This window comes from Sus scrofa, chromosome 18 (genome assembly GCF_000003025.6).
Source record: "Sus scrofa isolate TJ Tabasco breed Duroc chromosome 18, Sscrofa11.1, whole genome shotgun sequence".
Lineage (NCBI taxonomy): Eukaryota > Metazoa > Chordata > Mammalia > Artiodactyla > Suidae > Sus > Sus scrofa.
In genome coordinates this window covers 9,493,529-9,549,177 of record NC_010460.4, presented here as the reverse complement: position 1 = coordinate 9,549,177, position 55,649 = coordinate 9,493,529, and the positions used below count along the sequence as shown (strand labels likewise).

Sequence of the window (55,649 nt, the reverse complement as noted above, 5' to 3'; positions counted from 1 at the left end):
TCCCATTTGTTAGCGGCTCAAGTCTCTGTCCAGATGTGCCTCCATCCCAGCTCTTGCTGCCATCGGGGTGGGGGTGGGAGTCCAACAGATGGAGCATTTTGCGCCCAGCACCGACCGCCTCTGGCCAACAGTTTCCCCTCTCGGTTATGTAACGCTGCCGGCTTCCCACGGCCAGTGCGCATGCTCCGAACTTCTGGCCACCTCAACTGAGTCAGATGCAGATAGAAAATATCTGGTGATTAGGTTCAGTTTTAGTCATTTCCTGCCTTCTCAGGGCAAGTCAGGTCTAGAATTTTGCTCCTGGCCCCTCAGCTTCCCACGGAGGCCGCCTCCCTCCTCCAGGTCTGCTTAGCCATGGGGCTCCCCTGACAGTTTGCCCGGCCTTCTGACACCGCGGCCAGGCGTCGGAGCCACACCCCAGCCAAGGCTGCCTTCTGCCTAGGACCCTCACTGTTTCCGTGTTTATTCCTCATCCTTTTTTTTTTTTTTTTTTTCTAACCACCCGTGTTTCATGTAAGTATTAATCCTGGTAAATAAACTGGGGGGGGGGGGGGAAAGACCAGCCAGTTCTCTCTTTGGAACGCTCTGTCTCCCAGGACTGAAAAAGCCACAATCAGCCCTGTCCTTCAATAGCCCTGTCTGGCTCTCGGGCTGATCTGTGAGACTCTTTTGTTCCAGGTTGTTTTAGGCAGCGGCAGATGACAGCCCAGAAAAAGAGAGACAAAATTCCCTCTCTCATGGGGTCCATCCTGTTTTTGACCCAGATTCCAATCATGTGGCCCCTCTCCATCTCTGCTTAATTCATTTTCTTATCTTGACTTTTAGGACCAGGAGCCGCTGACTCCAGACTGCCCACCAGGCTCTGGTTCTGCATGTGCTTAACAGCCAACTGGGACGGACAGCTCCAGTCCCCATGTCCCTCACCCGTGTGGCCTTTATCAGACCTTCGCAGCCCTAGCACCAAGTCCTACCCCAAACCCTCAGCTGCCCACCCTGCAACACTGACCAAACCCTGAGTCCAGCCATCTGGCCCTCAGAAACTGTCCCCGGCTCCAGGCCAAGCTGCCTTACAGATGGGCCCTGGGTTCCCTAGGAAACTGCAGGCTGAACTGGCTGTCAGTGGAGGGTTTCGGCTGTGTGGTTGGCCACCTGGGCAGAAGCCTTGCAAACTGCCTTCTTACCTGGTACTTCCCCTTCCTGAGCTCCAAACTCAACCCTTTCTGAGTCACCTGGGCCTTGGACACCTGTCCCTTTGGAGTCATTTACATCTTAGAAACCCAGGCCTTCTAAATCGCAGTCACCTTGGATATCAGATGAGTGCCCTGCCTCATTTCAGTCTTCTGGACTCTTAAATATTTCAGCTGGTTCTTGGTGTTCCTCCTGCATATCCTAGGCCCGTGAGGGCTGGACTCCAAGAACTGGCCACGCCATTCCTAAAACCAAGTCTCTGAGTCGCCAGAGCCTTGGTTACTTGCCCAGATTAACAAAACCCCGAAGCAGGGTCAGCGTCCGGCCTTCACTCACCCCTCCGCTCATGCATCCACTTCTCCCGTCAACGAGGGTTCACGGAGCAGGTGCTTTGGAGCCACAGCACGTGCCAGTCGCCCAGCAAGGAATGGCAAAACATGCTTCCCAGACTGCAGATGCTCACAGCCCAGGGGAAGGTGTCCAAGGCGATCTAACCCATTTCAGCCCCATTGAACCATGTCACAGTGAGTTGGGCAAGTTTCACGTACCAGGTGAGCACTCGGGAAAGGCATCTAACGCGTGCAGGGACTGTCTTCCTCAGACAGTGAGTGATATGGAGTCTAGGCTGAATCCTGAATGGCAGGGGTTCCAGTGGGGACGGCACTCTGGATGTCCCGTGTAAAAACCCAAAGAGAGCACGACTCAGAAGGAGGAATGGAAAACATCGCATGACGGGTGTCACGGGAGAGGGCTGCAGGGCCTGACCGTATCGAAGTTGGTTGCTACCCTGAGGGCGATGGGAAGCCACAGAGGGAGTCTGAGTGGCACCCACCCCACCTGCTCTGCTCTTCACGACCAAGAGCTTCACTTGGAGACTCTCACTTTGCCATCTGATGGAGGATGAGTTAGAGGGAAGGCGAGGTCTCGGGCAGGAAGAGGCGACTGTGGCAGGATTCCAAGAATGTGGTAAGGGCCTGCACCAAGGGACTGGTAAAAAGCACTGGGGATGTAACAGCAGTGGGACTTGGTGGTTGACTGGGCATGAAGAGGGTGCAGCAGGGAGGGGTCTCGAGTGATGCCCAGGTCACCAGGATGATGGATGCTGGATGGTGGGAACGTGGTGCTGTGAAGTGTCCTTAGAGGATAAAGGAGGAACGGGAGACAAGGTCCTCAACAGCAAGAGCAGTGCTGACTCCAAGGCGACCTCGGAACTTCGTGTGCGGAGCTGCGTCGCCAGGAGCCGCCCTGGCCAAAGGCAGAGGTCTGAGAATGAGCAGCACGCGGAGGAAGTGGAGCCACGCGCACTGTCGAGTGAGAAGAGCAGAGGGCCGACGATGGAGCATGAAGAGGTGGACGTGTACATAGTCTCCAAGTGTCTTCCGTACCTGACACTTTTCCTACTTGTGACAAACAAGTAACTTTACAACGGAGAGACCTGCCAGATACCAGCCTAACCCAATGATCAAAATTAACATCTCCAGGAATGGGCCAAAGACCTCCTGATATGACGCCCTGCGAAGGACACCACCTCCCTTCTGTAATATTCCTCCCCCAAGTGCATAATCCGAGTCTAATCAAGGGAACAGCAGACAAATGTGTGCTGAAGAACATTGTACAAAACAACAGGCCTGTGCTCTTCAAAACTGTCAAAGTTAAAAAAAACAACAAAAAACAACAAAAAAAACCGAAAGGCTAAGAAACCGTTCTGGATTAAGGGAGACGAAAGAACAAACACAATAACTAAAGAATTCACTGCATGATCCTAGATTAGATCCTGTAGCAAGATTTATAAAGGGGGGGGGCTTGTTTTCTTTTGCTTCAGTTGCTTTGTGGCAATTAGCGAAATTTGAAATAAAATTTATAGTCATTATAGACATTAGTCCTGCTTTTGCAATTTTGATCTGACTTTTAGCACCATGCTGTGTAAGAGAAGGCCCTTCTTTGGAGTTCCCGTCGTGGCGCAGTGGTTAACGAATCCGACTAGGAACCATGAGGTTGCGGGTTCAATCCCTGGCCTCGCTCAGTGGGTTAAGAATCCGGAGTTGCTGTGAGCTGTGGTATAGGTCACAGATGCTCCTCAGATCCTGAGTTGCTGTGGCTCTGGTGTAGGCCGGTGGCTACAGCTCCAATTAGACCCCTAGCCTGGGAACCTCCATATGCCTCGGGAAGTGGCCCTAGAAAAGGCAAAAAGAAAAAAAAAAAAGAGAGAGAGAAGAGAAGTCCCTTTTCGGGAAAGACCAACAGAACCATTCAGTGGTAAAGGAGAGTTATGTCCACAACTTTCTCTGTTTTGGGAAAAAAGCCATGTGGGTGGGGAAGGGGGGAAGAGGGCTGGAAGAAGGAAGGGAGAGAGAGAGAGTGGAGAGATGACAGGTAGATAATGCGAAAGGGAATGTGATAAAATGTTAACATTTGGGGAACATGGGTATAGATATACTAGAATTCTTTGTGGCATTGTTTTTAACGTTTCTGTATGTCTAAAATTATTTTGTGGTGGGTATTAAACGCGGAAGATTAAGTAGAATGGAAACTGACTTATGAATTGTTTCTCTAAAAATTTCCACTCCCATCTCTACCCTTTCCCTTCCTTTGTAACCACGCCTCCAAATAGCATTCCTTAAAAAAAAAAAAAAAATGTGATAGAGAAATATATAACATTAAATTTACCATCTTAACCATGTTTAAAGTAGTGTACAAGTCAGCAGTGTTATGTTTTATCTGTTTGTTTTTTGCTTTTTAGGGCCATACCTGAGGCATATGGAGGTTCCCAGGCTAGGGGTCAAATCGGAGCTGCAGCTGACCCACACTGCAGCTCATGGCAACACCAGATCCTTAACCTGCTGAGTGAGGCCGGGGATCGAACCTGCATCCTCATGGATCCTACTCGGGTTTGTTACTGCTGAGGTACAACCAGAACTCCTCTTGTGTTTATTTACACTGTATTTACGTTGTTATGCAACAGTTTTCTGTATGTCTGAAATTATTTTAAAATAAAAGTTAAAAAAGAAAGAAAGAAAAGAAAAGAAAAAGGCAGAAGAAGAGGAACCAAAGAAGACAGAACAGGGGGGTGGGCGCGAAACAGGCGACTGTGACAGGGAATGACAGCCCCGGAGGAAAGCCGGGGTTTGTGGCCTGAGGGGTCATCTCTGCAGAAAGGCCACATAAATGGAAGGGGAGACAAGACAGACGAACCACAGCCCTGAGAGTCTGCTCTAGAAAAGGTCTCCGCTCTCCTTCCACAGGCGCTCCTGGTGGGAAGGGAAGCCTAGAAATACTCTTTGAAAACAGCAACTTCATGAGAGAAAAGTTGGCTTCAGAATTTCTGCCAATGTTTCATGTGGCTGAAGGTGGAGACCCCAGGGTGGACTGTGTTTTGGTGTGGAAGTTGTCTCGAAGATCTGGTAGATAAATCGAGGGGGGCTCACCTCCAGGTACCCACCCGCACCCTTGGTGGAAAAGGAACATCGACTCAAAAAGGAACTGAAATTGCCCCGCACGGAGAGTAAGAGTTATTTTCACGGGACTTTCGTGACCTCAGAGGCAGAATGCTGGGATGGGTCTTGTGATTAAAAGAAGCTAAACTGTGGGAGGAAGTTTCAGGTGGGGAGCAAGGAGCCTCCACAACAATGTAGGAGAGAGTGGCCAAGAGGAGAGAGGCTGCTGCGGAGTTCCTGTCGTGGCTCAGCGGTCACAAACCCGACTGGTATCCATGAGGATGTGGGTTCGATCCCCGGCCTTACTCAGCAGGTTAAGGATCTGGTGTTGCCGTGAGCTGCAGCGTGGGTCAGCTGCAGCTCCGATTCGATCGGGTTAAGGATCCACTTAAGCTCACAGCATTGCCATGAGCTGTGGTGTAGGTCACAGACGTGGCTCCGTTCCTGAGTTGCTATGGCTGTGGCGTAGGCTGGCAGCTACAGCTCCGAATGGACCTCTAGCCTAGGAACCTCCATATGCTGCAAGTGCAGCCCTAAAAAGACCAAAAAAAAAAAAAGAAAAAGAAAATTATGTCTGATAACCTACAGGGTCATAAGAACATGACCAGGGTTTTTTTTTTTTTTTTTTTTCTGAGGCCTCCCTGGATTTTCAGAATTAGGGAACCATTTCCCTCTAAATCCTGAACAACAGAAACCCCCATAACTCGTCAGGCTTGCTCCTCATTGAACCCAGAGACCTTGCACATCACACCTAAGTGGTCGCCCCGCCCGCCCTTAACAAAGCAGGTAAGCGAGGAGGTCACCGGCTCGGGCTCCTTTCTTGTCTCTGCTCTGCCCCGTTCCTGCCGAGGTGCCTCCGAGAAACCACAGGACTTCATGGAACAGTTTGACAACCATGGTGATTGGTCATAAGGTCTAACTTTTAAAATAAATAAATAAATAAAGATACAGCAGCTTAAAGAAGCAAGGTGAACTGCCTAGGGTCACACAGAGAGCTATAGGAATTATCAATCCGCATAAGCGGTTTATTTCACAGCTTCGAAATCCAGCTTTCTCTGACAGAGACATCTAGCTGCCTATTCAACCCAAGAGCGGTGCTCTGTCTCCCCCTTGGGATAGCACAACCCCAAATTTATTCTGAGTAGCACGGCACCCCGCTAAAGGATGAATGTTCCCAATCTCCCTTCAACTTGGTTTGGCTGTTAAGTTCTTGCCAATGCATTGCAAGAAAAAATATAGTATGGTTCTCCTAGGAAGGCTCTATGGCCTGCTGCTTGGAAGGCAGATGTGATGGCTGGAGCTCTTGCAGTCAATTTGGACCATGAAGGTGAGACACACCATCTACAGAGGGCAGTTAGTGCTGGAAAGAGTCAGGGCCCCTGAAGATGGTGAAGCTGAAATAATGCAACTGGACTATGTACTGACATATTAGTACATACTTCTGATGAAGTCATTTAATATATCTTAGGTAAGTTGCTTTTGTTGCAGCTGAATCTAAACTAATTGATATAAGAATTCTTACTGCAGTTCAATGGGTTAAGAACAGGAGTAGTATCCATGAGGCTGCTGTTTCGATCCCAGGCCTCACTCAGTGGGTTAAGGATCCTGTGTTGCCGTGAGTTGCGGCATAGTTCGAAGATGTGGCTCGGGTCTAGCTGTGGCTGTGGTGTAGGCTGGCAGCCGCAGCTCTGATTCGACCCCTAGCCCGGGAACTTCCATAAGCTGTGAGTGCAGCCCTAAAAGGACAAAAACAAATAAGAGCAACAACAACAAAAACCTAATTGATACAAATCAGGAACAGATTGAATGGTGTTCCCTAAGCCCTAACGACAATGCTCAACTCTTTGGCCCGAATGCATATCTGGGGACCAGTAAAGTATAACCAGCAGCTTTCTATTCACACTCAAAGGCCCTGTGTGCTGTGTTTCCCGAGGCAGGGGGCCAGCCTCACTGCATTACTCAGTCCTTGGAGGACCAGGTCATCTTAGCCACCAATACAGGCTCATCAAGAATTTTTAAGTCTACATCTGGGCTCTATTTCCAGAACTCCCAAAGCCCAACCACTTCCTGAGCCTTCAAGCTGCTGTTTTCCCTTAACCTCAGAAAACCCATGAGGTTGTGTGATTATGAAACCCAAACAGGAGTCAATGAAAATGACAAGAAGTCAGGAAAAGAGACGACTTAACCTTGTTCATAGCAACTTGGTAAAAATACACGTAGTAGCTGTGAGTCAGGCAAAATAAAACTGTAAGTATAAAGAGGTTAGAAGCCCACAGTGATAGAAATAGCTATAATGGGATCCTTGAGACTTCAGTAAAGTTTTCCATTAAACAAATTCCACCTTGTCTGAAGAGACCAGAACATAGGAAATTTCCACCCACTTCCCACTGACGAGAAGCATCTTAGGAAACGCAGCCCTGAGTTTAGCAATCCCGCAGTCATTCATCCTTGGCGTTCTGGCCCCAGTGCCCGCGGGTGAAGTAGGGACTCACCCCCAGGGAGATACCTGCCAGGGATACACAGGAGCTGGGTGGTGCCTTAGCCCAGCTGTCAGGCAAGCCGGTCAGGGTGGGGGTCGGGGTGACGGTATTGGTCTCCGTATTTAGGCAAATGAGGCCAAAGGAAAGTTATTTCCTGACAAGGGTGAAATAATCATGACATTTGCCGAGTTCCCACTGTGGCTCCGTAGTAATGAACCTGACTAGTATCCATGAGGACATGGGTTCAATTCCTGGCCTCGCTCACTGGGTTAAGGATCCGGCGTTGCTCTGAGCTGTGATAAAGGTCACAGACACGGCTTGGATCCTGCATTGCTGGGGCTGTGGTGTAGACCGGTGGCAGCAGCTCTGATGTGACCCCTAACCGGCAAACCTCCGTATGCTGCAGGTGCAGCCCTAAAAAGAAAAAATCATGACGTTTGCAATCATCTCATTGTTAAAAGCTGCAACAGGAGGGTAGTACCTGCTGGTGGTGGAGACTGGCCACATGGAAAGTGGTCCAGAAGCAGGTGAGAGGCTCACTGTGGTGGAACTCTCAGGTGGAGGATCTGGACAGGACTCTGCCTCCTGGTGCTGTGAGCGCTGATGGGAGAGGCCCCAAGAGATGCTGACTCCAAGGATGGATGGGACCTCATGCTTCACACCTTCTTTCCACTCCAGCTCTTACTGCCTAAACCAGCTGCCTGGGAGCGTCGTGTAGCTCTTGCTTTCCGGCCCAGGTTTTCTCTGCCACTGTGTGCGGAATTACTAGCCTGCCAGATCCCACTCACTGTGGGAGGACGGCGACTCTCAGAAAACAAGACCCTGTGGACATCCTGCTCTCCCTCCCCTTGGGCAAACGATCCTTCGGCAGAGTCTACACAGCCCCCAGTGGGACAGGGGTTTTAGGGCCGCACCCAAGGCATATGGAAGTTCCCAGGCTAGAGGTCAAATTGGAGCTATAGCCACCGGCCTACATCAGAGGCACAGCAACGCAGGATTCCCTGACCCACTGAGCGAGGCCAGGGTTCGAACCCGTATCCTCATGGATACTAGTCAGATTCGTTTCTGCCAAGCCACGACAGGAACTCCTTTTTAATTTTTTTATTGTAGTTGATATATCATGTTCTGTCAATTTCTGCTGTATAGCAAAGTGATCCAGTTATATATTTATATACATTCTTTTTTAAAAGATTTTTTTTTTTTTTGTCTTTTTGTTGTTGTTGTTGTTGTTGCTATTTCTTGGGCCACTCCCGCGGCATATGGAGGTTCCCAGGCTAGGGGTTGAATCGGAGCTGTAGCCACCGGCCTACGCCAGAGCCACAGCAACGCGGGATCTGAGCCGCATCTGCAACCTACACCACAGCTCACGGCAACGCCGGATCGTTAACCCACTGAGCAAGGCCAGGGATCGAACCTGCAGCCTCATGGTTCCTAGTCGGATTCGTTAACCACTGCGCCACGACGGGAACTCCTAAAAGATTTTTATTTTTTCTATTATAGTTGCTTTACAATGTTCTGTCAATTTCTGCTGTACAGCAAAGTGACCCAGTTACACATTTATATACATGCTTTTTTCACACTATTCTCCATCATGTTCCATCACAAATGACTAGATATAGTTCCCTGTGCTGTACAGCAGGACCTCACTGCTTATCCATTCCAAATGCAATAGTTTGCCTCTACTAACCCCAAACTCTGGTCCATCTCACTCCCTCTCCGTCCCCCTCGGCAACCACATGCAGTCAGATGCTGCGACACAGCGGGAACTCCAATAACATAGATTTTTTTCTTTTTTATGGCCACACCTATAGTATAGGGAAGTTCCCAGGCCGGGGGGGGGGCGCGGAGGGGGTGCACATCAGAGCTACAGCTGGGACCTACACCACAGCCACACCACTGGATCCCTAACCCACCGAGCGAGACCAGGGATCAAACTCACATCATCACGGAAACAACACTGAGTCTACGAGCTACAACTGGAACTCCCAATAATATATTTTTAAGAAAGGGATGCACATTTTTTTAGACATCATGCTATTGTACACACAGTGAATTACAGCGTAGTGTAAACGACTTGAAGTGCACTGGGAAACCAAAGCGTTTGTGCAACTCGCCTTATTGCGATAGTCCCTTTACTCTCATGGCCTCAAACTGAACCTGCAATATCCCTGAGGTCTGCCTGCAACTTGCATGCCAGTCCTCTTCCAGGCTCTGCTTTCAGGGAGAATCAGGTCAGAAAGACATGCACTAGCACAGGTGTTTCCTTTGGAAATGACCAGCCTCACGAGGTGAGAATGGAACAGCCATCGCACGTCAGAAAATCCCTAAAGGCAAACTAGCAACTGAGAACACGCCCTGAAGCTGGAAGCCAGGGCCCCTGAGCTCTGGGTCTGTGTGGTTCTCCGGCTGCTCTTTGACTTCATGCTCTTTCTTCAGCTCTTTCCCTCAGATCTCACTGTCCACAACATTTCACCTTCCCAATTTACACTGAGGAGTTCCCGATGCGGCATCGATTCACAGCCGCACCCGCTCATCCGCACTCTGGGCTCATTTCAAGGCCTTTCACCATCGGTGTCTCACTGACAACCTGCCTGCATCACGAACGTCTCTCCTTCCCAATTTCTTCTCTGGATGTACAATTCCCAGGCTTGAATTTCCCATTCAGGATTAGTTCAGCCTCCTGTCCTTCTCCCCCCACATCCAGTCAGCAGCAAGTCTGGTGCTTCCGTTGGAGACACGCGAGATGTCATCACTCTTTCTCCCACCCCCCGGGCCTGGGGCTGGGGCCCCCTCCCTCTTGGTTCCTGACAAGGCAGGTCCACTAGTCCATGGTCTTCAGCACCTTCCTCCGCTAACCTGTCCCTCAGACAATGGTTGGGTACCACTTATACAGCTGTTATTTCATCACTGGCCCTTTGCAATAAGGACAGGCTCAGGGAGGGGGGGTCAAAGATCCTCCATTCCTCCTGGGGGCAGACAGACAGAAGGGCCCACGATGGCCACAGCAGCCCGTCTCCCAGGAGCGAGTGGGGAGATGGGCACCTGTGCTCTCGGCACCAACCGGCTGTGCTGCTTCCTCCGTAGACTTGGCCTCAGGGCCACGACTCAACCTCCTCACAGCTGCGCCTTCACTCTTACAAAATGCCAGGGTCAAGAGTCATTTGAAAGCATTCCTTTTTTTTTTTTTTTGGTCTTTTTGTCTTTTTAGGGCCACACCTGTGGCATATGGAAGTTCCCAGGCTAGGGGTCCAATCAGAGCTACAGCTGCCAGCCTACACCACAGCCGTAGCCACAGCCACGCTGGATTCAAGCCATGTCTGCAACCCATGCCACAGCTCACAGCAACACCAGATCCTTAACCCACTGAGCGAGGCCAGGGATCAAACCCGTGTCCTCATGGATGCTAGTCTGGTTCGCTAAACACTGAGCTGCGACAGGAACTGAACTTCTACGTTTTTGACAGTTTCGATTGTTGCAAAATTCTTTTGTTATTTTGAGCCCACATTGCTCTGACTCTAACTTTTGCCACCTGGCTCTTGTCCTGCCGCTGGGCTGTCTCTGCTTCGCTCTGGAGTTCCCCAAATCCAGCATCTCCCGCTTTCCCACTGTGGCTGTTCATACTTGAAGACACTGCTCCTGTGCTTCCCTCCTGCCTCAGTGCCTTCAGCTCCTGCAGCTGCCTCCTAAAGGACTTGGTTTCCGGGTCTTTCATCACCTCCCAAATTCACTCATTTCTCTGATAAATAATTATCAGGCACCTACTTTGTGCCAGGTCTTGTTGGGTGATGGGAAATAACATTGAAAAGGACAGGCTTGATTTGTTTTCATGCAGCTGATTTCACTCCAGGGCGTGCTTGAGTTTATTCTTGTTCCTCTTAAAATATGATACCCACACTGAATGTCATAAATCCTTTGTTCTTTGGGCCAGTACCATGTACAATGGGGCTGTTATAGTCCGTGTTACCGTCCCGCAACTTGAATTTCACATTCAATGGAAGTAGAAAAGCACCAGACTTGGGGTCCAATTCCATCCCTGTCACTGAAGGATATGAGCCTTTTTGAAACTTTGATTTTTCCACCCATAAAACAGGGGTTAAAAAATAACCTGCCTATCTCCCTGTGTCATTCTGAAGAAAACATCCACATACAGCCCAGTTTTCAGCAGCCTGGAGTAGATACCAGATTGCTTTTTTTTTTTTTTTTTTTTTTTTGCCTCTTAGGGCCACACTCGTGGCATACGGAAGTTCCCAGGCTAGAGGTCGAATCGGAGCTGCAGCTGCCAGTCTCCATACACCACAGCCATAGCAACGCCAGATCGGAGCTGAGTCTGCGACCTCCACCACAGCTCATGGCAACACCAGATCCTTAACCCACTGAGTGAGGTCAGGGATCCAACCTGCCTCTTCATGGATCGTAGCTGGGATCATTATCCACTGAGCACGAAGGGAACTCCCCACCAGACTGCCTTTAGCCTGTTATCCCAGATCATCACGATTCTGAGGCCCCAGTGAATGCAGACCCTCAACCCCGCCCCTGCAAAGTCTCCCCTGGTTCTTTTAGGGAGTCCTTAAAAGGGTGCCCCAATGAGTCTCTGTCATTAGCATGTCCTTATTCTGCCCTGGTTTCTCTGGCTGAGGTTCACAGACCCCAAACCACCAGTAGGAGCCTTGGGGCCACTAGAGCTAATGGCACAGCGCCCAGCGGGAGGCTACCAGGCTCCAGGGCAGGGGGCAGGGGGGAGACATTGCTGCCATGCCCTAGTGCCTTGAGGACCCAGCAGTACTGATTCTAGTCACAGGCTGGGAAAATGCACCTTATGCTCATCCACTCCACATCTGCAGGTAACTTTCAGCAAATATACCCCCCCACAAAAATCCCAATTAACAAAAACACCAATTTCCATAGGAGTGGGTTGAGGAATCTCCAGTCATCTGCACCCCTGGCTTCAGATCTGGCCCAGCTTGATGAATGATTAACAGGCTCAAACGGATCTGTGCATCTCTGTATGCAGGTGACGTGAACGCTAGCTTGCCGGCTTTCCTCTAAGACAGCGAGGTGCACCTGCCCATCCAGGTGGCCTTCGTGAAACGAAAAGTGACCCTGCCCCAACGGTGCACTGAAAAATCCACCTCAAAAGATCCAGAAAAGTGCCAACCACTTTTCAAAGACAACGCCTCCTCCCTCCCAGCACCTGGGCTGCCCTGCAGCCAAAGCCACCTGTCCACACAGGAGCTGCAGGCCAGAGGCCACCACTGGGGAAAATGTGCAGGGCAGAAGGCCTGAGAATGAATGTTGACAGCAGTGTGGCCAAAGTGGCAGAGCATGTGGGGAGCATAGGGGTCCCCCAAAAATCAGGTAAATGAGAAAAACAAACCTGTAAGCAACTCCAGGGGAAAGCAAGAGTTGCAAGAGAAGGGGCATATAATCCAACAGCACTGCCTGGCTCAGAGGACAGCAGTCTCTGTCCGGCCCTAACCACACGAATGCTGACCGTTTCCTCAACTGTTGTGACGTAGGGACCTGGTGGGGGTGGATGACTCCTCAGCCAACCACAGCTGGAAGTCAACAGGTACTGTCCAAAGCTGAAACATCAAACAATAGGAGTTCCCGCTGTGGCTCAGCAGGTTAAGAACCTGATGTTGTCTCTCTGAGAATGTGGGTTTGATCCCTGGCCCTGCTCAGTGGGTTAAGGATCCGGCATTGCCGTGAGCTGTGCTGTAGGTCACAGATATGGCTCGGATCCCACTTGGCTGTGGCTATGGTGTAGGCCAGCAGGTGCAGTTCCGAGTCCACCCCCCCCCAGCCTGGGAACCTCCACGTGCTGCACGTGCATGCGACCATAAAAAGAAAAAAAAAATCAAGCAATAATAACAGAAGCATATTATTCAGAAGAATAGGGGTAAACACCAGGAAAGAGGCCATAGAGAGTGGCTGCCTCTACAGAGAGCCTACGGGCAAAGCATGAGGGTGGCTACTAGTTTTCATCACAATGTTAATATGTTAATGTATTTATTCCATTTCACCTTTTTTTTTTTTTTAGCTGTGCCCACAGTAGTGGAAGTGCACGGGCCAGGGATCAAACCCATGCCATAGCAATGACAATGCCAGATCCTTAACTACTAGCCCACCAGGGAACTCCTTTGCTTCTTAGACGAAGTATTTGTATCACTCTGTTAGAGGAAGAGCTCGTTTTATATAAGACAGAGCCTCTCGGCTACTACAAAGCCAGGTTTCAAAAATTTCAGGGCTCGATTGCAACTGGGCAGCCATCAGTTATGCAGCCGTGTGTACTACTTACCACGCTGCAGCAACAAAGTACCACAAACCAGCAACTTAACCAGCAGACACTTATGGTCTCACAGTCCTGGAGACCAGAGGGCGAGATCAAGGTGTCAGCAGGATTAGCTCCTTTTCTTTTTTTTTTCTTTTTTTTTTTTTTTTTTTTTTTTTTTGGTTTTCTAGGGCCGTACCTGCAGCATATGGAAGTTCCCAGGCTAGGGGCTGAATCAGAGCTATAGCGGCTGCCCATAGCCACATCTCCGACCTACACCACAGCTCACGGCAATGCTGGATCCCCGACTCACTGGGTGGGGCCAGGGATCGAGCCCACATCCTCCTGGATACTAATTGGTTTGTTTCTGCTGAGCCACCGTAGGAACTCGCAGGGTTGGCTCCTTCTGAGGCTGGGAGGGAGTATCTGCTCCCGGCCTGTCTCCCAGCTCTGGTGATTTGCTGGCTGTCTTTCCTAGACACAACCCGCCCATCTCTGTCTTCACAAGGCACATGTTCTCACATTCATGCCTGCGTGCGTGCGTGCGTATCTGTGTCCAGCTCTCCCCTTTTGTAAGGACACCAGTCATACTGGCTTGGGGCCTACCCTCCTCCAACATGACCTCATTCTAATTTAGCAAATTACACCTGCTATGAACCTATTCAAATTTTTTTTTTTTTTTTTTTTTTTTTGCTTTTTTTAGGGCCTCACCCACCACATATGGAGGTTTGTAGGCTAGATGTCTAATCAGAGCTACGGCTGCTGGCCTACACCATAGCTCGTGGCAACGCCGGATCCTTAGCCCACTGAGCAAGGCCAGGGATTGGATCATGCTGGAGGGAATCCACTGGATTCCATCGGGATCCACTGCATCACGCACGAGGGAATCCATGGTTCCTAGTCGGATTCATTTCCTCTGTGCCACAACAGGAACTACTGAAAATTTTTTTATTATAGTTGATTTACAATGTTCTGTCAATTTCTGCTGTACAACAGAGCGACCAAGCTATACATCCAGATACGCCCTTTTTCTCACGTTATCCTCCATGGCGCTGCATCACAGGTGACTAGATATAGTTCCCTGTGCTGTACAGCGGGATCTCATTGCGTCTTCACTCCAAAGGCAGGAGTTTGCATCTACTCACCCCAAACTCCCAGTCCACCCCTCCCTTCTCCATGTCCAAGAATGTGTTTCCTTTCTGTAGACAGGTTCCTTTGTGCCACATATGAGATTCCAGATAGAAGTGATATCACGTGGGATTTGTCTTTCTCTTTCCACCTTACTTCACTTTGTCTGAGAGTCTCAAGTTCCATCCTATTTGCAAATCGGGTTACTTTCTGCGGTAGTGGGGGTTAGGGTCTCATCATACGAAGGGGGGAGCACAATTCACACCACAATTTTGGGTTAAAACTGAGAGGTATAATTGCAACACTTTGACATAAATTGGCCACCGTGCAGGCACATGACATCTTAGCGTGGGCACCTTCTGTGGCACCTCTCTGCCTGCCATCCACTGCTCCTGACTCGACATACCAAAGGCCTGTCCCTCTTCATTTCTCCCTGAATGCGCATCTCTTCAAGGCACTCGTGCTTCCTGCCAACAATGATACCTATCAGCACGTTGTCCCACTGTGTCATCTGTCCCAATTTCCGTCACCCACCCCTGCTTAGCCACCGGATCCTCACCTGCTCTCCCCTCCCTCTACTCAGCCAGCTTCCTTTCTCCTCCCATGGACTCAGGCCACGAGGGCCCTAACTTCCCACAACAAGAACGTGTCGGCAGAATCCTCAGAACAAAAGGACGCAGTTTCCATCACCCAGTGGCGGAGTCACAGAGCCATGAGCAGGAGTCCTGACTGGCCACTTACTAGTTGGGTAACCGCTTCCTAGTCGGATAATGCTGGGCGACTGAACCTCCCTGCAGCTGCATCCATGTCCGTAAAACAGGAAAAATAATAGTAACCTACTTCCTAAGGTTCAATGATATAAAGCATGGAAAGCTGCTAGCAGAGGGTCTAGAGCATAGGAGGTATTCAATAAATATCATGTCATTTTTTTAATTGCAACATAGCTGATTTACAATGTTGTGGTTTTTTTGTTTTGTTTTGTTTTTTGTCTTTTCTAGGGCCTCTCCCACGGCACATGAAGGTTCTCAGGCTAGGGGTCAAATCAGAGCTGTAGCTGCCGGCCTACACCACAGCCACAGCAACATGGGATCCGAGCCTCGTCTGCGACCTACACCACAGGCCACGGCAAAGCCAGATCCTTAACCCACTGAGCAAGGTCAGGGATCGAACCCGCACCCTCAGGGTTCCTAGTCAGATTCGTTAACCACTGCGCCACGACGGCAACTCCTACAATGCTATGTTAATTCTTGCTGTAGAGCAAAGTGATTCTGTTATACATACATACACATTCTTTTTTTCATATTCTTTTCCGTTATGGTTTATCACAGGATATTGACTCCAGTTCCCTGTGCTCTACAGTAGGACCCTGTTGTTTATTCTTTCTTTATATAACAGTTTGCATCTGCTGCCTCCAAACCCCCACCCCATCCCTCGTTTAATATTTTCACTGTTACCACTTGTTACTCCTTTACACCTTCTTCCATCTTATCCCCTTAAGAGCAAAGCCCGGCTCCACCTCCCACCAGCCTTTGATTAAAGAGAGGCCCTCACCGGCTCAGCCCCAGTTAGCAGTGCTTCGGCAGCTCCTTCCCCCTCCCCATCCTGTCCAGCAGACACTCAAGCGGGCATCTCAGCCTGACTGCTGTCCTCCTGGTGGCCCGGGGCCCACCTGTTTGAAGGACAGCCCCTGCACGCTCTGCCTCGGGTTATTCCAAGGACCACTATTAACTCAGGGGCTTCAAGGACACTCCCCAGCCCAAAGGCAGCACTTCTAAAACATTTAAAAAGCAAATGATTCCGGAGTTCCCATCGTGGCACAGAGGAAATAAATCCGACTAGGTGGCGGGTTCGATCCCTGGCCCCTCCCAGTGGGTTAAGGATCTGGCATTGCTGTGAGCTGTGGTGTAGGTCGCAGACACAGCTGGGATCTGGCATTGGTGTGGCTCTGTCTTGGGCTGGCATCTGTAGATCTGATTGGACCCCTAACCGGGGAACCTCCATATGCTGCAGGTGTGGCCCTAAAAAGGCAAAAGACAAAAAAAAAAAAAAAAAAAAGCAAATGATTCTGTAAATAATAGTAAATAGTAAGTAATATTAAAACTTAGTAAATAGGAGTTCCCATCGTGGCTCAGTGGTTAACGAATCCGACTAGGAACCATGAGGTTGTGGGTTCGGTCCCTGCCCTTGCTCAGTGGGTTAACGATCCGGCGTTGCCGTGAGCTGCGGTGTAGGTTGCAGCCGTGGTTCGGATCCCACGTTGCTGTGGCTCTGGCGTAGGCCGGTGGCTACAGCTCCGATTCAACCCCTATCCTGGGAACCTCCATATGCCGCGGGAGCAGCCCAAGAAATAGATAAAAAGACAAACAAACAAATAAACAAACAAAACTCAGTAAATAATTTAAAGACAAAGGCAAATTATGTTATCATTAATGCACACATATTCCTTTTGCTTCTAAACTCAGGCATCAAAGCATCCAGCCGAGGGCTGGAGGGCACGTTTTGAGACCCTCCCCATTGGGGAAGGAAGGACAGATAAGTCAGAGCAAATCTCTCTGCTCAGTTTGTCACGGAGCATCTTGCTCAAGAATTCCACCCCCAATACCATTTGGAGATGGCTCGAACCAGAAGACAGCCGAACCCTAAACATTTCTAAAAGAAGGCATCGAGGTCTGCTGCCTGTGACTCTTGTAGAACTTGCCACCGCAATAGAGGGAACGCCTACGTTTCTTATTTGTAATCACAACAGGGATGAGACCATCAGCTAACCTTCCATGGGGTGCTGACTGTAATCCAGGCACTGTTGTGTTTGAGGTGGTTTGATTCATCGGACTCGCCCAATCAACTCTTAGTGAGGAGGTGATCAGGAAAGGGGGCACAGTCCCACCGTCCCTGAACTTCACGTTTTCCTTCTAAAGTGAGGACAATACCTATGCTGTCAGGATGAGGGAATGAAGGAACCTAGGGAGAGCACTTTAGCCCAGTTTTCCGTGGGTATTTCATAGATACAGAGAACTGAACGATACATTTGAAAACTATGTACTGCATTAATTAGACAGGAGCAGGAAATGGAACGTTTTGCGATCATTCTAGAGTATTTCAATCAGCCTGTCCTGGCGGAGGTGAACTTGGAGGGCTGTTTGATCTCTTGATCCCAGGAGCCAGTCTCTGCTAAGCCTGGCGTCACCCCCACATCAAAGGAGACAACGCGAAGTCAGAGGAGCCGAAATGCTGCCCACACTTCAAAGGGAGTGCCTCTTCCGGAAGTTGTTAGAGCCTTTCAAGGAGGGTAAACAGTAATACACCTCGGGGGACTCGCAACGCAGTGGCTACATCCAACTGGCTTCCTCCCTGGGACTCAGACCTTTCCAGGACCAAGCAGTGCACCCGAGAAAGAAGGCGCCGCTCTGCACAGAGGATGTTGGTCCCACGCCTTCCTAACTTCCCTGTACATCTACAAGCGGCCAGGCAATCCCACCAGAGGGGACCATCAGTAATGTCTGTTCCCGCGCCGGCCGCGCCCGGTTTTCCTTTCTGCCCGCTGTCGTGTCCACGCCGACGGCTCTGACTCCCGGGGCTTCCGTCCTTCGGCTTACACATTGGATGGTTCTGTGTTTAAACATCACAGCCTAAAACACTCCTCTTTTGGCCCATGGTGGGTAGGCAACGGGGGATAGTGGTGGAGGAAGTGCCTAAAACCTTCTGCTTTCTCCTCAACAGGTACCCTGGATGCAGCATTTGAAGCCCCCCTCTCCGCCCTCCCGCCCTGGGCCCCCGGCTAAGCGGGCAGGAGATACACACGCGGGACATCACACCAGTCCCCACCTGTCTGCGGCCAGGGGCAGACAGAGGCAGGCTGAGGCCGACTGGGGAGTGTCCTGGCGCTCCCTTTTATAACTAGGAAGGCGGCTGAGCGGCGGCGGCGGCGGCGGATACCCCAGTGGGCCCCTTGTATATGAGCTTAGCGCGCTCGCGCTCCTCCGGCCCTCTGCAAGACCCTGAGGCATCCCTTTTGACCCCTGCGCGTTCACACCCTCTTCACATCCTGTTCACCGCCACCCCCCACCGCCCGCCTGCCCGCACCCTCCAGACCCCTTAAGAACCTGCCATCCCCGCACACTCCCATCCCCCAGACTCCTGCAGAGCCCCTCAATCCCGCGCGTGCACACCCTCCTCGGCCCCTGCGCACAGCCGGGACCCCCAGCGCGCTGGCATCCCTAGATCCTGAGCACACCCAAGACCCCCGGACCGTCACACCTCCCACCCCGCCGCACCTCCAGCGGGCGCACCCCCAGCCCAGCGGGCGCCGGAGCGGGGGGAGGGATGCGGAGACGTGCCGCACGTGCGCCGCACGGTGATTGGCAGCGCCGGCCCCGCCCGCGCCCCTGCCGAGTGCTCCGCGGAGCTGAGGATGGGGTGGCCGGGCCTGGCAGCTGCAGCTGGTCCGTGGGGCCGGGGCTGCAGAGGCGCGCAGGCCGGGCTGCGGGGTTTGCTGCCCGGGGAGGCCGGGAACAATGCACCCTGATGGGAAGTGCGTGGGGGTGGGGGGAGGCGCTAGAGACTGCACCCGTGTTCTTTAGCTTGGTAGTGCTAAAATAAGCGTGCTCTAGGATGCTGTTCCGGCCGGGTGAAAATACTTTCTGTAGGTGATGAAAAAATTTTCCACTTTATTCGGTTGTTGACTAGGGCCCCGTGCATTTAAACCCCAGCTCTCTTCAGTCCACTGAAGAAGGGAAGGGTTAGAAAGGAGCCTGGGCATTTTAATGCAGCCGGTGCGGGCTTGAGAAAGCGACAAAGGCCCAGCTCGCGTGGCCCTGAGAGTGATGCTCCGCCCCTGAGTGGAGGACCAGAAAGAAGTCCTTTAAGGGACCAGCGATGGCTGGATTCAGCTGGGGAACGTTTCCCAAAGGACGTGATTTGAGCGGAGGCTGTAGGTTCTGAGCCAAGGACTAGAATTGTGGCCTGGGACAGACAGAGCGCGCCGAAGAGGAGGGCGCTCCCAGGGACTGATGGGGACAGGGGGTGGCGAAGGCGCTAGCGGCCCTAAGTGGTGAGCCGCAGAGAAGCCGTCCCTCATCCCGGCAGCAGCCAGCCAATGAGAGAGAAGCGCAAAGGGGTCCCGAACCAATGGAAACCTGCCGCCGGCGGACGACTTGCCATTGGAAACATTTATGGAGATCTGGCCAAGCGCTTTCTTTGCGGGGCTGCTGCCCCAGAAGCCCAGGACAGGTGTGTGTCAAGGGCCAAAACACCAGGAGCAAGTTCATTTATTCATTCATTTGGATTAGAGCGCCTGCTGTTTGTAAGGGGGCGGTGGAGCGGACACAGGAGGAAAGGGAGGAGAGCAGAGGGGCGGAAATGCGCTTCCGGACCTGAGCAGCTCAGAAGCGGATGAAGGGTTTCTCCGTTCTATGTCCCGCGTCATTTTCCCTCCTGTAAACGTTAGCACCTTGCGTTTGTGTCGTGCTTTACGATTTCCAAATTGCTTTCAAATGCGTGATCTTTATTCAGTAATCACCATAACCTAACAGAAAGGTATTATTATTATTATATTTTACCAGTGAGAGAAGGGAGGCTCAGATAAATTAAATCACATACCCGAGGTGACATAGCTGTTAGTGAGAGCGTGGAGACTAGAACTCGGGTGTCCGGACTGCGAATCCGGGGCTCTTTAAATTTATCAGAGGCAGAAACCCAGGCCTGCTTCCTGATCCAGGTGCCTAGGACACACCCAGCAGTTAAAATAAAATCCAGCAGGACGGGGTTAATTCTTTTTTTTTTTTTTTTTTTCCCTTAGTCATTGCTCTCTCAAATTGCCCCTTGAAACACAGGCTCGCTCTGCTATTATACCCCTTTGTGTGTACATGAGGTTCTGTTGACTCGCTGCCAAGAAAGGCAGTACCACAGGTAAAAGCAGAATGAGGAGGGAGGATGGGTTACCAGCTGTGGGCTTCCCCTTCACCCACACCCCTCAGGCCAACTGGAGACCCGGGGCCCTCTCTGTCTTCTCTCATGTTGGTCCCCAATGGAGAAACTGCATCCTGCCCTGTGTGCTAGGCTCTGCCTGCCTAAAATAAGCTACACCCCTGGGACCTCTGAGGCCTCCACCTCAGCCATTGCCGTCAGGCCATCACAAAAACATCCCACCCCTCCTGTGGCCACAGTGACATGGTTAAAAGGAATTTTACTCCCAGAGGATCTGTCACTCCAGGACTCACTAAGTCTCTGCCACGGTGCCAGATGAGGTCTCTGGCCTGTTCAGCAAAGTGTATAAGCCTCGCTGGTGCCCAAGGCTGAATGCCCACCACAGGTATCTGCTGAGATTTTTTTTTTTTTTCTTTTTAGGGCCGCACATGCGGCATATGGAAGTTCCCAGGCTAGGGGTCGAATCAGCTACCGCTGCCAGCCTACACCACAGCCATAGCAATGCCAGATCTGAGGTACATCTGTGACCTACACCATAGCTCATGGCAACGCCGGATCCTTAACCCACTGAGCGAGGCCAGGGATCGAAACAGCATCCTCATGGATACATGTCAAGTTCATTACCGCTGAGCCACCATGGGAACTCCTGCTGAGACTTTTAAAAAGGCACATCACTGAGCACACCTCTGGATTGTGATTCAGAAGGTCCTGGAAGGATGACATTTGTTTTAAATACTCTGAAGTGATTCAGATGACTAGCCGGGTTGGGAACTCACAGATATAGAAAGACTTGTGTCAGAAAGTTTGGGTTAACTCCGGGGTGAAATCGGCAGATTGTTGATCACATGAGGAACTTGTTACTCAGACGTTCACACTGCCTCAGAGGGTGCTGAATGGCAACTCCATTCATGAGCGAGCCCCAAGGGGAAGTAAAAGCCCTCAAGGTAGGAAACTTCTGTCTTGAGTCATCTAAGACCTTAGAGGAAGACAGGGTAGGGAACTGAAATTGGGAGGTACCTTACTTTTACCAAAATAAAAATTTCAGGTCAGTACTCTGGAGATTAGGTCAGTGACTCACATCTTATATACCTTCTCTTCTGATCAATGGACACTGTTCGCTTTTTGTCCATGTATCACGCCTTCCCCTCTAGATGGGAGCTGTCCAAGACAGCAGCCACCCGTCACATGTGGCTGTGGAGCACTTGGCACTTGGACTACCAAATTGAGATGTGCAGTCAGCGCAAAATTCCCATTGGATTTCAAAGACTTCGTAAAGGGAAAAATGTAATAGCTCAGGAATACCTTCAACACTGGTTACATAGTATAATATTTTGGATCTGTTGAGTTAAATCAAATACATTATTAAAATTGATTGCACCTGGATTTTTTTGACCTTGTTTTAATGTGGCTACTAGAAAACTGTTCATTACAAATATGGCTTGTGGAGGCTGAAAACATTTTCTTTTCTTTCTTTCTTTTTTTTTTAAGGGCCACATCTCCAGCATATGGATGTTCTCAGGCAAGGGGCTGAATCAGAGCTGCAGCTGCACAGCCAAGCCAGATCCGAGCCACATCTGCAACATATGCCACCCTTTACAGCAACACTAGATCCTTAACCTACTGAGCAAGGCCAGAGATCGAACCCACCACCTCATGGATACTAGTCAGGTTATTAACTGAGCCACAACAGGAACTCCTGAACCACAACAGGAACTCCTGAAAACATTCTTGATCTAGGTGATAGAGACAGATGTATATGTACGTGAGTATTGAAATTCATCAGACTGTGCACTGACCTGCTATAGAGAAATAAAAATCAATTTAAAAAGTTGAAAAACAGGAGCTCCTGTCGTGGCGCAGTGGTTAACAAATCCGACTAGGAACCATGGGGTTGTGGGTTTGATCCCTGCCCTCACTCAGTGGGTTAACGATCCGGCGTTGCCGTGAGCTGTGGTGTAGGTTGCAGATGCGGCTTGGATCCCGAGTTGCTGTGGCTCTGGCGTAGGCCGGTGGCTACAGCTCCGATTCGACCCCTAGCCTGGGAACCTCCATATGCCATGGGAGCGGCCCAAGAAATAGCAAAAAGACAAAAAAAAAAAAAAGTTGAAAAACAAACAAACAATGGCTTCCTGTTGTATTTAGAACAATATCTAAGCTCCTTTCCTTGGCCATCAAGAGGCACCTCATCGGCTATGATTCTCCCCGGGACTCAGTGACCATCCTGCTGTTCGCACGTGCCTGACTTATGGCGACGTCTCGGCATTGGTGTTTGCTTTTTCCTCTGCTTAGAAGATGCTCCCTCCAGATCTTTACAGTTATTCATGTCTCAGCTCAAACATCTCCTTTTTCCTTGAGCATCTATATCAGCTGGAATGTTTTTGGTCAAAAGAAACAAGAAACCCAAATTCGTTTAAACATTGAAGGACATGTACTGGCTTGTGGAACCAAACAAGTCCAGGAGCCAATCTGGCTGCGGTCAGGGCCCTGGATCCTCATCACCGTGACCCTCTGGGTGCTCCCCTCTTCAGTGGGCCAGCTCTGTCCTCATGCTAACCTCCCGTATGTTAACAAAATGGCTGCAGCCACCCCTGCCCTCACAGTTGTATCCCATCTCATCCAGAGACCTTCTTGGCCTTCAGCACTCAAAGCAAAGTACTAGGTTTCACCTAACCCATCACTTAGCCCAGGAGACTCCCACATGCTGATTGGCGTACCCCTGAATCCGTCACTGCTGAAAGGACCCTGATTAGACTTAGGCAGCGAAGGCCCCACCCCATCCAAATCTCCAGATGCCATGTAGTCAGAAGATGCTGACGGGTACTGGGAGGCAGCCAGAAGTGTCCACTAGACCACCTCAGGCCCGGGCAAACTGTCTACAAAGGGCCATACGGTAGAGAATTAGGTTTTATGTGCCTCCTACGTGTTTGTTTTGTTTTATGATCTTTGCAAAATATAAATCGTTCTTGGAGTTCCCATCACGGCTCGGCAGAAACAAATCTGACTAGCATCCATAAGGCCACAGGTTCGATCCCTGGCCTCGCTCAGTGGGTTAAGGATCTGGCATTGCTGTGAGCTGTGGTGTAGGTCGCAGAGGTGGCTCGGATCCCGAGTTGCTGAGGCTGTGATGTAGGCCGGCAGCTGCAGCTTTGACTGGACCCCTAGCCTGGGAACCTTCCTGTACCTCAAGTGTGGCCCTCAAAAAACAAAAAAATGGATCTCATTCTTAGCTCATGGGTCTTAGAAAAACAGGCCAAGGGCTGGATTTCACCCAAGGCTTGTAGTTTGCCAACCCCCGATCTAAAGCATCGTGATGCTTGTGGTGTCTTGATTTACCATGGCAGTGTGCTTCCCCCTGACGAAACCACAGCTCTGTGAGAGCAGGGCTGTGTCTGTCTGCCTCACCACCCTCTTCTCGACACCTGACACCGTGCCGGGTGCAGAGCGGGCAGGTGCCCCGTGAATGTTCACTGGATGAATAATGAAGAAAACTTCATGGACAAGTATATCAGGACCCAGTGTCTAGTTCTGCTCTGGGTTGGGTTTGTTTGTTTTTTGGGGTTTTGTGGGCCTTCCCTGCCTTGGGGACGCAGCTGCCCCCATTCAGACCAAGGCAGGAATGATCAGGATGTTACTGGCTTACAAGGTGTCTTTATGCTCATCAGGAAGCGGTAACCCCCCTTTGGGTGGCGCAGCCCCTCACCCAGGGTGAGTGGGTGAGGACTGACTCCAGCCCTACCTGCCCCCTTGCAGGGTGCCCTCGAGGAAGACACCTCTTGCACAGTTGTGTGAAGCGACTCTGGAGAGGAGTTTTGAGTCAGAGTTCTAAGATCTCACCTTTTGTGTGTGTGTGTCTTTTTGTCTTTTTAGGGCTGTACCTGCAGCATATGGAGGTTCCCAGGCTAGGGGTCGAATTGGAGCTACAGCTGCCAGCCACAGCCACAGCCACAGCCATTAGGGCTCCAATCCAAGTTTGTGACCCATGCCACAGCTCACGGCAATGCCAGATCCTTATCCCACTGAGCGAGGCCAGGGATCAAACCAGTGTCCTCAAAGATACTAGTCAGGTTCATTAACCACTGAGCCACAACAGGAACTCACCTTTTTTTTCTTTTTTTTTTTTTTTTGGCCACACCCATGGCACACAAAAGTTCCCAAGCCAGGGATCAACCCCACACCTCCACCCAAGCCACTGCAGAAAAAATGCCGGATCCTTAACCCCCTGCACCACAGGGGGAACTCCCTGACCTTTTATTGTTCTCACACCTTGACGGCAACACCTGTTGCTGGGCCTCTGTCTACTTTTCTTTCGCCAGCTCCCTAGCCTCTCTTTTTCCAGTTTTCTTCAACAAAATAACCACAGTTTGCATGTGTGGAATCACAATTCTCACTTGGTGCTTGGAAGTGTATCTGAGTGTAAGAGGATGTGGCGTGGGGGGCGGGGGGCGGGTGGGGAGGGATTTCTGTCCTCAGGAAAGACAGTGGGAAATGAGGAAAAGGACCAACCAAAGTTGCCAAGGAAACAGGGAAGCTGCCGTAAAAATACAGAGTGATACCTTCAGGGTTCTTCCATCTGGAAACAGAAAGGCGAAGAAGAAATAATACCTCCTTGATGGTGGCACTTACAATTGGGGTGGCCATGAACTCATTCCCCCAATCCTGACCCTCAACCAGGGGGCTCTGCTCAAAGGTTGAGAGAATGACGTTTACGAAATGATAAAGACATTCCGACTTCACTCGGTGGCTGGTAAGCTCATGGATCTCACCCCAAGCAGGAGTCAGGCTGGAAATTAAAACGCCCAGCGCGCTGTGACTGACTCTGTTGCTGACAGACTGTAAGGACTCAGAAGGGGGATGAGGGCGTTCCCGCTGTGGCTGGAGTTCCTGTCGTGGCTCAGTGGTTAATGAATCTGACTAGCATCCACAAGGACTCGGAAGGATCCCCGGCCTCTTGTAGTGGCTTAAGGATCCTGAGTGGCTGTGGCTCTGGCATAGGCTGGCAGCTACAGCTCCGACTCAACCCCTAGCCTGGGAACCTCCATATGCGGCAAGCGCGGCTCTAAAAAGACACGAAGAAGAAGAAAGGGAATGAGGGCACCTTAGGACCTTAGGACACTGGAATGTGCCCTTGGGGGTTGCAGACAGAGCGCATAACTGGCTGTGCACAGTGTCATGCCCTCGGCATGCCCACGCCCTGGGCAGTCTTGAAGACGAACGTGCTGAAGGGAGGGGACTTGTGGATGAAAGAGTGACCGTCCCCACTTGGGTTTCATCAGGCCAGCTACAGTCTATTGCTGAGAAGCCGGGGGTCGCTGAGACAATCAATTGATGTTTGTGGAAACTTCAAGGTCTACTCCATCCGCTGAGAACTCAGCCACTGTTATTGTGAGAGCTCAGACACACGTGCTATGGGCTGTTACCAGGATGTAATCACTTAATCCTTATAACACCCCGGTAAGATGGGTACCATCCTGTCATCATCCTGTTTGACAGATGGGAAAACTGAGGCACAGGGAAGTAACTTTTCCAAAGTCTCATAGCTAAGAAGAGATCTGGATTCAAACTCGGGCTGACGGACCCTGGGTGCATAAATACAACTTCCCCACTAAATGGGGTTAAGGCTGCTCCTACACTTTTGCTGGGGAGGTACCTCTTAGCTCCCATTAGGTGTTGCCATGAAGCAATACAGACCTACTGTATCCATTTTTTTCCTAAGACAAGTCATGAGCGTCAGTACTGGGTTCTAGATCAAACAGATCCAGCTAAGTTCCCCTGAACTCACCTGGTTCCTGACTTCTACTCAACTCACGCCACCTCTTCGACAACATGTCTTAGGGATACGATGCTGTGGTCCACGTCCACGGACACAAGTCACTGCACATGGGCTCTGAGCAGAGCCGGGAAGACTGGCAGGACATGGATGTGGAAGACGCTCAGTGGGGGCAAGGCCACCAGGCTGGGATGCCTCTGTGTCGGGGGTCTGTCCCCAAGGGAACAGGCTTGCTGAGCCTCTCACCCAGCAGTGATCTCTCAGTCCCTTGCGGTTCCAGGACTCAATGAATGTCATCACAGACAGCAACATCTAAGGCCCTAAGGCAGAGAGAAGTGTTTGATGTGCGGGAAGATAGACCCTGTGGCATATAAACTAATAATCCATCCTAAGCCTACAAACCACACAAGATGTGCAGAACCCCAGGCTGCAACTGTGCAGTGTGGGCTGAGAGAAGCGGCAGGGCAGAGGCAGGGCAGGGAGCCTGTGGCGCTGAGGGGAGCCTTCCTACAGGGTCAACCCTGCAGGGTTGGGCAGGCTGTGCACTGCACCCTGAGTGCACAGGGAGGACCGGGGGCCTTGATCTAGTTGGCACAAAGGCACTGGTTCCTAAGCTTAGCACTCTGGGGGGGCGGGGTGTGCCCATCACCAGAGGAGGGAACTTTACTTTCTTTTTTTTTTTTTTTTTTGCCTTTTCTAGGCCCGCTCCCGTGGCATGTGGAGGTTCCCAGGCTAGGGGTCTAATCAGAGTTGTAGCCACCGGCCTACGCCAGAGCCACAGCAATGTGGGATCTGAGCCGTGTCTGCGACCTACACCACAGCTCACGGCAACACCGGATCCTTAACCCACTGAGCAAAGCTAGGGATCAAACCTGCAACCTCATTGTTCCTAGTCAGATTCGTTAACCACTGAGCCACAATGGGAACTCCGAGGAGGGACCTTTTCTAATTCACATCGAGTCCCCATGTACAGCAGGGAGATCCTGAAGAAATTTGGGGGTGCTGCTCTACTCTTCCACACGCCCCGTGATCCATCTCTTCTACTGTGGCGAGAGCGGGTGGGGTTTGGAGGACCCGGGAAGGCCGGGATTCTGCCCTGGTTCATCCACTCCTCCATTCCCGTGGGGCCCAGGGGATGGGTGCACACGCACGGGACTGGAGCATACAGCCCAGAGCCGGACACACATCTCGAGGCAGGGACCCCAGGATCCAGTGCCCCTCCTGCACCCCTGCCCCCCAACCACCAGTTCTCTGGGGAAGAAGACGAGGGTGGGCCAGGCAGCCAGGCTGCGAGGGACCTTGGTGGTTTGCTCATTCTGTCCCAAGTCGGAAAAGCCAGTGAGGAGAGCAAGGTCCCCCAGGCGCTGGGAGCAGGAAGTGGGAGAAGCCCTTCGGCTCGGGAGCCCCACCCCCTCGTGAGTGCAGCCGAGCCTGCGCCCTGGATCCTGACCAAACAGATTACAGCAGCTCCCTGGAGGGGAGCCAGTCGGGCGGAGGCTCCCCGCTCTGCAGGAACAAGGTCTCCTAGAGCCCTTGCTGTTTCCCTTTTCACAGATGAGGAAACTGAAACACTTGCTAAATAAGGCTAAGGAATGTGGTCAAGGTCACATAACTAGTAAGCTGCAGAGCTGAGCTCTGAACCGAGGTGGATGCTGTGGCCTCTTGTCCAGGTTCCCCTCGGGGGGCCTGATGACAGCTCACAGACAGTCCCCAGGGTGACCCTGTCTGAAGGGAGCTGCCTCGTCCAACGTCCAACAGGGGCCCCTTGCTGGGGGCAGCTCCAGTCCAGCTCACCTGTTTGGGAGTGGGGTACAAGAGCCTGGCCCCTGCCTGAGTTTGGGGTGACTCTGGGATGGAAGACGGAGCTTTTGATGCAGCTGCATGGCATGTGCCTGGTCCTCTTCCCTTGCCTGCTCACGGCTGCTGCTGCTGAAACACTCCCCAGGAAACGCTCTGCACGCAAGCCTCCCTCTTAGAGCGGGTTGTGGGGGTGCCCCAGCTAAGACGCCTCCACCCCCACCTCTCTGAAATGCTGCCTCCCCATCTCACGCTTTCCAGGATGGAAAAACCAGGACCCCAAATAGAGGAGGGGGAGGCAACCAGAGATGAACAATGACAGGAAGCTGCCACCCCATCAAGGCTGGAGGGACAGAAGTGGGCCCTGCGCCCAAGGATCACCCAGAAGCTGGAAACAGAGGGTCCCAGTGGGTCTGTCTGGGTGAAAGGGAAGCCCCTACAGGAGACAGCCCTGAAGGTGGGAGTGGGTGGTTAAGACCCTGGCTTCTCCCTTCCCGCTTGACTTGTGTGAGTAGAGATTACCTAAGCACGGATGGAATTCATAACCTAGGTTGAAATTCACACATATTTGGGTAATACAAAAAATTTAAAATTTTCAGTCTGTCCAGGGTCCATGGTAATTTTTTCTTTTCTTTTTAGGGCTGCACCCACAGCATATAGAAGTTCCCAGGTTAAGGGTTCAGTCAGAGCTACGGCTGCTGGCCTACACCACAGCTACAGCAACTCAGGATCCAAGCTGTGGCTTCGACCTACACTACAGTTCATGGCAACGCTGGATCCTTCACCCACCGAGCAAGGTCCAGGATCGAACCCACATCCTCATAGATACTAATCAGGTTCATTAGCAATGAGTGGGGACATCTTTTAAATCTAGAGGAGTCACTGCACTGGGACTAGATTGTGACCCGATTTGATTGGTATTCTGATGGAGGGAAAGCTCCTCTGGCCTGTCCCCAGGAAGGGAAACACGATCCCGTGGAGAGATGAGGATGGAGGAGCCAGGCCTGGCCCTGGAGACAGCTCTTATCAGTTGGCTGGGGACCTGGGCTAAAGGCACATCTGCTTCTGTTTGTTCTTCCTCTTTATCTTAATGGGTCCCCCACTATCGCTCCTGGAATATCCCTTCCCACCACTTGGATACTCCCTGCCTCCCCCCCCCCGCCCCCCGCCGCCCCAGCAGAGACCCAGGGATGGAGGCCGTGGGGGGAGACAGGCCCGAGACTTGGTGTCCCCATTAAGGCTCCTCACTGAACACTGCCTCAGGCTTAACTGGACACTAAGGTCAAGGTTGAAACGGGGAGAAAGTGCAAAAGGCCAAAGACCTTCCTCTTGGGAAGGAAACGGGCAGGTTGCTAGGGGCAACCTTAGCTCTAAGAAAAACATAATTACATTTACATTTGGGGTTACACCTAAGCTAATAACTGCAACTGGAAATTCCTGTTGGGAGCAGGAAGTTTTCTCTCATCAAGAGATAATAGAGTCACTCGCCCTTGAACCCACAACAGTCAGTTTCAAGCCGGCAGGACTGTACCCAGGTAGGGCCTCCACTAGCCAACAGGGTACCTTTGCAGATTAGAAAAAGGGGCCCTTTCCTTCAGGCCTCAGAGCCCTTGGCTGGGCAAGTCCTGCCATCCTCCCAGCAGCTGGGGACAATGAGAACCAGGCCACAGTTACACAATCACAGCAGCTCTCCCTCCCACGCCCAGCTATCCCTTTCATTAACCTGGACAGTTAAGGCTCTGAACACTCCAGAAGCAGAGAAAAATGCTGTAGGTGTGAGAGGCTCAGAAAGCTTTAACACTACCTTGATCCAAAAGTCCAAAGTCCCTGCTCCAATTTATTCCACGACAAGCTCATCACATTCCAGGCCTGACCCCGGTGATCCTATACTGTGATTATTGGCAATTTAGAATTAATGAGAAAGTCACCAAATTTCTCAAGGATTTCTTTCTTTAAATTTTACATGACGCCTGACATCTTAAAGCAGGAGGTTTTTGTTTTGCTAAATTTTAGATATTATCAAGCTCTGTTCATTTAAGGTAGTTTCCTTTTTATTTATGTATGTATTTTTTCTGTAGCAAAATTAGCAATATTGCATGGTGGTCCCAAGGGGGTTTTGGAGTCAGAATGCTCTGAGTTCCTCCACTTGCTAACTGCATGGCCCGAGGCACTGCACTTAACTTCTCCACACCCAGCTTTCCTCATCTGTAAAATGGGGACACGTAAGAGTAGCTACCACAAAGAATTAGTATGTCAATTAAATGAGATGATGCATAGAAAACACTTGCAGCGTGTCTGTCACATATTACCTGATAAATATTGGCTACCATTAAGCTTGAATTAAAAGACAAGGAAAACGACGTCTTACTTGTGGGCAGCTGAGAAGGATGGTCATGGTTTCTGTCCCTTGAACAAATGGCCACCCAAGTCTCAGGCAGGAACAGTGAGCTAAGGCATCAAGTGGCACCAGAAGACAAGAAATAGTCAAAGACAATGGGAGTTAGCTGGAAAGGATTCTCACTTGCTAAATTTGAGACGATTGGAGCATCAAAATGAATGTGGCTACAACTGGTAACACAATGAAAAAAACAAAACCCACGTGTTCACAGTGATATTCAAAACAAGAGGGAAAGGAAGAGAAATACCAGCCAATAAAAACGGAAAAAATGACAGAATTAGAAATCACTGTTTTGCAGTCCCCAGTAAAATAAGTGATTTAGGCAAAGACTATCAGGGGAACCACTGGATGTGAGAGTAAGATACTCACATTGGGTTAAAGTAACACCCGCAGATGACTTACAAATTACCGAGGGGAAATTTTCTCTTTACAAGAGAGAGATGTGGCCGTCACTACAAGCAATCGAAAAGAGCATCACTAATGGTGCAACAATGATGCACCTTCTGATGTGATATAATCCAAAATAAACACCACCACCTACGAATCACTCCTGCCAGAGTGATTAACATACATCTAACCAAGGTTCGTGACCTCTATTCCAATTTACAGGACTATGGGGATGGAGGAACAGTTATCCCAAGAGAACCCAAAACAACAAACACACAGTGTGGAACATACACTGACCTATGACAAAGGCTCTCTCCTTGACCAGACTCCAGTCAGGTTCCTTTGAACCCTCTTTCAGCTGGGCCTTGACCTTGGTCCTCACTCTATCTTGGGCCTGCCCAACCCAATCTTAGCAGAGTGCTTCTTCTCTCTCTCTCTCTCTTTTTTTTTTTTCCTTCCCATTTTTGGCTGCTCCACAGCATAAGAAGTTCCTGGCTCAGAAATCAGATCCTAGCAGTAATTGTGACTTAAGCCCCAGCTGCAGCAACACTGGATCCTTAACCCACCCTGCTGGGCCAGGGATTGAACTTTGGACCCAGTGCTCCTAAGATGCTGCCAATCCCACTGTGCCAGAGCAGGAACTCCCAGGGTGCTTCGAAATCATCTCTCCACCCTTGCTATCTGATCACCCTTAATATCCGATCAAGTTCCTCATCTCCTACCCATAACATCTCTTTATCGAGAATCCTGTTAGGCCAGTTTAGCAAGATTCCCCCTCCCCTCATGTCTCCTGAGTAGATTTCCATCCACTGACACCCTCACCTGGTGTCTGGCTGTAAATATCCACCTGTCCTTGCTGTACTTGGAGTGGAGCTCCCTCTCTCTCCTTTGTTACAATAACCTTGCATAAAGTCTTTCTTATGGTTTCAAAATATTTTTTTAACACTTGGATGCTTTAAAAAATTGATGTCAGTTTTTTGTTGTTGTTGTTGCTATTTCTCGGGCCGCTCCCGCGGCATATGGAGGTTCCCAGGATAGGGGTCGAATCGGAGCTGTAGCCACCGGCCTACGCCAGAGCCACAGCAACGCGGGATCCGAGCCGCGTCTGCAACCTACACCACAGCTCACGGCAACGCCGGATCGTTAACCCATTGAGCAAGGCAGGGACCGAACCCGCAACCTCATGGTTCCTAGTCGGATTCGTTAACCACTGCGCCACGACAGGAACTCCTGATGTCAGTTTTTAAAAGGTGGATTACTTTAGAATAAAAGGAATTAGAGAGATATAACAACCAAAGGAATATAAGATACAGTTGGTTGTATCCTGACCAAAAAAGAAAAAAAAAAGAAAAAAAGAAAGAACTGCAGAACTTATTTTGAGGACAATTGGATCCTTTCCTTTTTTTCTTTTTTTTTTTTTTTTTTTTTTTTTTTTGTCTTTTTGCCTTTTCTAGGGCCACACCCGAGGCATATGGAGGTTCCCAGGCTAGGGGTCAAATTGGAGCTGCAGCCACCGGCCTACGCCAGAGCCACAGCAATGCGGGATCCGAGCCGCGTCTGCAACCTACACCACAGCTCACGGCAACGCCGGATCGTTAACCCACTGAGCAAGGGCAGGGATCGAACCCGCAACCCCATGGTTCCTAGTCGGATTCGTTAACCACTGCGCCACGACGGGAACTCCCAATTGGATCCTTTTGATTATGGACTGGAAATTATAAAATTATTCTTAATTTTCTTAAGTGTCATAATAGTATTGATCACGAGGAGAAGGTCCCTACTCCATGAAATACCTGCATTTGCAGCCCTAAAAAGACCAAAAAAAAAAAAAAAAAAAAAAAAAAAGGAGTTCCCTAGTGGCTCAGCTGGTTAAGGATCTGGCATTATCACTGCTGTGAGTCTGGTTCCCAACCTGGGAACTTCTGCATGCCAAGAGTGTGGCCAGGAAAAAAAAAAAAAAGTTGAAGGAAAAAGTTCCTAGCAATTCCCCCCACCCACAATCCTGTTCTGTGTCATATATCTGGGTCAGGGCCCTGGAATATGAATTTTTAATAAGGATTTCCATTTTTAATAAGCACTTGAAGGTGATTCTAATGCACTGCTAGGGTTGAAAAGTACTAGTTGCTGTTTTAAACTCACATGAATATATTTAAATCCCCTACCACCTTCTTTCCGCCAATATATTTTAAGACGTATTCTTTTGAGAACATAAATTTATGTAAAATTAAATCGACCAAGACAGCATACACATCCATTCCCACAAAGATGGTATTTCGGTGAGCACCAATCAATGTAACCATGCCTAACAATTTATTATTAGAAATACATCTCACAATAGGGAAATACAGCCAATGTAAATTTATTTCTCTTGAACATCAATAGGCATTAGCCAGGATTTTTTTTTTTTTTAATCCCTCTGTCTGCTCCTATCTCTCTTATGGGTGTATGCCTTTTGTTTTAAGTCTCTCTACTCATATTTTAGTGGGGTTTGGGGAGGAAGCTAAAGCTTATGCACAAGTTCAATCTGCTGTATGTAATGGGGAATCCTCAGAAGCCACTGTTTTCAAGCCCAGTTTTATGGATGTAGGTTTCCTCATGTTAACTCATCTCAATCTCAAAATGGGAGTCAAGGAGACTTGCGACTTGATTCACAGAGTTTGAAGATCCCTTTCCAAACATGGTCTTGGCCTGTGTGGTTGAGTCTGAAGGATCAGCGTGGGTATCACTGTCTGACCATCATGTGTGGACTCTACACACACAGCTCAAACCCAGAGCCCCAGCCTCGGCCCTTCTGCTGAAACACCAGCGCCCACAAACAGAAGGTTCCTCTTCTCTCACTCTGGAATAAACAGGAAGGTCTCTTGGGACTGTGGTCTTGGGACTACAGCTCTGCCCCTAATTTATTCAGCTCCGCCCCTACACTAAGAACTGAGTCATCGCAACATCACGCTCCGCCAGCTGTTTCAGCACAAGAAAAGCTTTGCTGTGGTATGAGGTTTTGTGGGCTGTAAACTCCATCTAGGTCAGCAAATTAAACTCCACGGTGTGGTTACCCAGTCCAGCTTCATCTAGCTAAAGGGCTGTCTGATTTTACCCTCTGGGCGTTGGCTCTTCTGTTGCCTGGGATACGAGGCCCCTCTGCGGGTCTTTAAGGTACCTCGCTACAGGCCTAAACACATGCCTGAACTCAGAATCTGATCTTCTCCACCAGGGCTCCGGGGTATGTGAGCATAACAATATTCCATCCCGGCAGATACTGAGATTTGTATTTGTGTGTGTGTGTGTATTTTGGGGACAAAGCAGGGACGTGGAGCCTTTTTTTTTGTTCCTCAGTTTCTTTCCTGTCATGTTGACCCAAACATGAGTTTTTCCTCCCCGGTTCCCTTTCATGGAAATTTTACAGAATGAGTTCACAAGAGATGGCCAACTGGTCTACCTACATAGGGCTTTACAAAGAGGTGGGAGGGTCACCCTGGTTCAGGAACTGGGCCTCAGATTTATGGTGGATAAAGTCCTCAGAGATTAAATCATGTTAAAAATTCAAAGCAACTCAACAAATACTTATCTGAAGGCCTGACGCTGTCTGGGGCTCTGAAATGCAAAAGAGAAAACCAGAGCTGCTGTCTTCCAGGAGCTCTTTAACTGCAGAGACCAACATTCCAGTGGAGGCTCCATGTTTTACTACCTAGCACCCATTCTTGCTTTTCCTGGGACCAGCACCCCAAGTTCACTCTGGGGAGAGCATCTCCTTCATCCTTAGTCTGTGTGCTTTCAATGCCTGATTCTAGAGCTGAAGTTAAATAGACTCCGGCCTGGCCACGATGACCCATTTAGATGGGGGCTTGTAGCCTAATCAAAGCCAATGATTATGCATGAGATGTTTGCTACTACTGTTCGGGAAGAGGTCTGAAATACTCTTTATGGGGCAGGGACCAACAAACACCTAGAGGCACAGAGAAGAAAGCCACGTGAGGAGAGAAGCAGAGATGGGGGTTATGCTGCTAAAGGCCCAGAAATGCCTGGGGCCACCAAAAGCCAGGGAGAGGCGAAGAAGTGTCCCCCCACAGAGCATTCAGAGGGAGGCAGGTCCTTCTGGCTCCTTGACTTCCAACTCCTAGCCTCTAGAACTATAACATTTTCTGTTGTTTTAAGCCAAAATGGCAGCCCTAGGAAACAAAACATTTTAATACATGAAATCGTTCAATAAAGGTTTGTTGGTACCTAATATGTATCCAAAGGGGTTTCATAAAATTCAGAGAAAGGGGACTGGGGAATGTAGAAAGAGGTTTTCTGGGACATTATGAAGCCTGAAGAACTGCCGGCCCACCAACCTGCCCGCCCCTGGGTGCCTCTGGAAGACCCTGGGGAACCGATAGAGCTCACATTCTCTGGACACCCCCTTTCTGGACCTGTGACAGGCCATTCGCCTGGGCTTCTTTCTTCAGCAAGGAAATGAGCTGTTTGGTATCATTGAAAATATTTTGCCTAGTTGGCTCTTTGTCTTTTGTCTTGGTTTGGAGTGATTTTTGCCCTGTAGACTTTTCATTTTTTACATAGTGAATTTTAGTAATTTCTTTATGGCGGTTATTTTTTTTTTTTCACATTTCCCTTGTTTTTAGCAGTGTGCTGTGCTATGGAGTAAGGTATGATTTTTTTTCCAATTTTTTTCTTCTTATGGTAAAATACACATAACACACAATTTACTATCTTAATCATTTTAAAATATATAGTTCAGTGGTATTAAGTACATTCATACTGTTATGCAGCCACCTCTAGAAGTCCTTTTTTTTTTTTTTCTGCTTTTTAGGGCCGCACCCGAGGCCTATGGATGTTCCCAGGCTAGGGGTAGCATTGGAGCCACAGCCGCTGGCCTACACCACACCCATAGCAACGTGGGATCTGAGCCGCAGCTGTGATCTACACCACAGCTCATGGCAATGCCAGATCCTTGACCCACTGAGCGAGGCCAGGGATTGAACCCATGTCTTCATGGATCCTGGTCAGATTCCTTAACCGCTGAGCCAGGATGGGAACTCCCTAAAAAAATATTTTTATTGCTCTTTTTCGTGGTGCTTGGAGGCAGCTGGCTGCTTCAGGATGAAGTTGAACATCTCCTTGCTGGCCACTGGCTGCGGGAAACTCATTGAAGTGGACGATGAACAAAAACTCGGCACCTTTCACGAGAAACGTATGGCCACAGAAGTTGCTGCTGATGCTCTGGGTGAAGAATGGGAGGGTGACGGGGTCCGAATCGGGGGTGGGAACGACACACAAGGTTTCCCCATGAAGCAGGGTGTCTGGACCCATGGCCGAGCCCCCCTGCTACTGAGTAAGGGGTATTCCTGCTACGGACCAAGGAGGACTGAAGAATGAAAGCGCACATCAGTTCGGGGTGGCATTGTGGATGCCCGTCTGAGCGTTCTCCACTTGGTCATCGTCCCAGGGGGAGAAGGACATTCCCGGACTCACCAATACGACTGCGCCTCGCCACCTGGGGCCTAAAAGAGCGAGCGGAATCTGCAACCTTTCCAGTCTCTCTCAGGAAGATGAGGTCCTTCCGTATGTAGTAAGAAAGCCCCTAAACAAAGGAGTAAAGGCGTTCCCGTCGTGGTGCAGCAGAAACGAATCTGACTAGGAACCATGAGGCTGAGGGTTCGATCCCTGGCCTCGCTCAGTGGGTCAAGGACCTGGCGTTGCTGTGAGCTGTGGGGTAGATCGCAGATGCAGCTCGGATCTGGCGTTGCTGTGGCTGTGGTGTAGGCCAGAGGCTAGAGCTCCTATTCAACCCCTAGCCTGGGAACCTCCATATGCAGCAGGTGCAGCCCTAAAAAGACAAAAAGACAAAAAACAACAAAGAACTAAGAAACCTAGAACCAAAGCACCCAAGATTCAGCGTCTTGTTCCTCTACATGTCCTGCGACACAGACGCCAGCGTGTGGCTCTGAAGAAACAACATACTAAGAAAAATAAGGAAGAGGCTGCTGAATATGCTAAACTTTTGGCCAAGAGAATGAAGGAGGCCGAAGAACAATGTCAGGAACAGAGGTTGTCCTCTCGGAGAGCTTCTACCTCTAAGGCTGGGGCCCGTCGAAAAATGAGATGTTTTAAGAGTCACAAAGAACATGGAATCTTCAAAACAAATGCTTTTTATTATGGCTGATTTACAGTGTTGTGTCCGTTTGTGCTCTCCCCGCTCTACGTGCGGCCCTCTCTCAGGTAGGTGGCCTCCAGCCACCACCCGGTCTCGTCTTAACCACCAGAAATCACAGAAGAGGTGGAACTTTGCCCCACTTGAACCCTGCTTCCTGCCCGAGAGCAGCGCTGCATTTAAAGGAAGTGTGAACAATGGTGAATGATCCCTGCATGCTTGCCAGGGCCGCCCGAATGATGTGGCTTAAATGACACACTTTTGGAGACATGTGAGGTGAAGCTGTGAGTGGGCTGAGGCCTCTCTCCTTGGCTTGCAGGTAGCCGTCTTTGCCTTGTGGCTTCGTAGGAGTGTGTGCCTGCGGGAGGCTCCCCTAACAAAAGACCAGAGACCAGGCGGCTTAAACGAGAAAAACTTGTCTTCTCGCAGCTCTGGAGGCTGGTGTCCAAGATCAGGGTGCGGGCCTGGTCCGCGGGGGTAAAAGCGCCCTTCGTGGCTCAGAGGTGGCTGCCTTCCACTGTCCCCTCCCATGGGGAGAGGGTTCTGGCTCTGTTCCTCTTCTCATAAAAAGGTGCTAATCCATGAGGGCCTGTCTCAGCTCGGGCTGCTATAACGAAATACCAACCACAGGGTTGCTTATAAACAACAGAAGTGTATTTCTCATCACTCTAGAGGCTGGAAGCCCAAGCTCAGGGGGCCAGTGTGGACCATGTTCTGTTAAATTCTTCCAAATTGCAGACTGCTGACTTCGTGCATCCTTATGCGGCGAAGAGCAGAGCCAAGGAAGCAAGCTCTCTAGTGACCCTTATGAGGGCACTAATCTCATTTATGAGAGCTCCACCCTCATGACCTCATCCAATGCTAATCAACGCCCAGAAGCCCCACCTCCTAGTGCCATCACACTGAGGGCTATGCAGTTTCAACAAACATATTTTGGAGGACACATCATTCAGTCCCTAAGAGGGACACTTATGACCTCATCTAAACCTCATCTCCCAAAGTCTCCATTTCTTTGACTTTTTTTCTTTTTTTTCTCTTTTTAGGGCCGCACCTGCAGCATATGGAGGTTCTCCGGCTAGGGGTCTAACTGGAGCTACAGCTGCCAGTCTACGCCAGAGCCACAGCAACACCAGATCCGAGCTGTGTCTGCAATCTACTCCACAGCTCACGGCAATGCCGGATCCTTAACCCACCGAGCAGGGCCAGGGATCGAACGCACAACCTCACGGTTCCTAGTTGGATTCGTTTCTGCTGTGCCACGACAGGAACCCCCAAAGTCTCTATTTCTAGATACCATCACCATTAGCGGGTTAGGGCTTCAACATATGACTCTGGGATGGGGGTGGGGACACAAACATTTAGGCCAGAGCACACCGTCTTTTCTAGCAGTCTGTGTTCAAATTTCCAGCTCTTACAAGGACACTGCTCCAACGAACTCATTTAACCTTAGTTACCTCGGAGGTCCCATTGTGGCACAGCAAAAACGAATCCGACTAGGAACCATGAGGTTGGGGGTTTGATCCCTGGCCTCACTCAGTGGGTTAAGGATCCGACGTTGCCGTGAGCTGTGATGTACATAGCAGACAAGGCTAGGATCTGGCGTGGCTGTGGTGGCTGTGGTGTAGGCCAGCAATTGTAGCTCTGATTCAACCTCTAGCCTTGGAACCTCCATATGCCGCGGGTGCAGCCCTAAAAAGACTAAAAGACAAATAATAACAACAACAACAATAATAATAACAACCACCTTAGGTACCTCTACAAAGGCCCTAGCTCTAAAGACAGTCACATTCTGCAGTTTTGGAAGTCAGGACTCCTCTGATGACTCTTTGAGTCTATAGAAGAGACTTTTTCCAAGTCTGGCTTTAGTAAGCCCTCCCATGTCTATGGTTTACTCAAGGACTCTCAGATTCACTGATTCACTCAAGGACTCTCAGACTCACCAGCTGTCCACTATCCCGACCTCACTCCCTTCAACTGATTATTACAGAAGTGTTCAAATATAGAGAAAAGTTGAAAGAATAGCACAATGATCACCCATAGACCCACCACCCCGATTTTAAAATTGTTGGCATTATGCTATTTTTGCTTTATCTCTATGTGTGTGTCTATATATATATTTTTTGCCGAATGCTTGAAAGTAAGTTTTGGAAATCATATTTCACTCCTAAATACTTCCATATGCACCCCTAAAAATCAACGAAGGGCCATTATCATGCCTCAGAACATTTATAGTAATCTCCTAGTATCATCTAATATTCAGTTCATATTTAGATTTCTCCCATGGTCCCCCAAATATATGACATAGTGTGTTTTTTTTTTTTAAACAGAACCAGAAGCCAAACAAAGTACACAAGTTATATTCCAGAAGAAAATGGTCTCTCTCACCATTTTTTTTTTACATTGGCTTTTTAAAGAAAACCAGGTTAGTTGTTTTGTAGAATAACTCACGTTCCGGATCTTCTCTCTTTGTAGTGCCATTTAACTCATCCCTCCATCCCTTTATTTTCTCTAAGTTGAGTTTTTCAACTGAGGTCCTTCATCTGAACCACAGAACATGGAAATATTGAATGACTAAAACCATCCTAGATTCATGGGTAAGAAGTTAATTCATTATATAACAAGGATGCCATGATGGTTAGTTTTTTGTTTTGTTTTGTTTTATCTTTTGTCTTTTTTAGGGCTGCACCCATGGCATATGGAGGTGCCCAGGCTAGGAGTCTAATCAGAACTACAGCTGCTGACCTACACCACAGCCACAGCAGCGCCAGATCCTTACTCCACTGAGCAAGGCCAGGGATCGAACCTGCAACTTCATGGATCCTAGTCAGATTCGTTTCCGCTGCGCCATAACAGGAACTCCAGTTTTTTGTTTGGGTTTTTTGCTTTTTTGTTTTTTCCTTGTCTTTTTAGGGCCGTGCCTGCAGCATATGGAAGTTCCCAAGCTAGAGGTCAAATTGGAGCTTCAGCTGCCGGCCTACACCATAGCCACAGCAACCCAGGATCTGAGTTGCGTCTGCAACCTACACAGCAGCTCACAGCCATGCTGGATCCTTAACCCACTGATGGAGGCCAGAGATGGAACCTGTGCCCTCATGGATACTGGTCGGGTTCATCACCCCTGAGCCATGACGGGAACTCTGTGATGGTTAAATTAATGTGTCACCTTGACTGGGCCACAGATTGCCCAGACATTTGGTCCAACATTATTCTAGGTGTGTCTGTGAGAGAGTTTCTGGAGAGATTAACATTTGAATCTGTAGACTGAGGAAAGCAGACTGCCTCCCTAACCAGGCGGGCTTCACCCAATATTGTCAGGGAACCATTGACTGAAACCGCCCACCTTGGCCAGGCACGATAATGGCCACTGCCCGAGTTGTCCTACGACAGGAGCCCCTAATAAGGAACGGGGTGTTGCCCCAAGGACTAACCAGGAGGATTTGGGAGGGGCCGATGAGGAGGAGACAACCAGCCTCCCAGGATCCTTGTTGCTGGAATCGCTCCTGGCTGAGAGGGGCGCACGCACACCACCGCCAAGAGGGGCCCTGAACCAGATCGAGTAGGGGCGAGCAGGAGGATTGGCCAGAGACAAGCTGGAAGCGAATCCCGTTCCCATAAAACCGGAGGTGGCCAGCCATGTGGGAGAGCTGTTCTCCTGGGTTCCCTCACCCTGCTGCTCCTGCCAGGCGCCACTTCCCAAGAGTCTTTTGCTTTGTCAGCACGTGTGTCTCCTCGGACAATTCATTCCCAAGTGTCAGACAAGAGCCTGAGCTCGGGCACTGGAAGGGGCCCCCCTTCCTGCATGATGGGGGTCCCTTATCATGAAGGCCTGAATAGAACAAAGCAGCTGACCTTCAGGTCACACAGTGAAATTCTGTTCTCAGATCAGACACACCATCGGCTCTCCCAGCCTTCAGCGGGCCAACTGCAGGTCTTGGGATGAATCCGCCTCCATAACTGCATGGGTCCATTCCTGGTAGTAAATATCTCCCCTACGGGTTCTGTGTGTCTGGAAAATTCTCATACAGATGCCTTAGGTCGTTAGGGCTTATTTCTCTCCCAGAATCCTGGTTGAGAAATTAAGGTGAATGGATTAAAGTTAACCATTTGGAATGGGAACATTTCCCATTGCATGACAGCAGGAGCCACACGATGTGTTGGGGCCCTCTATCAATGATGCTAAATCTGGTTGCTTCATCATAGATTTTTATTTTATAAAGTTATTTTTTCCCTTGTGATTAACAAGTAATTCTCTGGGTGATTTTTTTTTTCTTTTTTTTTTTCTTTTTTTTTTTTTTGCTATGTAGGGCCGCAGGTGTGACATATGGAAATTCCCAGGCTAGAGGTCAAATAGGAGCGGCATCTATTGGCCTACACCACAGCCACAGCAACACAGGATCCTTAACCCACTGAGCGAGACCAGGGATAGAACCCAAATCCTCATGGATAAAAGTTGGTTTCGTTACCATTGAGCCACTATGGGAACTCCCTATTCAGTGATGTTTTGACACCATGCAAAGATCCTGTTTCTAAACTACTTTCCCCTAATGGCTTTGGAATCAGTTATTTCATTGATTGCCTTCCCAACAATTTAAACCTGAGAGGGTTTAAAAGAGCTCAAAAGGCCACAGTTTAACAGCCAATAATTAACGCAGATCGAAATATGAGGCGCAATCTCTTCCCCCTACAAGCCTTTCTCGCTCCTGTGACTCCTCTAACTTAACTCCTCAGTCTGTGCTGACCAGACCTGCTGGCTGGTTCCCTGGTGCCCAGAAATGCACCCCCAAAAGAGCATTTTGTTACCTTTGGTTGTGGTTGCGGTGCCTAAAAACAAGAATCAGAACCATTTGTGGGGGTGGGGAGAGGGAGGGGACGTGCCAAGGGGAAATAAGACAAACCAAAGGTATCTGAAACTGTGAGCAGGAAAAGCCGAAGACAGTACCTGAGGCCGAGTGAAGACTGCAGCAGGGATGAGAAATTCTGGGAAGGCCGGGTGTCCAAAGCGTGTAGCGAAGGATTCTGGGAAGGCTTCCTGTGTAGGCCGGGGAGGAGGACCTGCCCCAGAGGCTCCCAGGTGGCTGGGGGAGACTCGCTCTTCTGTCCCACCTCACCCCCACCACCCACACCAACACCGGGAGCTGCCGGAGCTCCCAGAAGCGTTTGCGGAGCTCCTGAGAACTCAGGGCAGCAGGGCCTGGCTCTGCTTCTCCCCAGACTCCATGTTCTTCCTGCCCCCCTCCCAGTAAGTGCCTAGAAGCTTCCTGCTGTGTTTCCCTGTTACCTTAGAATTGCAGCACCTGGAAGAGATTAGTGTTGCAGGCAAACCTGGAGAGCTCATTGTGTATTTCTTCCTCAACATGATTTGTAAAAAAGAAAAAAAAAAAGAACAGAATGAGATCAGTTCCAGAACTCTCCCTTGAGATCCATGCAAAATCTACAGAGAAGTGTCCATTTATCACTACCCTGGGGTTTCCTGTTTTGAACCTGACCTGTGCTTGGCAGACCCTCCCCCCTGGTTTCATCACATGGAAAGACACGGGCAGACTTTTTTCTTTCGAGGGCTGCGCCCACGGCACATGCAAATTTCCAGGCTAGGGGTTGAATTGTAACCACCTGCCTACGACACAGCCACAGCACGTCTGCGGTCTATACCACAGCTCATGGGCAATGCCAGGACCCAACCCACTGATCGAGGCCAGGGATCAAACCTGTGTCCTCATGGATGCTAGTCTGGTTCGTTACCACTAAGCCACAAAGAAATTCCCAGACCTGGGCAGACTGAACTCTTTCCTTTTCTCTGGTCCCTGCCCTGCTCCTGACTCAGGCACTGGGCAGAGCTCCAGCCTCTGGAGGTGGCTAAGCCACTTTCTAGTCACATCCCCTTAGGGCTCCGAGTTACACTCACCCCTTTCTTTCCCAGGTAACATGTCAGGAAAGTTGGGAAACAACTCCCTTCATTTTTGGGGTGCAGAGGAAATGCACCCCATCTGCACAAAACTTCCCCTGACGGCCCCGGAGACAGCAATGCTCGGGGTGGGGTGTGGCTTACAAAGAGCCAACAGGTCAGGTCCAAAAGTAAACACCTGGCTGAGTCTGACTGTTGGGAAAAGCAATGGGCAATATTCGTGATTTGGGGAAGGTGAATGACAGCTCCAGCTAACTGCTACCTTAAGATGGTGGCTAAACCCCATGACTAAGTGGCAGCACCGCTGCTGCATTTTTCTACAGCGCCCCTCTTGTCCCAGACACAGACCCCGCCCCTACTATAGGGTATGCACGTGACCCAGGCCGTCCAATCCCATGCCCTCGTCCCCGGCCCCTGCTGCCATGCAGCCCTACTGTGATTAAGTGATTGCAGTTAAAAAGCCAGTACAGGACTTCCCTTTGTGGTGCAGCAGAAAGGAATCCGACTAGGAACCATGAGGTTGCAAGTTCGATCCCTGGCCTTGATCAGCAGTTTAAGGATCTGGCGTTGTCGTGAGCTGTGGTGTAGGTCGCAGACTCGGCTCAGATCTGAAGTTGCTGTGGCTGTGGTGTAGGCTGGCACTGATTGGACCTTAGCCTGGGAACCTCCATATAGCCACAGCGACATCAGATCTGAGCCAAGTCTGCCCTAAAAAGCAAAAAAAAGGAAAAAAAAAAGCCAGTACAGTAAGGCTGCTAGGTGCCAATACCCATTTTCATCTTTTTGGGGGCGGTGCGGGGAGCACGCCTGCAACATGTGGAAATTCCCAGGCCAGGGATCAAACCTGTACCACAGCAGCAACCCAAGTTGCTGCAGTGACAACACCTACTCCTTAACCAGCTGTGCCACAAGAGAACTCCTCGATTTCATCTTATTCCTTAGTAATAGCCCCAATTTTTATTTTGTCTTTTGTTTTTTTTTAGGGCCACACCTGCAGCATATGGAAGTTCCCAGGCTAGGGGTCGAATCAGAGCCACAGCTGCTAGCCTACACCACAGCCACCGCAACGCCAGATCCTTAACCCACTGAGCAAGGCCAAGGATGGAACCTGAGCATTCAAGGATACTAGTCAGGTTCTTTAACCGCTGAGCCATGACAGGAACTCCCAGAAGTCCCAATTTTTAAAAATTGTGGTAGGAGTTCCTGCTGTGACACAATGGGATCAGCGGCATCACTGTAGCACCAGGATACAGGTTTGATCCCAGGTCCTGGCACAGCGGGTTAAAGGATCCAGCATTGCCACAGCTGTGGCATAGGTCACAACTGCAGCTTGGATCTGATCCCTAGCCCAGGAACTCCATACGCTACAGGGCAGCCAAAAAAGAAAAGAAACAAAAATTGTGGTAAAATTCTTATGACAAATTCACATTTTTAAAGTGTGTAGTTCAGTATTGAGTACATTCGCAAGGCTGTGTAACCATCCCCACCGTCTAGTTCCAGAAGCTTTTCATCATCCATTGAATCTACTCAGGCGCCTGTGCTGTCAGCGCAAAGACTCATTGCTCAACTTCCCTTTCAGCAAGATGCGGCTTTCCGACCAGGTTTTAGCCAATGCAATGTGGGCGGAAGTGTGAGGGGCTCCCGGAAGAGCTCTTTCTGTCCTTTCCTGTTCTTTCTCCTGCCGACCTTAACCATCGGCTGGTCAGCTAAGGGCTTGGGGGAGGAGCTGGCCCAGTTGCGGTGTTCACCCTCGCCGTGGTCAGTACAGGCCTTGGGAAAGAGCTCCCACTGCCCCACACCACTGATGAAAGCACGCAGGCCTAGCCCAGATCCCCACAAGGTGTGGACCAGCACCCACGGCTGCCAGCCCTGCCCGTGGTCCTGTTTGTCTTGGCTGGGGATCCATCTCTGTGGCACGCCCGTTTGACTTTTCTTTCTCCCTCTCTCCCTTTCTTCCTTTCTCTTTCTGTCTTCTCTTCCTTTTTTCTTTTCTTTTTTCTGTCTTTCTTTCTTGCCATACCCATGCGATGCAGAAGTTCCTAGGCCCTTAAACCTGCATCCCAACAGCAGTCTGAGCCATAGCAGTGACACCACCAGATCCTCAACCCACTGAGCCACCAGGGAACTCCATGATTTGACTTTTCTGATATAACCTGTTTCCAAGCAGCTTGAACTGTGACGGCCAGAGCCCCTCTCCCACGCCCGATGAACACACGCTCCCCCACCTGACATGGGGTACCCTGGACAGTAAGTTTATACAGTGCTGGCTCTACGCCAGGCTCTGATCTAAGCATCTTATGTGGATCAGCTCACATAAGCCTCACCGTGACCTTGGGGGGGTGGAATCCCCATCTCCTTTTCAGAGATGAGGAAACCAAGGCGCAGAACAGGTTTATTTCATGGTACAGCATTTTGTCCTAAGAACACAGGATGAAATGCCATACAGTGAAATAAAGGCAAATCCTCCCAATCCTGTCCGCCCCGCAAGCCCACTGCTCCTTAGCTTCACAACGCAGAGTGTTGTGTTAAATAAGCAGAAATTTAATCCGTCCCCTATCGGTTGTTTCCAAACTTTTGCTTATATCGACAGTATTACAGCAAATATCTTTGTGTGTGTGTATATATATATTAGTCGATTTACTTATCAGTTAGATGAATTACTAGAAATGGGATTTCTGAGTCAAAGAGTATGTGCCTTTGTCATTTTGAGGGATATTGCTCTCTGTAGAGATTGAACCCATGTGCCCTCCCATCAACACTATTTGAGACCGTCTTTGTTGCCATGGCTTTACCAGCACATCAACAAAATATTACCACATTTTGCCAAATTGATAGGCAAAAAACCCCCACCTTGATTGTACCTTAAATTGTCATTTGTATAGTATGAGGTAGCATCTTTTTGCGTGCTTCCGGGCTATCTATGCCTTCTGTTCTGTGTGGTGCTGCCGTTCTCCTTTCATTAGATGTTTACAGCGCTGTCCTTTCTACCTTATAAACATGCTCTAGGAACAGCCTTGGGGCGGGCTGCCCTGAGCACACGTGCGAGTGTTTCTCTGAGGATAAAGGCCACGCGTGGAAGTTCCCGTCATGGCTCAGAGGAAACGAATCTGACTGGCATCCATGAGGACCCAGCTTCCCGATCCCTGACCTCACTCAGTGGGTGAAGGATCTGGCGTTGCCGTGAGCTGTGGTGTGGGTCACCGACGCAGCTCCAAGCTGGCGTTGCTGAGGCTGTGGCGTAGGCCGGCAGCAACAGCTCCGATTGGACCCCTAGCCTGGGAACCTCCAGATGCCGTGGGTGCAGCCCTCCAAAGACAAAAAAAAAGAGAAGGCCAAATATGGCAGCTAGATCAGAGGGAGGGTACATGTAAAATTGCATTAGATGCTGCCAAGTGGCTCTTCCAAAAAGACTGTGCCAATTTATACTTCACTAGCAGAGTTTGAGATTATACACATCTCACCAGCACTTAATAATATATGTCCTTTTTAAGGCATCATCATGTTTTCTAATTTATTTTTAATAAATGTATGTATAGTTGTGTGTGTGTCTGTACACCTAAGTTGTTAATGAAAATCAGCACTTCCCTGCCCTTTCTCAACACCAGGATCCACTTGAGGCAGCCAGTGGCAATCCTCCCAAGCTGTTTTCTCTGGTATTTATCTCCATATTTAAGAATACTCTGGAGTTCCCGTCGTGGCGCAGTGGTTAACGAATCCGACTAGGAACCATGAGGTTGCGGGTTCGGTCCCTGCCCTTGCTCAGTGGGTTAACGATCCGGCGTTGCCGTGAGCTGTGGTGTAGGTTGCAGACGCGGCTCGGATCCCGCGTTGCTGTGGCTCTGGCGTAGGCTGGCGGCTACAGCTCCGATTCGACCCCTAGCCTGGGAACCTCCATATGCCGTGGGAGCGGCCCAAAGAAATAGCAAAAAAAGACCAAAAAAAAAAAAAATACTCTGCTTCTACTGCTATTTTCTAGTTGGTCATTTTTAGGCATTCTCCACCGCCTTTGGTAGGCCAGGACCTAACTCTCCCGCAAGTAAGTACATCCATAGCTTCCTCTCCCCTATCATGCCAACATAGTTTCAGTACACTTTCTGAATAAACAAATAGTTGGTATTCACATTATAATGATGATTCAAGGAGTTCCTGTCATGGCTCAGCTGTAACGAACCCGACTAGGATCCATGAAGATGTGGGTTCAATCCCCTGCCTTGCTCAGTGGGTTAAGGATCTGGCGTGGCTGTGGCTGTGGTGTAGGCCGGCAGTTGTAGCTCTGATTCAACCCCTAACCTGGGAACTCCCACATGCCATGAGTTCGGCCCTAAAAAGCAAAAAAAAAAAAAAAAAAAAGAAAGAAAAGAAAAGAAAGAAAGAAAAAATGATTCAGGTTCTTTCAATGCTGAGCCTAGCAAGCAATAGTTAGCTCCATTCTTGTACCACCTTCCAGCATTCCTAAAGTTCATGATGGCTTCATTTTTTATTCATTTTACTCGCTGTTACTTGTCATTAGTATTCTCTAAAAGCTTTAACATCTCTGCCAAAGGCCTTTCTATGACGTTTTCCACATGCTCAAGCACACCAGTTCTATTTCTTCTTTCCGGAAGCCCTCCTTCCTCCCGCACTCTGAGCTGACTGCTCTGCTGTTGGCCTAGGTCCTCCTTTTACATCTCCAGCGTTGGGTACCCAAATCCCTGTTTTGAGGATCCCACCTCTCTCTTTCTCTTTTTAAAAAATTTTAAGAGTTCCCATTATGGCTCAGCAGTTCTTAAACCCAACTGGTAGCCATGAGGATTCGGGTTTGATCCCTGGCCTCACTCAGTGGGTTGGGGATCTGGCACTGAACATGAGCTGTGGTGTAGGTCGCAGACACGGCTTAGATCCTGAGTTGCTGTGGCTGTGGCCGTCAGCTGTAGCTCCAATTTGTCCCCTAGCCTGAGAACTTCCATAGGTCACTAGTGCGGCAATAAAAAGCAAAAAGCAAAACAAACAAACAACAAAAAAAAAACCACACTGCTTAATCATTTCTTGGAGAAAGAGATTATCTTTGGGGTTAAACACAGCTCTGGTGCTTTTGAAATTAGGGCATGTCGACATCCAAAATGTTTAAAGGCTGCTTTGTTTCTTTGCTGGAGCAAGAGAACTTTTTAACTGCCTGTTTATAATTTATCTGAGAGAAGTACTGGTGATTAGGCGTCTGATCACTCCTCTGATTCCCTCGCTTCTTCCTTTTCCTGTGACAAAAACAGAGAGTCAGGAAAATAAGCACATTGCATCACGATACCAGTGGGCCATATAAAAAGGCCCCGAGATGTTATTTTTCCAATCGTCGGTTTCCTCGGCAGCCAGCGTTTAAATCATTCCAAGTGCCCCTCCCACCGATCTTCAGAAATGACCGTGTGATTGGTCTCCTTGCTAAGCTTTCTACAGCCCAGTTTTACAACTTGGTTTCAGCTGCAAGGGCAGCCCAGCTTTGGAAGGAATTATATCCTGTTCCCAGAATATCCATTAAACAGAACTTAACACAGTTTTAAGAGAGGTATCAAGTGACGTTCTCCCATCTCTCTCCACTTTTCAGAGCGCGTTTTTACACTCAGAACCAGCATCTCTGCGTTTGGGACAGTTCCGTAAGGTATTCACCATTCACTTTCTCATCCTTTAACAATTTTTTTTCCCAGCTAAAATAATATACACTTATGGAGAATTGCTGGGATGGCTGTTATCTCCTCTAATTACGAGGCCGGGAACCAAGCGGAGAAAAAAAAAATCATCAAGAAATCCCACAGCCCTGATACCTCTGGCTGAGCACAAGGAAGAGGAGCCTTCAGAGGGCAATTCTCGTGAAGCCAACGAGTGCTGAACGAGGCCTGTCGGAGGATGTTCCGTGACACCAGGGGTGGGTGGGGCTGCTCTCTGCCACCACTGGCTCCTCTATTTCCGTTTCTTGAGGGGGCTCCCTCTGGCCCATAATGAGGCCTTCCTCCTGGAAGCTCGAAGGGGCCATCAACAGAAAGTCAGGCAAGGCCTTGGGTTGTCATGAGCCTCCTGGAGGTGGTGGGGCTGCTCAGCTGCTCTGAGGTGGGTAGGGCTCAGCTACCTCGTCTACGACCCTCCTGAGTGCGGGCACAGCCTGCTGCTCCCGGGGGGGGGGGTCATTGCATCTTCATGGTCACGTGGCACCCGCTGGGGTGATGTCTGGCCCGTGATCACATGAAATACATTCACACATAAGATGAGAAGCTTCCACCGCCCCCCTGCCTTGCACTATATCCTATGAGCTATGACGTTCAAGCTCAACCGGAGAGTCCCCTCCTGCATCCCCCCACCACAGATCCGACATGATCCTGGCATGAACAGCAAACCCACGGCCATGTGTGCCCAGCCTGAATGCATCTTCAAGGCCCAGACCCTTGCTAGATGCTCCATTTCTGCTGTTAAATATTCTTATTTTTGTTAAGGTGAAATCACATATCCACAATCTAAAAACAATACTAAAGCCAACCACTTAGTACTCATAACCAAAGTTAAGAAATATAACATTAAGGAGTTCCCGTTGTGGCTCAGTGGTAACAAACCAGACTAGTATCCACAAGGATGTGGGTTTGATTGCTGGCCTTGCTCAGTGGGTTAAGGATTCACCGTTGCCGTGAGCTGTGGTGTAGGACGGTGGCTGCAGCTCCGATTCGACCCCTAGCCTGGGAACTGCCATATGCCACAGGTAGGGCCCCCCAAAAAAAAGAAAAGAGAGAAAAAAAAGAAATATAACATTAGGGAGGGAGTGGGATAGACTAGGAGTTTGGGGTTGGTAGATGCAAATTTAGAATAGATAAGCAAAGAGGTCCTGCTGTACAGCGCAGGGAACTATATCTGGTCTCTTGGGCCAGAACAGGATGGGAGAAAGTACGAGAAAAAGAATGTCCCTTTGCTGTACAGCAGAAAGTGGCACAATAGTGTAAATCAACTAACTTTAATAAACAATAAATAAAATAAAAAACACTAAAAAAAAAGGCAAAATATAACATGAGTAAGACTTTGGGGCTTTATTACTTTCCCCTGGCTGCTATAACAGATTAAGTGGTTCGGAATTCCCATTGTGGCTCTGTGGTAACAGCCCCAGCTAGTATTCATGTTCGATCCCTGCTAGTATTCATCAAGGCAGGTTCGATCCCTGGCCTTGCTCAGTGGGTTAAGGACCTGGCGTCGCCGTGAGCTGTGGTGTAGGTCACAAATGCGGCTCGGATCCCGCGTTGCTGTGATTGTGGTGTAGACTGGCACTTGTAGCCCCAATTCAACCCCTAGCCTGGGAACATCAATATGCTGCAAAAAAAAAAAAAAAAAAAAAAAAAAGCTAACAGATGAAGTGGCTCACACGAGGGAAATGCCTTCTCTCAATGCTGGGGGCTAGAAGTCTGAGTCAAGGTGTCTAAAGGCTCTTGAGCACAGTCTCTCTCCGCCTATTCCCAGCGCCTGGCAGCTCCCAGCAATCCCTGGCCTTCCTTGGCTCCTTGTAGCTGCCTCCCTCCCATCTCTGCTTCTGTGGTCATCGGCCTTCTTCCCTCTTTGTTCTCTTATCACTGGAGTTACCATCGTGGCTCAGTGGAAACACATCCAACTAGGAACCATGAGCTTGCAGGTTCAATCCCTGCCTTGCTCAGTGGGTTAAGGATCCGGCGTTGCCATGAGCTGTGGTGTAGGTCACGGACACGGCTTGGATCCCACATTGCTATGGCTGTTGGTGTAGGCTGGCAGCTAATTTAGTTCCGACTAGACCCCTAGCCTGGGAACCTCCATATGCTGTAGATGCGGCCCTAAAAAAAGATTGTCACTGGATTTAGGACCCACCCCACCCTAATCCAGTCAGTGTGACCCATCTTAACTTGATCAAGTCTGCAAAGACAGATTTCCAAATAAAGTCACCTTCACGAGCACAGGGGTGAAGACTGAATATTATCTTCTTCTTCTTCTTTTTTTTTTTTTTGTCTTTTTAGGGCCATACTCACGGCATATGACAGTCCACAAGCTAAGGGTTGAACAAGAGCTGTAGCAGCCAGCCTATACCCCAGCCACAGAAACGCCAGCTCTAAGCCTTGTCTGCGACCCATACCCCAGCTCACAGCAACGCCAGATCCTTAACCCGCTGAGCAAGGCCAGGGATCGAACCTGTGTCTTCGTGGTTACTAGCGGGATTCTTTTCCGCTGCACCGCAATGGGAACTCCAGGACTGAACATATCTTTCGGGGGGCGCACAACTCAACATGCGACCAAGACCTTGATACGTCCCTCCTCCATCATATCCCCTCCACAAAGACGCTGATTTTTGCATTAATCATTTTTTAAAAATAGTTTACCACCTAAATCTGTATATCCAACCAAAAAACTGTTGAGTTTTGAAAATCTGGGTTTCAAGTACAGACCTAGCTGAATAAGGGAAGGGCAATACTGCCACTTCCAGATGAAGGCTTCCACCATGAGATAGTCCAAAAGGGTCTCCAGCTCAGAGGATGCTCGGATCCCCTCTGGAGGACAGTGGCTATGGCTCGGAAGACATGGGGCTCACCTGGATTGGGGCAGAGACTGGACGCCTGTCAGGAAGATGGCTGGGCAAGTGGGCTGCATCCTGAATGCTTGCAAGCGTACCCAGGAGGGTAGGGAGCCCCTAGGAGGGCCCCCGTGACCCCTCCCGTATCTTCACCCCCACCTCCAGAGGGACTGGTGCTCCCTTTTCCTGTCCCTTCTGGGGATTCCATGCTTCCTCGATTTCCCACCAGCCATCGATGACTCAGTCTCTCAGCTCTGCCACTTCCTAGGGTCCAGCCCCTGGAAATTCCAATAGACTCTTGGCTAAATTTCATCACCAGATGAACTTTACACCCTGCCCCCTGGGTGCTCTGAGCAGGTCCAGGTTGGGGGCGGCATGGTAGGTCAACAGGGTAAGGGGCAGGGATGTAACCTGAGAGGCCCAGTGGACATGGGACCTCGAGATGGGTCCAGCCACAGCACCTGGCTCTGGGGAGCAGCATAGAAAGATCTAGAGCTTGGTCCAGAGTCACAGCCTCTAACAGAGTAAAACCATTAGAGCCAATGTGTAGACCCATGATGTGCCAGGCACCCTTCCAAGCCCTTTATATGTGTGCACGAACCCAGTGAGTTCTCACAGCCAACCTGTGAGGTCAGAACCACTATACACCCCACTTTTACTGATGCAGAAACAGGGGCACAGGGAGGGGGGCTCTCTTTGTGGCCTCTGCTTGGAGCGTGAAAACCATTCTCAGCAATCAGAGAAGCAACAGTCCAGAAAATGGAGACATCGCTCAGAAGGGACACAGGAAGGGTGCCACAGCAGCCCCGCAGAGGGGCTTCAATCACACCAGTGCAGAGCTCAGTCTCCTTGAAAGAAAAAGAAGAGGCTCTTGGAGTTCCTGCGTGGCACAGTGGAAACAAATCCAACTAGGAACCATGAGGTTGCGGGTTCAACCCCTGGCCTCGCTCTGTGGATTAAGGATCTGGCGTTGCCGTGAGCTGTGGTGTAGGCTGGCAGCTACAGCTCCAATTCCATCCCTAGCCTGGGAACCTCCTGCATCCCTTAAATGACAAAAGACAAAAAAAAAGAAGAAGAAGAAGAAGAAGAGGCTCTGGGTGGACAAATGGTGGCGAAACAGGAAGGAACTGCTATGGTTTGCACTGTCTGTTGTCACATGTGGAATGTAAGGGAGGGTGTCACCCGGGCATCAGTTACAAGAGCGGTCTGGGTACTCACTTCCCCATCACCACTGCACTTCGGGAGGATGGGTCTCTGGGTGAAATATGAAATTTCTTGGGTGAGAAATACATCAGCAGTGTTTGAATCCGGCACTGCTTGTTGAGAGCCCAAGCCCAGAAAGGTTAGGTAACTCTTACAAGACCTCGAACTTGTATCGAATTCAGGCTGTGACTTTGATTCTGCAAGCCACCGCAGTTCACAGCACACTGGGACACTTTGGGACCATATCTAAGTCTCTGAAAAACGAACAGTTCGGTAGGTTGATGGTGATCTAAGAGTTGCCTGGCTATGGAAATAACTACACGGCAGATCATTCTTAAGACCTATTTCTTTCTTTTCTTTTTCTTTTTTTTTTGTCTTTTTGCCATTTTCTTGGGCTGCTCTCGCAGCATATGGAGGTTCCCAGGCTAGGGGTCTAATCAGAGCTGTAGCCACCGGCCTACACCAGAGCCACAGCAACGGGGGATCCGAGCCACGTCTGTGACCTACACCACAGCTCACAGCAACGCCAGATCGTCAACCCACTGAGCAAGGGAAGGGACCGAACCCGCAACCTCATGGTTCCTAGTCGGATTCATTAATCACTGTGCAACGACGGGAACTCCCCTTAAGACCTATTTCTCATATTTGATTGATTGATTGATTGATTTTGCCTCTCTAGGGCCACACCCACAGCATATGGAGGTTCCCAGGCTAGGGGTCTAATCAGAGCTGTAGCTGCCAGCCTACAGCACAGCCACAGCAACGCGGGATCCAAGCCGAGTCTGCGACCTACACTGTAGCTGATGGCAACAATGGATCCTTAACCCACCAAGCAAGGCCAGGGATCAAACCCACAGCCTCATGGTTCCTAGTCAGATTCAATAACCACTGAGCCATGATGGGAACTCCTCTAATATTTTAAAGATGCCATAAAGGCCATTGAAGGATTAAAGGACAGGATGATTAAAGTACCTGCCCAAGGTAACCCTGTGAGTGAGTGGCAGAGCCAGAGCTAAACCAGGCAGGCAGGAGTTCCCGTTGTGGCTCAGAGAGTTAAGAACCCGACATAGTCTCTGTGAGGATGAGGGCTTGATCCCAGGCCTCACTCAGTGAGTTAAGATCTAATGTTGTTGCGGCTGTGGCCTTGGCCCAAGCGGCAGCTCTGATTCGACACTTAGCCTGGGAACTTCCATATGCCACAGGTGCAGCCATAAAAACAAAAAGACTTTTTAAAAATAAAACTAAACCTGGGCAGGCAGACTCTCTTACCCACCCGGCAAACTCTCCCAGCTGCTAATCTTCGGGTGGCAAATTAGACAGACAGCCCCTCCATGGAGAAGCCAGAAGAGTCCAGAGCCCGGCTGGGGGGAGTCATGGTTCCAGATGAACCAATGGTGCAGAGCAGGGTGCGGCCTGCCCATGGGTTGGGTTGTGGGTTGAGAGTTGCGAACCCAGAAGGGGCCCGGCTAGAGCTGGGCAGGGCACATGGCAGGCTGCAGTCTCAGCAAAGGGCACCTGGGGCCCCTTGGCTCTGGGCCATTGCCCTCTTTCCAGGCTGGGGCCCCGACGGGCTGACCTGAGAAGTACAAGAGCTGCGACACTAAGGCTATGACACAGACACCCCGAACTGCCCTGGGGCCCCTCATCCTGTCTCAGAGCAGCAACAGGCCACACAGGCAACCTTGGCACCTGGTTTCAGGGTGGAGATGAGTGACTTAATGACAAGGCCTCATACCTGTGTTAATCCCAACAACCAGCTCCTGCTGTAGAGCACAGGGAACTACCTTCGATATCCTGTGATGAACCATTCGGAAAAGAATAGAGAGAAGAATGTATGTATGTACGTATAAACTCAATCACTTCGCTGTACAGCACAAATCAACACAACATTGTAAATCAACTATACTTCAATAAAAAATTAAAATTCTAAAAAATGACAAGGCCTCATTGGTTGATGGAAGTCAAGGAGAAAAAGGCAAGGCTGCTGGTGAGAGCACCACCGGGTCAGGACAGGAAAGCAAGGACACAGGGCCGGCGGGGGTAGAGGCACCAGAGGGGCTGCAGCAAATGCTCCACCCATTTAAAAGCCTTCAGGCATCTACTGGGTTCCCAGGAGGAGACACTGCTTGAGCCTTCCAAGTGCTGGGCCCACAGCTCCCTTCCCACCTCTCCTCTGTTCCCCACCAAGCCAAGCACACTCCTGCCTCAGGGCCTTTGCACTTGCCATCCTCAGCCTAGAACTCTCTTCCCCAGACATCCTCCGTCCCCTTGAGCCTGTGCTCAAAGGTGACCTTATCAGAGAGGACGTCCCTCCAAAGAGCACGTCTCTTTCCTGCTCGCGCATCACTGACTATGCCCTTGCTGCGCCGACTGTTTTCCAAAGGTACCGCAGCCATCTCTCCGTGCCCAGGTCTTCTTCCTCCAGCCCCTGAATGTGGGGTCCCCGGCCCTGCTCTAACCAACAGAGTAGGGCAGGAGGGGCGCTGGTCCAGGCCCAGGCACTTAACTGCCCTGGGAGCCTCTGCTGCCTGCTTCTTGGAACACTTCCCCTTGGCGACCTCCTTCCAGAGCCGAGCTGCCAGACCGAGAAGCCCAGGCCATGCGGGGAGACCACAGGGAGGTGTGCTGAACTCCACCTGATATTATATAAGATATTTGCTTTTATTTTTGGTTTGTTCTGTCTTTTTAGGGCCGCACCCATGGCATATGGAAGTTCCCAGGCTAGGGGTGGATCAGAGCTGCAGCTGCTGGCCTACACCACAGCCCACAGCAATGCTGGATCCTTAACCCACTGAGTGAGGCCAGGGATCAAACCTGCCTGCTCATGGATATTGGTCAGGTTCATTACCACCGAGCCACAAAGGGAACTCCCATAAGCTATTTGTTGATTGCCTCTTTTTCCCTCTTGGTTTTGTTTCCTTCTGTATTTGTACCACTGAGAGCAGTGCCTGGCATGTAGTAGGTGCTCAATAAATATTCTCTAAATAGATGAATGAGTCTAGACATTCTTTCCCCAAATGCACAAAGCCAGAGTCCAAGTAATTTCATTAGTTCTCAAAAGGCCTAACACTGGCTCATTCTGAGAGTA

At 49.9% G+C, this 55,649-nt stretch overlaps 1 pseudogene; it reads left to right on the top strand.

The window, feature by feature from the left end:
* On the top strand, positions 35,836–37,959 carry LOC110257535 (annotated as a pseudogene).